The following is a 72,089-nucleotide window of genomic DNA, read 5'->3' as shown; positions in this document are numbered from 1 at the left end:
TTTCTATTCTTTCAGTCACCACACCCAATCACACACAGTGTGGAGAAGAGTTAACAGACACACATAATCAAACATTGAACAAATTAACACTACAAATTTAAAACACCCTACAATGTTGGGCAATTCATTGGAGAATAGTGGTGTACTTCTAATCACCAGGTAGGTTTGACTACAGGGGACGTTTAGTTCCTCCTAAATCATATGGGAAAAGGGTGAAGGTTAGTTAAATTAGATTCTTAAATGGATTGACTTCAAAGTGGTACAATACCTCTAAGTGTCACTGGTAGAAGTTTTCAATGTTAAGCTGCCAGTCACTCACTCACAATGGTGTCATACTTATTAGGTACTGTTTATTTAGCAATATGATATGTTTTTTTTAAAAGATTTTCTTTTCAAATTTTCATTTTCATCAGAGACAAAATCTATTTGGCTAGAGCTAAGAAACAAAAAAGGTGCAATTACATTGCTCAGTGTTGTCTATGGGCCGCCAACTAGTGGGAAGGATGTACAGGAACAAATTTGCAGGGAAATTACAAAGAGGTACCAAAATTATAGGATAGTTATAATGGAGAATTTTAATTATCCAACTATAGCCAGGGATATTCATTGTGTAAAGGACAGTGAGGGGCAAGTATTCCTAGAGTGTATTCAGGAAAATTTTCTTTTGCAGTATGTTTCCAGTCCAACAAGAAAGGAGGTACTGCCAGACCTGGTTCTTGGGAATGAGGTGGGCCAAATGGATCAAGTGTCCATTTATGGGACAGTGATCATTGTATCATTAGGTTTGGGTTGACTATGGAAAAGAACATAGAACAATCCAGAGCAAGAATAATTCACTGGGAGTAAGCCAACTTCAATGGGATAAGAACAGATCTGAGTCAAATAAATTGGAGTCGAAGGTTGACAAAAAAAAATTGGTAGCTATGGGCTACCTTCAAAGAAGAAAAAGTTCGGGCACAGTCAAGGTATATTCCCTCAAAAGGGAAAGGTAGGGCAAACAAACCCAGAACTCCCTACATGACAAAAGAGATAGAAATTAAGATAAGGAAGAAAAAGAGTGCTTATGACAGGTGTCACGTAGAAAATACAATTGAGAGACAGGCTGAATATAGAAGGTTTAGAGGGGCAGTGATAAAGCAAATAGAAGAAGCAAAGAGGACATATGAAAAGAGACTGGCAGCCAACATAAAGGGCAGCCCAAAGTTTTCTATAAGCATATAAATTGTAAAAGGGTGGTAAACTGAGGAGTAGGGCCAAATGGAGACCAAATAGGGGATTTACACATTGAGGCAGAGGACATAACTGAAGTATTAAATTAATACTTTGCATTTGTCTTTACCAAGGCCACGGTGAAAGATGAGGTGATTCAGACAAAATGAGGGTTTAAAACTGATGGGGAGGAGGTGTTGGATAGGCTCTCTGTATTTAAAGTGCATAAGGCACCAGAACCAGACGAAATGTATCCAAGCATACTGAGGGAAGTAACAGTAAAATTGTGGAAGCACTGGGTATTAGGAAATAGAGATAGTTTAAGTAAATTATTTTGGCATTTGTAAGTGTTAGGAATGAGTTTTAGCTTTAAAGTTGAAGTTTGATTTGTATTTCTGTATTTGCACATTAAGAAAGGTCAAATTGAGTTTTAGTTTCTCTTTAAAACATGCCTGCGTTTCTAATGAGACGAATGAATTCTAATGCATTTCTAATGAATCGAGGAGGCAATGGTGTAGTGGCATAGTGGTATTGTTGCTGGACTAGTAATCCAGAGACGCAGGGTAATGCTCTGGGGAATCCCACCACTGCAGATGGTGGAATTTGAGTTCAATAAAAATCTGGAATTAAAAGTCTAATGATGACTATGAAAACATTGCCGATTGTTGTAAAAACTCATCTGGTTCACTTTAGGGAGAGAAATCCGCTGTCATCTGGCCCACATTTGACTCCAGACCCACAGCAATGGGTTTGACTCTTAAATACCCTCTGAACAAGGGATGGGCAATAAATGCTTGCCTAGCCAGTGATACCCACATCCCATGAATGAATAAAAAAAACCAAACAGGAGCAGATAAACTGAGTTGTTGCTTAGCAACAGGGGTCCAGATATGCAACCCGGGTCCACAAAAGAAACTAGAAACAGCAGTTTGATTTGTAAGCTGTCGGTTGATTTTGAAAGTAGCTGCCAGGAGAGACTAGAGCAAAGGGGACAAAAGACACCAAAATCCAGGTGAGTGAAACAGGTCCCAAGAAGACCTTCTAGTCAAGGGGAAGGACAGGAACATGGAAAAGTTCCTGTTAAGTGAAGTTAAGAATGAGGAGCAGACAGAAAGGCTCCAAGCTTCAGATTTAAAGAGACAAAAGCTTCAGAAAGCAGATTTAATGTGAGAACAGCTTACAAGAGGAAAGAAGTTCCAAAGAGACGGCTGAAGGTCTGTAACTCTTTGCTATGGGCATGTGAAGCAGTGATGTACTGTTGACTGCTGAATTGGTGAGAGAGAGTGAGTGGAAGAAAGCTTGAATATATGTGGTGACCCAGGGAGAGGAACATCAGAAAAAGAGTTTGAAACCTTGGAGGTGAACCCTTGCGGAAGGCGTCTGAGAGAAAGCGTCAGTTTGGGAGAAGGTTCCAAAGCAAGTGCTTTGAGGGTGGAGATTGGAAAGCCTCGTGTGAAAGGTGGAGTTCAGTGAGACTGGTTGGCTCACGGTGTGACAAGCATCTGGGGGAGTAGATGAGAGATCATTAGCCTCTGTCTGTGGTGGCATCTGTCACTTGGTTTCAGAGTGTGGTGTGCCTGACCACAGTTTGTCTATTAGTTTACATGGATTGTGAACACTAGAGTATAAAATAGCTTTTGTAACTAGTGTTATCCTTACAAATCTGTATATATCCGTAAAGGTATAGTTGTGAGTGAAGGTGTATTATAATGTGGTTCATCTTTTCTTGCTTAATAAATGTTTTATGTTTTTGTTAAAAGTTCATTAGTTGATTCCTGTGACTCTGTTCAGTAGCCCCTCTCCATGTATCTAAACAAACAAATAAAAGTTAGGGTCTATCAAGCTGGGTTCCATTCTGGGATCAGGCTTGTCCAGTGGTAACCTCAGCAGTGGATCATAGCACTAGTCACAACTTTTCTGTCTTCCTTAGACTTTTTCTGCTTCTAAATCTATCATGATTACCCAATATTCCCTTCTCCCTCATATGTTTGTCTAGCCTCCCCATACTGTTCGGGTTAAAAGCACTTCCAAGGTTTCTGTACCCATGCTGCTTCAGGCTATAGCAAAACAATATACTAATCAATATCTGCACATGCCAGATTGCTTTCCAACAATCAATAAAAACTGTTTATGCCAGCTTTGCCTTCTGACAATCAGCAATAACTACACATGTTGGATTTTCCTTGAGAATCTATGTGCGGTCCTGACTTTCCTTTCATTCAGAAGTATAATTGCAGGCTGTCTTCCTAGCAACTTTGGTCTTGAATTTGCTGATCAGCTATGGGAAAGTAAATGCTGCTGAAACACTACAAAGTCAATGGAAAGGTTTTTCTCATAAGATGAGGTGTTATTGTCTGTCATCTTTAACCCCAAGCCTCTGGCTGAAGAAAGCTAGTTGCTTAAGCTTGAATCACATTGATTGATTCTTAGCTTTTGCTGTACTGAAATGAGATGGATGCAAATTTGGTTATTCTAATGCTGATTTTGGCATAAATTCCCCTGTGCAGAATCAGCACCAAAACTGGAGTAAATTTTGGCATAACATGTCTCTTACGCTTTTTCTGGAAATTGTCCCCTGTCCATGACAACTTTCACTTTCTAACTAGTTGTTTAATCAGAATAAGTAAATTTAAAATTCAATCATATTTATTTAATACCTTGAAATATACATTTAACATTTTCAATTTATAAATATACAACCTAATTTGCATTCTGATCCCAGAATGGAATCCAGCTTGATAGATCCTAAATTTTATTTGCATTACGTTAATTTTAAAAATGTTAATTTGCTTAATTACATTACTGATCAGTTCAATATTTTCTAATAACATTGATAAGTAATTTCCTTTTTTTACTCAGTAAAGTATAAAAACCATAATCAGTGTTAACAGCACAGAAACAGGCATAAAAACAAAAAACTGCGGATGCTGGAAATCCAAAACAAAAACAGAATTACCTGGAAAATCTCAGCAGGTCTGGCAGCATCAGTGGAGAAGAAAAGAGTTGACGTTTCGAGTCCTCATGACCCTTCCACAGAACTGAGTGAATATAAGGAGAGGGGTGAAATATAAGCTGGTTTAAGGTGGGGGGGTGGTGGGGTTGGGGGAGAGAAGTGGGGGGCTGGGGGTGGTGTGGTTGTAGGGACAAGCAAGCAGTGATAGGAGCAGATAATCAAAAGATGTCACAGACAAAAGAACACAGAGGTGTTGAAGGTGGTGATATTATCTAAACGAATGTGCTAATTAAGAATGGATTGTAGGGCACTCAAGGTACAGCTCTAGTGGGAGTGGGGTGGAAAGACTAGCAGGGCATAAAAGATTTAAAAATAATGGAAATAGGTGGGAAAAGAAAAATCTATATAAATTATTGGAAAAAACAAAAGGAAGGGGGAAGAAACAGAAAGGGGGTGGGAATGGAGGAGGGAGATCAAGATCTAAAGTGGTTGCATTTCAATATTCAATATTCAGAGTAGAAGGTTGTAAAGTGCCTAGTCGGAAGATGAGGTGCTGTTCCTCCAGTTTGCGTTGGGCTTCACTGGAACAATGCAGCAAGCCAAGGACGGACATGTGGGCAAGAGAGCAGGGTGGAGTGTTAAAATGGCCAGCGACAGGGAGGTTTGGGTCATTCTTGCGGACAGACCGCAGGTGTTCTTTAAAGCAGTTGCCCAGTTTACGTTTGGTCTCTCCAATGTAGAGGAGACCGCATTGGGAGCAACGAATGCAGTAGACTAAGTTGGGGGAAATGCATGTGAAATGCTGCTTCACTTGAAAGGAGTGTTTGGGCCCTTGGACGGTGAGGAGAGAGATGAAATGAAGGGGCAGGTGTTGCATCTTTTGCATGGGCATGGGGAGGTGCCATAGGTGGGGGTTGAGGAGTAGGGGGTGATGGAGGAGGGGACCAGGGTGTCCCGGAGGGAACGATCCCTATGGAATGCTGCCAGGGGGAGTGAAGGGAAGATGTTTTGGTGGTGGCATCATGCTGGAGTTGGCGGAAATGGCAGAGGATGATCCTTTGAATGCGGAGGCTGGTGGGGTGATAAGTGAGGACAAGGGGGACCCTATCATGTTTCTGGGAGGGAGGAGCAGGTGTGAGGGCGGATGCGCGGGAGATGGGCCGAACGCGGTTGAGGACCTTGTCAATGACCGTGGGTGGAAAACCTCGGTTAAGGAAGAAGGAGGACATGTCAGAGGAACTGTTTTTGAAGGTAGCATCATCAGAACAGATGTGACGGAGGCGAAGGAACTGAGAGAATGGGATGGAGTCCTTACATGAAGCGGGGTGTGAGGAGCTGTAGTCGAGGTAGCTGTGGGAGTCGATAGGCTTGTAATGGATATTGGTGGACAGTCTATCACCAGAGATTGAGACAGAGAGGTCAAGGAAGTGAAGGGAAGTGTCAGAGATGGACCATGTGAACATGATGGAGGGGTGGAGATTGGAAGCAAAATTAATAAATTTTTCCAAGTCCCGACGAGAGCATGAAGCAGCACCGAAGTAATCATCGATGTACCGGAGAAAGAGTTGTGGAAGGGGACGGAGTAGGACTGGAACAAGGAATGTTCCACGTACCCCATAAAGAGACAGGCATAGCTGGGGCCCATGCGGGTAACCATAGCCACACCTTTTATTTGGAGGAAGTGAGAGGAGTTAAAGGAGAAAATGTTCAGTGTGAGAACAAGTTCAGCCAGACAGAGGAGAGTAGTGGTGGATGGGGATTGTTTGGGCCTCTGTTCGAGGAAGAAGCTAAAGGCCCTCAGACCATCCTGGTGGGGGATGGAGGTGTGTAGAGGGATTGGATGTCCATGGTGAAGAGGAAGCGGTTGGGGCCAGGGAACTGGAAATTGTTGATGTGACATAAGGTGTCAGAGGAATCATGGATGTAGGTGGGAAGGGACTGGACAAGGGGAGAGAAAAGGGAGTCAAGATAACAAGAAATGAGTTCCGTGGGGCAGGAGCAAGCTGAGACGATCGGTCTACCGGGGCAGTTCTGTTTGTGGATTTTGGGTAGGAGGTAGAAGTGGGCCATCCGAGGTTGGGCGACTATTAGGTTGGAAGCTGTGGGAGGAAGATCTCCAGAGGAGATGAGGTCAGTGACAGTCCTGGAAACAATGGTTTGATGTTCAGTGGTGGGGTCATGGTCCAGGGAGAGGTAGGAGGAAGTGGCTGCGAGTTGACGCTCAGCCTCCGCGAGGTAGAGGTCAGTGTGCCAGACAACAACAGCACCACCCTTGTCAGCGGGTTTGATGACAATGTTAGGGTTAGACCTGAGAGAACGGAGTGCAGTAAGTTCAGAGAGAGACAGATTAGAATGGGTGAGAGGAGCAGAGAAATTGAGACGACTAATGTCATGCCGACAGTTCTCAATGAAAAGATCAAGAGAAGGTAAGAATCCAGAGGGAGGGGTCCAGGTGGAGGGAGAATATTGGAGGTGGGTAAAAGGATCCATTGAACAGGGAGAGGACTCCTGCCCAAACAAGTGAGCACGGAGACGAAGACGGCGGAAGAAGAGTTCAGCATCATGCCGAGCCCGAAATTCATTGAGAAGTAAGGGTATAAAACTAAATCCTTTGCTGAGCACTGAACGTTCAGCATCGGAGAGGGGAAGGTCAGGGGGTATAGTGAATACACAGCCGGGGCTGGGATCGGAAGATGGGGTGGGGACGGAGGGACAGGCAGGAGCGGAGGGTCCTAGATGGGTGTTGATGTCGATGAGTTGTTGGAGCTTGCGTTCCTTAGCACTTGAGAGAAAGAGAAAAAGTTTCTTGTTGAGGCGTCGGATGAGACGAAGAATAAAATGAAACTGGGGGCACGCTTTGAAAAAGGGTGCGGCGGTGCTGCTGGAGGGAGAGGTCGTGTGTTCATATGGCGGTGCATGGCACTGAGTGTGGATCTCAGAATGTGATGGGAACAGCAGTCCAAGAAACGTTTTATGTTCCGGAGATACCTGTAATCCTGGGTGGGTTCGAAACAAGAGGGATGGAATTTCAGAAACAGGCACTTCAGCCCAGGAGGTCTATGCCAGTGCTTATGCTCCATTCAAACCTCCTCCCACCCTTCTTTATCAAACTTCACCAACATATTCTTCTATTCCTTTATCATCTAGCTTCCCCTTAAATGTATCAATACTTGTCATCACAACCGGCCCTTAATAGCAAGTTTCACATTTTAACCCCAAGTTAGAAATGTTACAGACAGGAGGGGGTTTGGAACAGCCCAGATTTTTCCACTCACTCTCCGTCCGTAAATTGAAAGGTGTTTTTGATTTTTGATTTCTCCCTTGATAAGTGGTGGCATATTTTCCCCAAATCTCCAATTTGGAGTGATCCAATCCTCTATTAATAACCACAGCAAACTTGAGAAAAGGTAAAATAAGAGGGGTAGTTTATTTTACACATACACAAAATGCTGGAAGGGGTTTCACAACACCCACCCCTCTTTTTGCATTCATACGATAAGAAGGATAAGGGAAAGGTGGAGTAAGGACCAAAGACCATGATAAAAATAAGAATTATAGTTTCACTTAAGTCCAGAGTCAAAAAGTTCAATAGTGCATTCCTTCAGGGGTTCGCAGGCTGAAACTGTTGCAGGATGAACAGCTTTTACAGAAGCGATGATTTCCACAATGGAGGAATTCACATAGAGATGAATTAGTCTTCTAGTTGCAGATACAGAAGTTCAGATGTTCCAGTAGTACAAAGTGTTGACAAGGGCCAGGTAATTTAAAACCTGAACAGAACCCTGGTTCTGTTGCTGCTCTGTTAGGTGGCAAGTGGCAGACAGAGCCTAGAGTCCTGTTACTCTTCTGAGGTTAAACAGTGACTGAAGATGGAATCCAAAAGCTGCCATAATTAAAGCAATTTAAAAAGCTCATGTCTCGGTCATGTGACAATGGTTTTGGGTCGAGCCATTCAGCTGATGAGTCTTCCTTGTTAAAACCCATTGTGTTTTGAGCAGGTATCTGTGGAACCATTCGCACACATTGGAGATGAAAAGTCATAAATAGCTCTGCCTTTGTCCATAGCTGGCTAGTGCAGACTTCTCGTCTACTATCCTTTGTGTTGGCTTGACTGGAATGTCTATACAACGCAAGGAGTGTTGCATTCCAGGGGTTTGATGTGTTAGCCTTTGTCCATTTTTAAACTGCTCAGAAAATTCTGGAGCTACCATCTTATGGTCAGCGGTGGCTATTTTATCACTCCAGCTATTTATCCATTTTTTAAAACACAGAATTTAAACAAGTGAATATGGAAGATCAACAAATTTCTTTTAGAATTTTTTTCCTTCATTGTGCCTTCAAAGTGGGATATGTCTCCACTGTTGGACTAAAGAAATGAATTCTATTTAATTTTTTAATAAATAATAAAGGTTTTAATAAGGAAGAATAGCAAGTGGAAAAGTATACATGCATTTTCTCATTCACACTGGCACATAAGATATACCGTTAGCAGGGGAAATAGCAGTTCACTGCTGCATTTCCTTTTTGTGAATTAAACCTTGGACAGGGCATCCATCCACAAGGACCTTGTCCAGCTTTGGGATTCGGGATAGTCTAAGTGACTTGGGAGGATTTGAAATTCATCTGCCTGGGAAAGTCTATTCAGTGCTAGAGTTCTGACTTCCCTCTGTTGGGGGTTAGGCATTCCAACCTCCTTATTAAGTATCTTCAAAAGAGTCTGGGGGTTTTACAGTGTTTAAAGGGACTTGGACTACTTTAAGAGATTCTGGTACAGGGTCCAGTTCGGGCACTAGCACAACTGGAGAATTCCAGCTTCTGTTGTTAGGTGCTTTGGGTTGGCATGGCAACAGGTGGGCAGTTGGCTCCTGAACTTGGTCCAGCCTTACTGGGCCAAGATAATAGGAAGATGACCTTCTGGCAGGGACCTCTCCCGCATCCATGCTGGATAGGGCTACAGTGCTGTAGCCTGGTAGGGTTTATGGATCATTTTAAATGGAGATGGGGGGAGTTAACCCTGGGGGTTAACCCTGTCCAGTCACCTTGCAATTCTGCATTATGGTGGGTGAGCATGGGGCGCAATCTGGTTGGGGTCCCTCTGCTGGTCAGTTGGGGGTAGGCATTGGGTCTTTTGGGACCCTACTCCTTTCTGGTGGATGGTTAGCTTTTGCTGTACCTCCCGGTAGCTTTACAACTAAATGAGGCATCACACTCACTCTTTCTGGGTCAATTTGCGAACTTTTCTGGTCCACATTTAAATTCACTAAACAGCTACTTGGCCAAACCAATCAATGGCTTCCTACCTGGGGTCTTTGGCTTGGCAATGTGTGCTCCCTTGACTTGTTCCATGTCTCTTGGAACACCTCTGCCCTCAAGTGGAGGTGCCATTCCAGCTACACTCCCTTGTGGCTTTTTGATTGGGGAAGGCATCTCACTCCTTATCTGCTCATTGGTTTGGGAACTCCCCTTTTCCCTATTTAATGTCAGAAAGGTTTTTGCTAGCCATACTTCAGGCAAATCCTTACCCTTTTCCTTTCTGGGTTGAATAACTGACCTTCCTTCACATCTTTGGCTACGTGGGGCATCTCCCTCACTACTTCTGTCCTTACTCTAGGTACACGGTCCCTATTTAATTTTGGGATATTTAGGGAGTCTATTTCAGATTCCAGGGGCCGTCTCTGGTCTTCTTCTAATTTTACTGCCCTGGCTTTGGCCTTGCTACCTTCAAGCAGTTCTTGCTCAAGGTCTACGGGTGTTATCCCACCCTTTTGGGCCTCAGGACCTTCTCCAGCTTTCTGCAGTTTACTGCTGCTTGGCATTGCCCTAATTTCTTTCGCTGGCTAGCACCTAGCTGCCAGCGAGATCGCTTCCAAGGAGGAAATCAATTCCTGCTACTGGTAGTTTAGGGACAATTCCTGTTGTAACAGGGCCTGAAACAAGGTCACACTCTAGGTGGACCTTATGCAGGGGTGCAAACACAAATCCTCCTCCCGCTCCACTGATCAGTGCTTTGGCCTTCAGGGAGGACTCAGTGAGCAGGTTTAAGTTTCCCTTCAATGTTAAGGACTGAGTAGCCCGTGTCCTGGAGTAGTACCAGTACCATGGACTTGCTCACATTTTGGGATGGGTAGGGGGACACAGTTCCTGACAGGACAAACTCTGGGAACTCTCAGGCACCCATAGTGCCTTGCGCTCAGAAGGGTAAGTTTCTGTAGTGAGAGGCTCTGTCTGCCCTGCTGCACTACCCATTGGGGCATTTTTTGGGGGACGACCCATGAGAAGCCCTAATAGACCAATTGACTTGCCTCGCATTCTCCACTATTCAGGTCAGGAATGGCCTATTTTGTTGCAACGAGAACACACCAGCCTCCAGTTCTCCTTTCAGGCTGCATGGGGGCTTCTCGCATGCCCTTTGTGTTTTCTTTTCTGGGTGGAGGGTCTTTCCTATCTAGATCCCCTGCTTATATTTCCAAAGCTCAGGTATGTGGTTTGGAAAGGATCTGCTGGAGTTTACAGGCCTATGGGGGAGGTCATAGCTGTCTGCTGTGACTGCTGCACCCTTGGCTGTAAGGATCCTCTGGGTATATTCGCAAGTTGGAGGGAAGGCAAGTTTCGAATTCCTCCAACAGTACTAGCTCACGCAACTGCACATAGATGCATGGATTTTTAGGGATGTTATCTCTCCATCAAATTCGATTTGTTTCAGCCGTTCAGCCTTGATGCAGATTTGGGTGGGCTTCTTACAAACGTTCTGGAATTGCTGGCGGTATGCATCCAGGACTAACTCATAGGCAATTAGAATAGCAGCCTTAGTCTGCTCATAATTTAGGGACACCTCAGAAGGCAGCATGGGGTGGGCCTCTTGGGCTCTCCCTGGCAGCTGCCCTTGAATTAAAAATGTCTAGATCTTTGAAGGTCATTTTAGTTGTCCTGCTATTTTCTTAAAGATAGTAAAAAAAAAATGACTCCACATCATTCCCTTCAATTTGGGAAGGAACCTTGCATACTTGAGGGCCCCAGAGAGTGGTTCTGGGTTAGGGGGATAGGGGGTGCTCCAGGTAGAGGAAGATTTTCCCTTGCACCGGCTAGTTGTCTGCTCTCTCTCTCTCTCCCCCTTTCAGCTGCTAGCTCCATTTCCAATTTTTGGAGCTGGAATTCTCTTTCCTTTTCTTATTCCCTTGCACTCTCTTTCTCTGTTTCCCTCTCTTGAGCTTCCATCTCTTTCTTTCTCCTGAAATTCTAGCTGCAATTTAAGCTTCTCCAGCTTGAAATTAATTAGGGAAGGGGATTCAGCACAAAAACAGAATTACCTGGAGAAACTCAGCAGGTCTGGCAGCATCGGCGGAGAAGAAAAGAGTTGACGTTTCGAGTCCTCATGACCCTTCGACAGAACTTGAGTTCGAGTCCAGGAAAGAGCTGAAATATAAGCTGGTTTAAGGTGTGTGTGTGGGGGGCGGAGAGATAGAGAGACAGAGAGGTGGAGGGGGTTGGTGTGGTTGTAGCGACAAACAAGCAGTGATAGAAGCAGAATATCAAAAGATGTCAACAACAATAGTACAATAGAACACATAGGTGTTAAAGATAAAGTTGGTGATATTATCTAAACGAATGTGCTAATTAAGAATGGATGGTAGGGCACTCAAGGTATAGCTCTAGTGGGTTTTTTTTTTATTTTATATAATGGAAATAGGTGGGAAAAGGAAAATCTTTATAATTTATTGGGAAAAAAAAAGAGAAGGGGGAAACAGAAAGGGGGTGGGGATGGGGGAGGGGACTCACGACCTAAAGTTGTTGAATTCAATATTCAGTCCGGAAGGCTGTAAAGTCCCTAGTCGGAAGATGAGGTGTTGTTCCTCCAGTTTGCGTTGGGCTTCACTGGAACAATGCAGCAAGCCAAGGACAGACATGTGGGCAAGAGAGCAGGGTGGAGTGTTAAAATGGCAAGCGACAGGGAGGTTTGGGTCATTCTTGCGGACAGACCGCAGGTGTTCTGCAAAGCGGTCGCCCAGTTTACGTTTGGTCTCTCCAATGTAGAGGAGACCACATTGGGAGCAACGAATGCAGTAGACTAAGTTGGGGGAAATGCAAGTGAAATGCTGCTTCACTTGAAAGGAGTGTTTGGGTCCTTGGACGGTGAGGAGAGAGGAAGTGAAGGGGCAGGTGTTGCATCTTTTGCGTGGGCAAGGGGTTGTGCCATAGGAGGGGGTTGAGGAGTAGGGGGTGATGGAGGAGTGGACCAGGGTGTCCCGGAGGGAGCGATCCCTACGGAATGCCGATAAGGGGGGTGAAGGGAAGATGTGTTTGGTAGTGGCATCATGCTGGAGTTGGCGGAAATGGCGGAGGATGATCCTTTGAATGCGGAGGCTGGTGGGGTGATAAGTGAGGACAAGGGGGACCCTATCATGTTTCTGGGAGGGAGGAGAAGGAGTGAGGGCGGATGCGCGGGAGATGGGCCGGACACGGTTGAGGGCCCTGTCAACGACCGTGGGTGGAAAACCTCGGTTAAGGAAGAAGGAGGACATGTCAGAGGAACTGTTTTTGAATGTAGCATCATCGGAACAGATGCGACGGAGGCGAAGGAACTGAGAGAATGGGATGGAGTCCTTACAGGAAGTGGGGTGTGAGGAGCTGTAGTCGAGATAGCTGTGGGTGTCGGTGGGTTTGTAATGGATATTGGTGGACAGTCTATCACCAGAGATTGAGACAGAGAGGTCAAGGAAGGGAAGGGAAGTGTCAGAGATGGACCACGTGAAAATGATGGAGGGGTGGAGATTGGAAGCAAAATTAATAAATTTTTCCAAGTCCTGACGAGAGCATGAAGCAGCACCGAAATAATCATCGATGTACCGGAGAAAGAGTTGTGGAAGGGGGCCGGAGTAGGACTGCAACAAGGAATGTTCCACATACCCCATAAAGAGACAGGCATAGCTGGGGCCCATGCGGGTACCCATAGCCACACCTTTTATTTGGAGGAAGTGAGAGGAGTTGAAGGAGAAATTGTTCAGCGTGAGAACAAGTTCTGTTTTGGATTTCCAGCATCCGCAGTTTTTTTTTGTTTTTATTAAGGGGATTCAGCATCATGATTGAGCTCTTCATCGAATTAGTAGTAACATGAGATCCAGACATTCTACCAATGCAGAATTAGTTCACTTCTTTTGATTTTGCTGGACAATTTGAATTGTATCTCCCTAGCTACAGCTTTCAGTTGATCTGTGCTCTTGCTGAACAAATGTTTGGGCATCAAATGTTGTCATTTTCTTAGCATTAGGACAAGGAATTTGCTGTGGTAAGTTACTTGGATTTTAAAATTTGTCCCAGCCACCAAGTTTCCCTCTTAGGTTCCAATTGATCCTTTTATATCAGATTTGGCTCATCTCTGAACTTGGGACTCTGGTCAAATTCAAATTGGATCAATCCCAGATGCAAGCTCCTAATTTCTGTTATGGACAGGAGGGGTTTAATTTAGAACAGCTCTGATTTCTCCACTCACTACTCGTCAGTAAGCAGAAACTTGTTTTTGATTTCCCCCTTGATAAGTGGTGGCAATTTTTCCCCAGCCCTTCAGTTTTGGAGTGCTCCAACCCTCTATTAATAACCCCACAGCAAACTTGAAATAAGGTAAAATAAGAGGGGTAGTTTATTTACAGACACACACAAAATAAAGGAAGGGATTTCACAACATCCACCCCTTTTTTTGCATTCATACAATAAGAGGGATAATGGAAAGCAAAGGTTTCAGGGCTAAGACCACAATAAAAATAAGAATTGTGGTTTCATGAGTCCAGAATCAAAAAGTCCAATGGTGCTGAAACTGTTATAGGGTGATCTGCTTTTTCAGGAGCGATGACTTCCACGATGGAAGAATTCATGTGGAGGTGAATTAGTCTTCTAGGTGCAGATAAGAAGTTCAGATGTTCCAGTATTCACAGTGTTGACGAGGGCCAGGCAATTTAAAACCTGGACAGAGCCATGGTTCTGTTGCTGCTCTGTTAGGTGGTAAATGGCAGAGCCTGGCATTCTGTTACTCTTCTGAGGTTAAACAGTGACTGAAGATGGAATCCAAAAGCTGCATAATTAAAGCAATTTAAAAAGCTCAAGTCTTGGTCATGTGACTGGTTTTGGGTCGAGCCATTCAGCTATCGAGGCCCACTTGTTAAAACCCGTTGTGTTTTGAGCAGGTAACTGTCGAACCATTTGCACAATATTGGAGATTAAGAGTCACAAATAGCTCTGCCTTTGTCCATAGCAGGCTAGTGCAGATGTCTTGTCTACTATTGTTTGTGTGGGTTGGCTGGAATGTCGAAACAATGCAAGGAATGTGACATTTCAGGGGTTTGGTGTGTTGGCCTTTGTCCATTTTTAAACTGTTCAGAACTACCATGATGTGGTCAGTGGCGACCACTATCAGTCCAGCCATTTGTCCATTTAAAAATGAACAGGATTTTAAAAAAGAGAATAAGGAAGAGAAACAAGTTTCTTTTAGATCATTTTCCTTCTTCGTGTGTCTCGGCCGGATAGAGGCCTCCCCTGAATTGCCTATAGGATTTATTAGTGACTATCTAATTTTTGTGGCTCTTTGTTCTGGTCTCCCAATTAAGTAGAAATGGCTTCTCTGAGTCGTTTTTTGTTCTGGAGTCTAAGTACGCTGGCGGGTTGGGAAGTCGGAGTGATTCCCTCCCCCATGAAACCTTAACCTACCAAATTATCACACTGGACCTGCCATCCTACTGCATCCCACTCCCCCCTTACTGTGATTGTCCCCTCCAATTACCAGTGCCCTGAGTTGACACCCCAAGACCCTACCGTTAACACCGCCATCCTTGCCCTCTAAGACATTCTCTCCCCCACCCACTTTCCCCACTTAGCCTGACCCCCTGTCCAGCCTGTGCTCCACCCTACTAACTCCAACAGCCCTGCTGCCCTGCCCCCAGAGCCTTCACCTGCCTCCTGTGTCCAGCCTTGGTGCAGCTTTTTCTAACTGCTCTCGATATGAGTGAAGTTACGTGCGGTCCCCAAAAAGGCGAAATCAGCATCTACTTACATCAAAGTGGTGGAAGAAGTAAAGCTCGTGAGGTGCATGCCACTTACATAGTCATAAAACTGAACGTTCTAAATTCTCATTGGTAAGAAAGTTAATTTGGAGAGCAAACTTAATTCCAGCGAGGTGGCTTTTTAATTTGTATGCATGAGATGCTACTGCATGCAAATGGGGTTACTGACATTGTTCGTCAGGGATCTCAACCTGCCTTTAACCTACCTTGAAAGTCAGGAGAACAAAATTCCACCTATTTGTCCAGCCATTGGGAAACAGATATTTTGCCTCCCGCCAAATTAAGTGCCCCCGTCCACCAGTCCCCACTGCTGGCGGGACCAGAAAATTCCACCCTCTAGGTCTGTCTCTTCAAACCCCTTTGCAATCTTGATGACCACTATCAGGTCAACCCTCAGTATTCTCTTTTCTAGAGAAAAAAGGTCCAGCCTGTTCAATCTTTAGCAATAGATATAACCACTCAGTTCTGGTATCATTCTGGTAACTACTTTTTGAAACTACTTCAAAGTCTCTATATCCTTTTTATAATATGGAGACCAGAGATGAATCACAATATTCTAAATGTAGTTTAACCAATGCTCTATACAAGTTTAACATAACTTATCTGCTTTTCAATTCTGTGCCTCTAGAAATAAACCCTAGTGCTTTGTCAGGGGTTTCACGAGGAACAGGAGTAGGTCATTTAGCCCTTCAAGCCTATTCTACCATTCGACAAAATCATGGCTGATCTGTAACCTAACTCCATGTACCCACCTTAGCCCCATATTTCTTAATACATTGGTTAACAAAAATTTATCGAATTCAGTTTTAAAATTGACACTGCATCTAACATCAATTTCCATTTGGGAAAGAGAGTTCCAAAGTTCAACCACCTGGTCGGTGAAGAATTGTTTCCTAATTTAACTTCTGAAAGGCCTAGCTCTAATTTTTTGCCTGTGCCACCTAGTCCCAGACTCCCCAACTAGTGGAAGTATTTTCTTTCTATCTGCCCTGTCTATTCCACTTAATATCTTGAGACCTCAATCAAATCATCCTCTAAGCTTCTAAATTCTAGGGAATACAACCCCTAGTTGTGCTAGCGCTTCTCAGATTTTAACCCTTGGATTCCAGATAGCATTCTAGTAAATCTACGCTGCATTCCCTCCTAAGCCAATATATCCTTCCTAAGATGTGGTATCCAGAACTGTCTCAGTATTCCAGGTGTGGTCTAACCAGGGCTTTGTATTGCTAAAGGTTGTCTTCTAATCCCTTGTTTTCCAATTTTCTAAATATTAAGGCCAGCATTCCATTAGACTTTTTGATTATTTTAAGGACCTGTTCCTGCCATTTTATTGATCTTTGCACCTGGAACCCCGAGGCTCTTTGGATCTCCACTGTTTCTAGCTTTTCACCATTTAGAAAGTACCCTGTTCTATCCTTTGTAGGTCCAAATGGATGGCCTCACATTTGCCTAAAATTAAATCCACTTGTCACAGTTTTGCCCTCATGTCCATGAGCTTCAACCTTAGCTATCAGTCTCTTATGAGGGACTTTATCAAATGCCTTTTGAAAATTCATATAAATAACATCCACAAACATTTGCCTGTTTACTACTTTAGTCACCTCTTCAAAAAGTTCAATCAGATTAATCAGGCACGATCTACCCTTTACATAGCTATGATGGCTCTCTAATCAACTGAAAATATTCAACATATTCAGTCCTTATAGGCTCCAGCAATTTCCTGACAGAAGATCTTGGGTTTTAATTCAATTTTTTCCCCACTCTCACCTTTCTTAATAGTGCATGTCCTATTTTCCAATCTAAATGAATGGTTCCCGTATTGAGCAAACTTTGGAAGGTTATGGTTAGGGCATCTGTAATGTTGTCACTTATTTCTTTTAGACCCTGGAGTGGGAATCACCTATTCCTGGCAGTTTGTCATTCTTTAGTGCCATTATTTACTTAATTACAGTTAATTTGCTTATATTAATCTGGGCGAGTCCCTGGTCCAGATTCAATAATAGTTCCTTTGGAATGTCTAGCATGCTGAGCTCTTCCTCTACCGTAAATACTAATGCAAAGTAATTATTCAGCAAGTAATTATTCTGACATTTTCATCAATGTCAATTTTTAAAGGACCCACTTTGCTCCTGACCACTATTTTCCCTAATAAAATTGGTAAAAATGTTCTTACATCCCTTGCAAGTTTCTTTTTGTACTCCCTTTTTGTAGCTGTTACTGTTTTAACACTCTTTTCTACTCTTTGTATCTTCCTTATTCACCAGAATCTGTGGTTTGCTTTTTGCATTTTTGTATGCTTTACTTCTTCTTTGGTTGTCCGCGGCCATCTTTTTTGCCAAGTGGAGTTCTTTCCCTTTTGAGATATAAACTGATTCTGTACTACCTTCAATCATCTTCTGTTGTTTCACCTATTAAAAGGTTTGCCCATTTTACTGTGGTTTCTGTCTCCATCCAGTGAAGTCAGCCTTACCTGAATCTAGAGTCTTAGTAGCTGTTTTGCATTTTTTCCTTTCAAACGCTACGTTGAACTCAATCATATTATGATCATTATTAGATCAATGTTCATGCGCCATTAGTCTGTTAACTATACCTGGTTCATCACTCATTGCTAAATCTAATATGGCCTGCCCCCTTGTTGGCTCTAGAACAGTGATGGGCAACCTAGGCTAGTGAGTGGGCTGCATGAGTGGCCCTCCTTCATCTCTGTGGGCCACAAGATTAAAATTGGGCAATTGCACTAACCATGATCCTATGAATAAGATTAAATACACACCAAATATTTCATAATGAGTTATAGAAAATGCTTAATCATTCATATATTAATAGAACTGTCATCAGCTTCAAATGGTAAAAAAATAAATATTTACGCTTCCCTTACATCATTCTCACTGCAACTTCTGGTTGGATCCATCCTCTACAAAGTTTCTTAGATTAGGACTCAGGGATGTGCAGCTGCTCTGCAATTCAGCACTGAAATTTCCATCTGTTATTGTGTTGTGCTTCTTGTATTTGATGTGTTCCATAGCAGAAATTCTGCTCACATGTGTATGTTGATCCAAAGATGGACAGCAGCTTTGCAATGTAATGCCAGAGAACTGGACTGGGGATATTCAACCAAAGTTCTCGTGTACCTTTCCTCTTTAGTTGGTTAATTTCATTTTCATCCAGGGCACAAACATGAATTAGTTCTTCCTCAAACTTCATTTTATCAACCCCAAGCCTTTGACATACTATGTCACATTTGCTCAGATCAAATTCAAATGGATTTGAGAGCAAAGAGAGGAAGGGCTTCAGATCACTCGAGAAGAAAAGCGGTTCCCAAAATGTTCTGCCAGTGTAGACAGCACTTGTGTAAGAACTGATGGATCACATTCATTTCCTTGATCAGAGTGTTTTTCCAGTTTTCTTTTCAAATTTGGGAAGTGAGTGCACTCACATGAAGGTAACTAAGTGGACATTAACTACAGGTGCAGCATGAATTTCCTGATACTAGCAACTAGTGTAGGCAAGAAGTGATTTTTCCCCTGCAATGACTCGTTCAATGCATTTGGCAAGAAAAGCCACATCCAAAATCCATCAAATAAAACATCCAAGGATTCGATGATGCATTGTTTCACTGAGAATGCCTTTCCACTTTTTGCAAGTAACCAAGCAATATGAAAGCTAGCCAAAGTCACTGCATCACTTTCAATTAATGCTCGTCTATGTACTTGTTTCTGTGTTTCCATGGCTTCCTTTAGATTTGGAAGCTGTTGAGCACCTTAGGCAGAACCTACTGGAAATTTTGCTAAATGAGAGGAATGACATGTTTCATAATGTCTTTTAACGTTGTATTTTTTTGGAGCTGATATCAGCTCATTGCAAATTAAGCAAAATGGCCTCCCTTTCGGTTCAATAACAAAATAGTCCAGCTCCCAACTGTCTTTTGCCATTCTGCCCTCGTCACCAATTTTCCTCTTTTTGGCTATTCCTCCTTCCTCTATACGTTTTAATTTTGCACTTGATTCTCCTCCTTTATCAAGCCACTTCAACACAAAGTGATCCATTATATAATTAGAGGCAAGCTAAATTACCTGCAGGTCATATAAAAAAGTACAGCGTCTCACGTCCACTGGTGTTGTAACCAAGACTGTCTCCCGGGATAGGGTAATTTTGCTAACTGCGCTTGCGTACCTAGAATTTACAGGGTGTACCGACTGAACCATAGCAGTGCTTCGATTGGACGCAGGGGGAGCACGCAACTCTCAGTCAATGCTATGTGTAGTCAGCACGCACCTCAATGCATGTACCCTTGCTTTGCATGCATATCACTTAATGCTGGTAAGAAAAAAAATGACAGACAGAAACCAAACCAGAGCTAGAAGATGAAAAATGGATTTTGGATGTGACTTTTCTCACTGACGTCACTGGCCACCTAAATGTGCTGAATGAGTTGTTGCAGGAGAAAAAAAAATCTCCTCTTGCCCACACTAGTTGCTAGTGTCAGAAAATTCATGCTACATCTGCAGTTAATGTCCAGTTATTTTCATGTGAGCACACTCCGCAAATTTGAAAAAAATACTGGAAAAACACACTGATCAAGGACATGAATATGATCCATTAGTTCACATACAAGCGCAGTCTACACTGGCAGAGCATTTTGAGAACTGTGGACGGAAACCAGCAGAACCTGGCCACCCTGCGCACAGACAAGTCAACAAAATGCATTCAGAACCCTGATGGGCTACAGGTTGCCCACTACTACTCTAGAATATATTGCTGCAGGAAACTATCCCACACACCCACGAAATCCACTCCCTTTCTGACATGTGCTAGTCTGCTTATTCCAAACTATATAAAAGTTAAAATACCCCATTAATTCTTAACCACTAAGGTTACTCCACTTTTTTCAATCTTTCCTATAAGCCTTATAACCTGCTATATTTAGCTCCCAGTTCTGTCTTGTGGCCATGTCTCACTAACAGCTACCATGTCATACACAAAGTTGAATTTGCACTTGCAATTCATTCCTTATACTCTGTGTTTATATGTAAAGAATTTGACTCACATCTTAACTCTGCTCTAGTGTTTTACTCAGATTTCTTATTTCTCTCTTCTGGTTTAATTATTATATATAATTTTATTTTCACTTTACCTGTAATGCCTAGAGCACAACTGCTGACTGTTACGCTTCTCCCTTTGTTTTTGAATATTTGTACTGTCTTTTCTACCTGAGCCACCTCCCCGCACCTGACTAGTTTTAAGTTCTTGTAATAGCCCATTGCATTCTTCCCATTGGACTCTAGTCTCAGCCTGGTTCAGGTAAAGCCTGTCCCAATGGTACAGTTCCATCCTGTCCCAGTAATGGTGTCAGTGTCTTATAAAATAGAACCCCTCTTTCCCATAGCGCTCCTTCACCATGTGCACAACTCCCTAATCGGTTTATTCCTACACTAATTTGCATGTGGCTGAAGTAATAGTTCATAGATTACAAACCTCGACATCCTGTTCTTTAATTTAGCTCCTAGTTCCTGGTATGCACCAAGATCTCTTTCCTATGTTGTTGGTCTCAACGTGTATCTCAGCGTCTGGATCCTCCAACCCTCTCCAATATCATAGGAAATACAGTACAGAAACAGACCATTCATCCCAACCGGTCCATGCCGGTGTTTGGGCTTCACTTGAGCTGCCTCCCATTTCCCTTCATCTAAATATACCATTGTGACCCTCTATTCCCTTTCCCTCATATACTTGTCTAGCTTCCCCTTGAACGTAGCTGTACTATTCACCTCAACCACTCACTGAGGTAGAGAGTTCCACATTCCCGACACTCTGGATAAAGTTTCTTCTGAGCTCTCTTTTGGATTTCTTGGTGACTATCTTATATTGATGGCCCTCTGCTATGCTCTTCCCCATAAAAAGAAACATTCTCTCCGTATCCACTCCATCAAAACCTTTCTTAAATTTTAAAGACCTCTATGAGGTCACCCCTCTGCTTTCTTTTTCATGGTACACCCTGAGCCTGACACCATGATGACAAAACACCATGTGGGTCTCGCCATTCTGCTTATAAACAATGTTTCTGCCACCTTAATTACTGAATCCCCTGCAACTCCTCATCACACTTCTCTTCTCCTCCCTCTTTGGGCAGCCTCCTGATCCTCATGTTGGCTGTCCTTCCGACAGTCTTTATCCTCATATTTACAGGAAGCAAGTGCATCATTAGTACCTGTTGGATAGGATCAGTTTCTACGGTTCCTTGTTCTCTACCTCACCTAGGCTACCCTTACTATGTACACTACTGGTCACACCAGCCCAATTCTGAACCTGAACCTCTGCAAGCTGTGACCAAAGTCTGGGGCAAATTGATCAGATACTGCTCCCACTCCTTTGGGAGGCTCCAATTCACATTCTAGTTCATTTACCCTGAGCCAGAGAGATTCAAAAAAGAGACATCTACTGGACATGTTTGCCTGGTACAGTCTCACTGTACACAAACACACGCAAACTGTGGCTCAGACACACAACATTCACTGTCATATCTTAGTTTAAATTATTTATATTTTGTGTACTTTAGTTTATTGCAAGGTTTTTTTTCTAACTTGCATTAAACACCGATCAAAAATTTTAATTACTTAATACCTCAAACTTACTTAAACTATACAAGTATTAGAGGCACAAAAAGCACATTCTTCTGTACCAAATTCCCAACTTTTTCACTCTATTCCTCCTGCATTCTTTTCACAACCACTCTGTGCATTGATGCTGCTTACTGTATAAATCTTTTTGAGCTACAACCAAATTACAAGTGCTAACTCGGATTCCTGTACACAGTAATAGCACTTACTTGATCGCTTACAGCTAACAGTTAACTAACAGCGCTATTGAGTAGCTTGCAGGTTCAAATGTTTTAAATTCAAAATGTTAAACTAAATTTCCAATTTGAGAAATACTCACTTACACTGAAGGGAATTCGATCTCACCAAATTCTTGACTTTTGCACACTATTCACACTGCATTCTTACTCTGTGCAACCACATTAATTTTAGCGATTCACATCCTTGTGTACTTTTGTCTATAGTACCTGAACTTTTCCGTTACAATTCCTATGTTCATTTTTATAACTGAAGCTCATCATTTTGGCATCCTGGTCACTGTGCCCCCACAATTCTCTGAAAATTTCATTGACTGATCAAATCTTACAGTGAGGAGGCCATTCAGCCCATCTTGCCTGTGCGAGCTCTTTGAAAGAGTTATCCAATTAGGCCCGTTCCCCTGCTTTGTCCATACCCTACAAATTTTTCGTGTGTGTGTGTGTGTGTATATATATATATATATATATATATATAAAAACACACACACACATCCCTCTCTCCTTCTTTGCTTATTCTTTGTGATTCCCTTTCTTAGATCACATCACAATACAGTTGTGTAACTTTCTTAGAAACTTTGAGAAAGAATTTAGGGAGTTTGAAGTATTTACTTCTCATGAAAAAACCCAGCCACCAAACTTTCTTTTAATGAAAACAAGCATGTCAGGGTAAGCCCAGCGATTTTATAGAAATACCTGTGAGCAAATGAAATTGATTTTTCATCTGCCATTTTTACCGTAATATCCAATTATGGGCAAATTTGAAAATTCAAGGAAATTACATATTGAACATTAACATACTTAATTTATCTATTGAATTGACAATTGCAACTTTTAATGATGTGGCACTGTGGCCTGAATTTTGCAGTTATAATGCCATGGATTGTTATTTTTATCCAATGCTGGATTGTGCAGTATGAGCATAAGCAATGTACCCAAGCTCTGGAGTTTGAAAAAAGTCCATGTGTTATTCAAGAGGTTACATTTGTAGGTCCTCTAATACAGTGGATGCTGCCAATTCAAGTGCAATGTTAGGGAATGGAATTGACAGATGAGCTGTGTGTTATAAGCATTTTCTGCTTAAATTTCAGATTTCTGACATTTGCAATTTTGTTCTTTTGGGTCTGATCCAAGGGTATTCAGTGGAATCCAGAGGGCACAAGCACTCGACACTGAACTTGACTCACTTTCACTTTGGCACTCAGATGAATACACACACAACAAACCTATTACAAACTGGCTAAGTGGTGAAATGGCTCATTTTATTGTGTGTAATACAAGGAAGTGACTTTACAACAGGAGGTGGTACCTTAACACAAATATTCTAATAACTAGCTGTAATGAGACCATTTTAGTGATGGAAACATGAAGACAAATATTTTCTTTATTAAATAATTAATGTGTTAGTGAACGGTTTGGGTGACAGGATATTTATCTTTGCAAAAGACTTTAGACACAGGTACACAGGCTGAACTAATCTAAGTTGATAAAGGGTATAAACTTCAGTATAGGCAAGTGGATTAGTGTCTTACTGCCTTTCCAAAGATGTTAATCTAATAAATGCATACACAGACATGAGAACATTACAACTGTCAAGTATTTACAACAAAAAGACAACTTTTTTAAAATATTCAAAAAAAAAAACACACCACTGATGGAGGAGGCCCCAGCACTTGTCTGCAAATATTTCCATTGTAATAGACTGTTTTTGAATTATTCAAGAGAGTATCCTTCATTACTGGCCTCCACAGGCTGCATTAAAATACCAATAATTATTGTAATCACAAACAGGAAAGCCACACTTGGTTATCAGTTACAACTTCAACCTTGCACACACACATCCTCAAATGAAGCTGATTAGACATGGCAAGTTCAAATGAAGTATTTCACTAAGCAACAAACTTGACCCCCTCACTCATGTTGCTATCCTTCTGAACAAAGGTAAATTGTTTATTTTAAAAGTGTGATTAGAAATGCAGGGCATGTTTCAAGTGAGCCACAGTGAATTCCTGCTTGATTTATTGTGATTGCTGTTGTTTCTCAGAGGACCTAGTCAGAATGTCTGAACACAGCACATCACTTCTTCTAGAAACGTACAGACCAGCTATTTATGCTCAGTTTTTCCCATTCTAGTCAAATCCCAAATGGGAAAAAATACGATGTGTTTTGGAATCAAATAACCCTGCATTAATCATCAGTTCCATTAAATATAATAGGCTCTTCCAAAAAGATACAGCAATAGCACATACTCAAATTATTGATACAAAAAAGTATACTGCTGGATATAAAGAGTTAATTTTAAGTCTGCTGATGAGTTAGCACCAACCATCACGTTTATTTTAATACCTCCCCATTTGGTTGAAGTTTCACACTAAACAGCTGTTTAAATGAACACAAACAACATTGCCCAGAGAATGCTTAATCTGCATTTCTGGGTACGTCTCTGGTACAAAAATGCTACCTTAAGCTTTACAAATCAGTAGTAACACAGCAAATCAATGTGCTTATGTAATTATGCACAACATCACATGAACATTTTAATCTAGCAGGATAAGGTCACATCAAAATTTACAGCAATTTTATAGCCAATAATTGTGGTTTAAGATGTCAGTTCAAAATTGTACATACACCAAAAAGCTGTTCCCAACAAATTCATTTAAGATTTTATGTATTCCATTAAAACAAAGGATTCGCATAAATATGATGCTGTGAATTGAGTTTGCTAATGATGGAATTGAGCTCGCTAATGGACAGAGATTTCAGGTGCTCGTGCAGCAACAACAACAAGCTTCAACCCCTACTAAATCCAAAGCACCAGTTACACTTTGCAGCCTTTTTGTTATCGCAAGTACAAACACTGTACAGAGCTGCACAATACCCAGAGACTTTGAAAACTAATTAACTGTGGCTCACCTGCAGGACAGTTTCCGTAAACTGCTCGCTCACGAAGGAGTCTGGTGCAATAAGCTGTAACTACTACTAACACAAACTCGGTTTAGTCAAGAGTTCTGGGACTGCAACTTCCTTTGAACTATAGCAAAATTATTCAGAAACACTCAACTTAGTCTGAAACATTAAGCAATGTGGCTAAATGTACAAAATTGCCATCAAGCATTTTCCGGTTACATGGACACCCTGACCCATGAATAAAATTCTAATGTACCTCTCCACAGTGGGCCAAACCAAAAGGTATTTCTAGGAATTTAGTGCTGTTTATTAAGAGTTTCCAGAAAATGACTATTACTTTTCTCGTGACAATCTGAAAAGGGACAGCATTTTACAGTTAGAATAACTTAGAAAAACACAGAATGTAAAAGCACCAATTCATGTTGAACCTGAAACCTGCGGGGACCATTTGAAAGGGCTACTCTTCACTAGGATATTGGCCAAATAGATTCAGTAAACAGCAACCATCAAAACATCACACTGTACTTATCAGCCATCACATCCTGCACCACAATTTAAATTACAAAGCATGATTGAATTATTTCATGGGTACTGAAGTTGGATGCTGTCTATTTGTGCAATGCCATAATCACCATCTACTTGCAAAGGAGGCTCTGAGGGACTACGCAGAAGAAAATATTCAGATGCTTTCCCCAATGATAATCAACTGACTTCCAATTTTAAATAAACAGATATTATGCCACTGCACTTGCTCTCTTTCAATTGAACTCCACGCGGTTGTGCACATGAGCTGAGACACACATCCAGAGATAGCAAAAGAAATGCAGCTTTACTGGCTTTCAATAGTAGAAAATCAATTCTGTTCTAGCACCACATAGTAGCAAGAAGGTTGCTTCACCTCATCAAAGATCACCCAAGGCAACACATTAAGACATTACTCAGAGATATCAGGAGTCTCACTGGATATATTGGTGCTTCCTCTCCTTTCCACCATAAAAAGTCACTCTGGTCAAAGCAGCATCAGCACCTCAGCTCATACACCTCATAATAGACAATTTTTCCTTTTTTTGAAAACCTGATACAGCAACATCTTTGCATATTCACACAAACATTTTACATCGTGCACACATTTCTGTACAATGTAGAGGACTGCATCGCTCAGTGTTAGAGTGCAATACATAACATAATTAAATCAAACTTGCTCTCTGATCTTAAATAAACCATGCAGCTGAAGGAAATGAAATTGAATTTTCTGAATGAAGAAGCTCCTGGTGTGATTACAGCAGCACGTTCACACATTACCAAGCCAGCAAACCACCAAGAAGTTGCAAGGTGGCTAGTCAATGACTGTAATGCAATTGGTGATGCTGGCCAATAGGGAACAGTTTGATTGTGCCAGTATTAGCAGGAGCAGCCACCCTCGTTGATTGGTGGTTCTGGTGGTTTTTCCAGCTTGATATCAATCACTGTGTAAATGGAGTTAAGGGAATTTCACCTTTTTGTAATAAAAAGACTTGCATTTATATAGCACCTTTCACAACATCTCAAAGTGCTTTACAACCAATGAAGTACTTTTGAAGTGTAGTCACTATTCGTACGAAAGGCAGCAGCCAACCTGTGCACAAGCTCCCACAAACAGCCATCTAATAATGACCAAATTATGTTTTTGTCATGTTGACTGAGGGTTAAACATTGGCCAGGACACAGGGTAACTCCCCTGCTTTGTTGAATATTGCCAAATGATCTTTTGCATTCACCCAAGAGGATAGACGGGGCCCTCGGTTTAAAGTTTCATCCAAAAGATGGGATCTCTGGTGGTGAGGCATTCCTTCAGTACTGCACTGGAGTATCTACTTTAATTTTTTATGCTCAAGTCCTGGAGTGGGGCTGAACCAACAACAATCTGATTCAGAGGCAAGAATGCGACCAACTGAGCCACAGTTGGCACCATGCAGTGTACATCTACACAAATGAAACTGTACTACGTTAGATTCAAGAGATGCATTTTAAACTTAGACTTGGATACAAAGCACCACCATTTCAATTAATGGCATAGATCCAAACAAGTTCAGCTAATACTGATCCATTAGCATGGTTTACCTCTATAATGGCACTCAATTGGATAGAAAACTTGTCTGTTTCAAATCTGTCTGCTCACCCATTAGTCTGTGCTGGTTGACCCACACTGGATCATGGTTAAGCAATGCCTCAATTTTAAAATTCTCAGCCTTGTTTTCAAGTCCCTCCTTTGCCCTTTCCCCTCCATTTCTCTGTGATCTCCTTTAGCTCCACAGCTCTGAGGTATATGCACTCCTCTAATTCTAGCCTCATGAGCATCACCAATTTTAATTGTTCCACCACTGCTGACTGTGCCCTCAGCTGCCTAGGCCCTAGGCTCAGGAATTTTCTCCCTAAACCCCTTTCCCCCTTTAAAAAACTCCTGAAAACCTCTCTTTGATCAAGCTTTTGGCCATGATCAACCCTAGCCTTGTGCGGCTTGGTAACAAATATTGCTTTATAACACACTTTAAGTGCTTGGGGATGTTTTAAACTTGTTGCCATTTGTTTTTTGGGGGGGGGGGGGGGTGGTTGGTGGCAGCAAGCAGTAACGAGGAAGGATGTAGGGGAGGCTGTACCCATTGTAGCCCCTGTAACCAAATATATATATATCAGTGAGGAAAAATTTTGAATCTTCGCGAATCTTGCACTGGATAACATTTCTTCAGATTGGTTTAATTATTCTTGCTGCATTTCAAGCATATCGTCTCTTGAGAAACCAGCCTATTATCCCTCATTGACTACATCAACTTCGCAGCAAGCTCAATGACATTCAACCATCTTCGGCAATTCATTAACCTCCTTCAAGACGATCAGACTCCAATATAGGAAGAGCCGTTAGCCATATGGCCTGTTCTGCCATTTAGTGAGATCATGGCTGACCTGCAACTGAATGTCACATAACCCTGCCTTTGCCCCTTACCTCTCAATATCTTTGGTTAACAAAATCTCAGTTTTAAAATTGGCAATGCATCTTGCATCAATTGTCATTTGGGGAACAGGGGAGGCAATGGCATAGTGGTATTGTCACTATTCCAGAGACTCAGTGGAATGCTCTGGGGACCTGGGTTCAAATCCCACCATGGCAGATGGTGAATTTTGAATTCAATAAAAATCTGGAAGTAAAAGTCTGATGATGAGCATGAAACATAGCTGATTATCATAAATACTCATCTGGTTCAGAAATGTCCTTTAGGGAAGCAATGTGGTTGACTATTAAAATGCCCTCCTAAATTAGGGATGGGCAATAAATGCTGGTCGAGCGAATGAATAAACGGTTAAAAAAAAAAATTCCACCACCCTTTGAAGTGCTTCCTAATTTCATTCCTGTAAGGTCTGGCTCTAATTTTTAGACTGTGCCATCTAATCCTAGATGTCCCAACCAACAGAAGTAGTTTCTCACAATCTAACTTATCTGTTCCCCTTAATATCATGAAAACTTTGATCAACTCTAAACCAAACCTTCTAAATTTCAACTTATAGAACACTTAATTTGTTTAATTTGTCGAAGGTTAAACCTGGGAGTGCAGGTATTATTCTAGTAAATCCATGCTGCACTTCTTCTAAGGCTAATATATCCCTCCCAAGGTGCAATGTCCAAAACTCTCTCAATAATCCAACTGTGGTTTAGCCAGGGCTTTGAATACCTGAGGGATAATTTTGACCTCTTGCATTCTATTCTTTGAGATATAAAGACTAGTATTCCATTAGCCTTTCTGATTATTTTCCATACCTGCTTGGCATTTTAATGAACCATATACCTGGATGCCCAAGTCTGTTTGAACCTCTACTGTTTTTATTTTTCCACCATTTTGAAAATACCCTGTTCTTTTTTAGGTCCAAGTGGATGGCCTCACGTTAACCTACATTGAAATCTATTTCCCACAGTTTCGTCTATTCACTTTATCTATGAATATCTCTTTGTCATTTGTATGTGCCCTTGTGAGTACAGTGAATAATTTGAACGAAAGCTACTTTCAAAACTTAATACCCCAGAAAATCCAACAATGCCCATTAGCAGATTGAGAGAGATTATTTAAGGACATAATGTACAGAATTATCGGTGCTTTGTAACACTTGTCACTTCTGTTTTATCACCCTCACTTATGATTTTGTTTTCAACTCCTCCCCTAACAAGCACTCCAGCTATCAGCTAGGAAAAACTCAGAAACCTTAATGTCATTTATTTGGAAAAGAATATTCCACAAGTAATAAAATGATCATATTTTCTGTTAGGCCAGGTGCCTCACCCTTAGAAAGGAGATTAAGTTATCAGTGAACATAACTGACAAAGCAGTTGTCAGTTGGTGGTCCGAAAACAACAGCACTGAAACTTAAAGAAAGCTACCATGTTGCCTTTCTATCTGCCTGAACAAGAAGGCAGCACAGTCACACTCACATGTTCACCATCCTCTTACACCAATTTTTGTCCTTTCCATCTTTCCTGAACTTGCTTTATTTTTTTCACGGGATGTCGGCATTTATTGCCCACACCTAGTTGCCCTGGAGAAGGTGGTGATGAGCCATCTTCTGGAACCGCTGTTGTTCATGTGGTAGAACATGAACGCTCTCAGTGCTGTTTGGAAGGGAGTTCCAGGATTTTGACCCAGCAATACTGAAAGAACAGCAATATAGTTCCAAGTCAGGATGGCGATTGGCTTGGAGGGGATCTTGCAGGTGGTGGTGTTTGGTGTTGACCATGGTGGCCATGAATCTGCTGCCTTTGTCCTTCTAGATGGTAGAGGCTGTAGGTTTGGAAGGTGCTGTCGAAGGAGCCTTGGTGAGTTGCTCACTTATATATGGTACACACTGCTGACATTGTGCGTCGGTGGTGGAGGGAGTGAATGTTTGTGGATGGGGTGCCAATCAAGTGACCTGCTTTGTCCTGGATGATGTCAAGCCTCTTGTGTTGTTGCAGCTGCACACATCCAGGCAAGAGGAGTGTATTCCATCAGACTCCGACTTGTGTCTTGTAGATGGTAGACAGACTTTGGGGAGCCAGTAGGTGAGTTACTCACTGCAGAATTCCCAACCTCTGACTTGCTCTTGTAGCCACAGTATTTAAATGGCTGGTCCAGTTCAGTTTCTGGTCAACAGTAACCCCAAGGATGTTGATAGTGAGGGATTCAGTGATGGTAATGCCAATGAATGTCAAGGGGAGGTGGTTAGGTTCTCTCTTGTTGGAGATGGTCATTGCCTGGCACTTGTGTGGCATGAACATTACTTGTCACTTACCAGCCCAGAATGTTGTCCAGGTCTTATTGTATATGGACATGGACTGCTTCATTATCTGAGGAGTCACAAATGATTCTAACATTGTACAATCATCAGTGAACATCTCCATTTCTGATCTTACTGATGAAGCAGCTGAAGATGGTTGGGACCAGAACACTACCCTGATGAACTTCTGCAGTGATATTCTGGGACTGAGATGATTGACCTTCAACAACCACAACCATCTTTCTTTGTGCTAGGTTTGACTCCAACCAGTGGAGAATTTTCCCCCCCGATTCCCAATGACTTCAGTTTTACTAGGGTTCCTTGATGCCACACACTGCTTTGACAGCAAAGGTAGTTTCACCTCACCTGTTAATTTCAGCTCTTTTGTCCATGTTTGGACCAAGGCTGTAATGAGATCAGGAGCATAGTGGTCCTGGTGGAACATAAAGTGAGAGTGAGTAAGCAGGTTATTGCTAAATAAGTGCCGTTTGATAACACTGTTGATGACCTCTTCCATTACTTTGCTGATGATCGAGAGTACTGACTGGGTGATCATTTGCTGGGTTGGATTTGTCCTGCTGACTCCTTGTTGGGGTACATTTTGACAGGTGTCACTTACTCTCTGGTACATCACTCAAATGTCCGTTCTGTGAATGCAGGCAGTGTTTTCAAGCTGTCTCCCTTCTTGTGATAAGCCCTTTCTTATTTAACGTCTATAAATGTATATACTTTTTAGGAAGGAGTTACTGAATAGTGATCAGAAACCTGAAAAATAGGGGCAGATTTTATGTGTAGCACCCATACCCTCGCTGATACCAGCTTGTTCAACAACTTAAACTTAAGTTTACTTTTTTCTCTCAGCTACCGATAAAGCCACTGGCATAGCCTGTGTATACACCTTTCTGATATCTCTCTCACCTTCCCTATCCCCCCAACCCAAATACCAAAAGGCAAAAGACAGGAAAGAAAAATTGCCTAATTTCTTATATCTCCCCATCTTCTTCAGGTAATATTGCATATTTTGCCCTTCTCCAACAAGGAATAGGATTAATCTTCCCAAAACTGAGAATGGAGTGGCCCACAGCCATTTCGTACAGAGCTCTAACACGTCATGAATATGCAGAAAATATATTACATTAACTCATTACAGTTACTGTACACAGTAAAGGAAACTATACCTATGTAACATATTTAACTCAGTAAAATATCCTAATTTGCTTTACAGAAAAATTAAATAACTGAGCAACAGGTTAATATCTTGTTTAGAATGTAAAAGGAAATCACCAAGACACCCATACACTGTGATGTTGAATTTTTAAACTGGCATCCTACTTTGCCAGATCATGCAATGGCAGTTATTATTTTGCGTGTATCCTGATAGATAGTAAAATACAAAATTAACAATTTTATCATAACTGTGTTTGTTTTAGCTCTGGCCTGCAGCTAGATATTCTTTAAAAAGCCATGGGAAAGTGCAGTGAAGGATACTGTCTTCTTTACTCTTTTCAGGTGCATTGTCCATACCAGGCAGAGCAGCTGCCACACGTCGGAAAAGCTGAAAGAAATTAATTAGAAATTGATGATTCAAGACTAACTGGTTCAAAGGCAACAGAAGACAAGCTATCTAAACAGAAGACTTGAATTGGACAATGCGCTATGTAGGGTTTACAATCAACAATTGTAATCTGTTCCAAACCACCAATTCCACCCCACAATTTTACTTTTTTGCACTTTATCAACTTGCTTGCACGAGTTGAAAGAGGAAAAAGCTCATATGGAACCATCTTGTTACAAATTACAACATAGTTGTGTAATAGCTGGTAAGAGTCTTATCTAGTGCCAAGGTAAGACAAACCAAGCTTGTTACAGTCCTCACTTGGGAGTGCATGTATTGTCGAGGTGTGGACTGCACAGAAACTGTTAAGGTAAAGAGACTTACTTTCTCCCACAGGCACATTCAATAACATATGTTCATATTGCATATTTCTTGAAATATCATCCCAACATTCTTCACTAAGAAAAGAATGGATGCCATGCCTACACACAGTAATTTGAAAATGTGACTAAAGGCTGGGTTGAAGAAAGAGTCTGAGTCAGATAATTGACGACATTGAAGACTGTAGAGGCTTTCAGAAATAAAGTGGGGCAAGGCCATGGAGAGAAACATTTTTGATTCAATTTATTGGCAAACAGTATATGGACTGGTTTCTTTCACTTAAGGAAGGATCATTATGTTCAAAATAATATCAACATTTCAAGGGAAGTAGTAAGTAAATAGAAACGAGGGAAAAATGTGCGGGAGGAGTCACAAAACAGAAAAAGTGATGGTCACTATCAAGATGGTACGTCACCAAAGTAGTTCCACTGATGTTAATCCAGTTTTCTCAGAATATCGACTGAGCTTAGTATCTTCTCCCAGCCTGCACCCTGTTCATGATTGTATCTGATAATGTTAATCTAGCTACCTTGCTTTGACTGTCTCAGTAATTCCTCCTTACAGCTAGCATCTTCATAACCGCAAAATTTTAACTACTTTGATTTTAATGACTTTGTTTTATAAATATTTAGACCAATAAACATTTAGGAATTTGGATAATTACATAATACATCTTGTTGACTATCTACAGAAATTCACAAATACGATCAGAGACAGGAACTTCAGGAAGAATCAAACAGTTTAATGTGGAAATCTGAAAACAAACATGAACTCAACTCTCTACCTAAACTTGCTAGCAGTTGTGCCTTAAATCAATCTATTCAAGGCCTGAAATCAGCATTTTCGAAGTTTATTTGGGGCCCAGACAACTGCACATAAAGCATCTCCCTTACTCCTGGGTAAGGGTTTAAACTGGGACCCAACACCAACACATGCAACCACACTTCTCAGGCCTTAATATGAGTCTTTATGAGGGGACCCAACACTGACCAAAAAACCTCAGAAAAATCTCAAAAATCTCAGAAAAAACCTTTGTAAACTCATATCATACTAAAATATATCTTAAGTAGCTACAATTTAAAAAAGAGGCTGGTCTTTTGGGAGACCTGTCACAAATGAGTAAATGATGATCTTTGATTCAGAGTGCAGTGTGACTAAAATGCTGAAATGCAGTTTTCAGCAGACTATTGTGCAATTGTTCAATGTTGAATGCATAATATAGACTGATATTTCAGTGCAGTTGAGGGTGTGCAGTCTTTCCAATGAGGTGTTAAACTGAGTCCTCATCTGCCTGCTCAGATGGATGTAAAAGATCCATGGTTCTGTTCAAACAAGAGTAGAGTATTCCTAATCTCCAGGTCAACCTTCCTCCCTCAACAAAAGTAGGTCATTCATTCATTTGCTATCTGTGGAACCTTGCTGTATGGAGATTGGTGGCAAAGGTTATTCAATTAATATTAACTTTGGGGAATCCGGAAGACGTGATGAGATGCCTTATAACTGCAAGCTCATTTGCTAGTTCAGTGGCGATGCGGAAGTCCAATGACAAAAAAGGCAGTACCCAAGTATTTTGAAAAATATGACGCTTAACATTTTATTTGCTTGATATCTTCAAAGAAACTGTTGAACAAAAGGAGAAAATATCTATTAAAACTTGATAAACTTCTAATGTTAAACTATTTTTGTAGGAACATAGGAAGAGGAGTAGGCCATTCAGTCCCTTGTGCCTGTTCTACCATTCATTTAGATCCTGGCTGATTTGTATTTTAACTCCGTATCCACCTTGATTCTGTACCCCTTAATATACTTGCCTAACAAAAATCTATCAATCTCAGTTTTTAAATTTTCAGTTTACGGAACCTCAACTTTTTGGGAAAACAGCATTCCAGATTTCCACTACCTTCATATGTGAAAGTGCATCCTAACATCACTCCTGAACAGCCTAGCTCTAATTTTAAGGTTATGCACATTATTCTGGACTCCCCAAGAAGGGGAAATAGTTTCTTTCTACCCCATCAAATCCTTTAAATCATTAGTTTATCCCTTAAATATTCTATAAGCAAAGTAATACAATAGTCTATGCAATGTTTCCCTAAAGCTTAAGCCTTTTAGCCCTAATCATTCTAGTGCTGCACCCACTCAAGGCTCATATGTACTTCCAGAGGTGCAATGCCTTGAACTGAACAGAGTGCTGAAAATAGGGTGCAACCAGGACATTTTTCTTCTATATCCTTTTGAAGTTCTACAATATCCTCAGAGTTCACAATGCTTCCAAATTTTGTATTAGATGAAAAAGATAAGAGCTAAACAAATGACAGAGGTGACAAGCCTCTCTCCTTTCCCGTCCCCTCTGCTGCCCAGTAGTGTCTCTGCCAGGCCATAGTAAAGTCATTCACACACACACAAACATGCCAAACACACACACACTCTCTCATACCTCCCCTTCACCCTATAGGAACCTGTGCTGCAGTTCAACACCTGCTCCTGGACTGGAAAAATCAAACAGCTTCAGTACGCTAAGATAAAAGCAAAACACTGCAGATGCTGGAAATCTGAAATAAAAACAGAAACTACTAGAAAAACTCAGCAGGTCTGACAGCATCTGTGGGAAAGAAACTGAGTTTCAAGACTTCTTCAGAGCTGCTCTGAAGGAAAGGCATACAGACTCGAAACATTAATTCTGCTTCTCTTTCCACAGATGCTGTCAGACCTACTGAGTTTTCCAGCATTTTCTGTTTTTATTAGCTTCAGTACACAACTTGCAGAAACTGAAGATACATCTCCCTGCATGCCTTGTTTCAGTTTTTACACAACTCCAAATATGACTGAAATAGAATCTGAAAGAAATAAGCACTGCTCTTGGATTCACAACGTCCTAAAGATTTTCATTCTTTTACTTTAATCATTACTCACCTGTATTTATTTAGAAACTAAGGAACCTATTCTTATTTCACATACCGGGGTAAATGCTCTGTTCAATCCTCTGGTTTCACATTGATCACCTAGAAACTAGTTAGGTTAAGACATATTCTGATGTGATGCAAGATCAACTTACAGGAAAGATCAATGTCCAAAATCCAGGTAAATATCTAGCACAGAACCCAAAAGCATAACTGTTGAATTGACAGTGAAAGACACAGCGTCTGCCAGGATACAGCTGATCTCAGAATGGAATAATTTTGTTAAATCTAGTACTATTTTACAGAGGCAATCCAGGTGGATCTGCTTTTTGGGGAAGGCTGGGGGGGGGGGGGGGGGGGGGGGGGGGGTGATGGGTGGAGCATCTGAATTATTGTTGATCTGCCGTAACTGAATGTGGACTACTTGATTAGGAGTACTGAAATACTGAAGCGGTAAAGTGAATGCTTCAACCATTTTATGGCCCCACCAGAGTCAAAAGAAACCATTGTGTTGGGTGGAACGGGGGCGGCATCTGATGTTCCCCACCACCAATCTGTCAAATCATCAGTTCAATTTTCATACAATGAGCCTGTATCGGTACAGTGAAGCAGAAAACAAAAAGGTGAAAGAGAGAGAATTGGTTCCCAAGGCCCAGATGGGAAAATACAATATCAGCAGCACAGTCCTCCAAGACACACGTTCAATGATAAGTTAGGTAGAAATGGTTAAGGATAATCTAGAGTAGGAGATGCATAGTTTACTTATGAAAAAATGACATTGAACATGACAATTACCATTGCAGACATTCAATTTGTAGAGCACATTAAATAAATTGCCTGTTTGTAAATAGCTAGAGTCTCAATCTAATAGAATGAACGCTGTTGCACATGGTGCACTCCAGCAACCATTCTGTTTGATCCACTCTGACTTGCTTAAATGTTAGACAGTAAAGGCACACTCCAGATATTAGGGGAAACAAGATATAGTAACAGGAGCAGTCAGTGACACTAAGCCCTAGTAAAATGTCCAACAAAAAAAAATCCCATTCTTCATTTGCAATCTAAAGGAGCTTTTCTGATTGATGATTTAACAGTGCCATATCCCACTGCTAACAATTTTACAACAAAAATGCATTTGTAACATCCTAATTTTTTTTTCCTGCTGACAAAAGATAATGTGCTTTTGGGAAATGCTCCTTTTCTCTGATGCTATGCAACAATGAGCATTAGTTAACCTTTCCTCAATTTCTAGATAACGAACTTGCTCATAATTGGATGAATTGAACTTCTGCCATGTCGCACTGCTACACAAGAGACAGGAAGGTAGTAGCCATGCATGGAGGCCCGGCCTCTTTCCACCACCCCCCTCACTCTTTCCAAAGTATCTGACCCATCTCATTGTAGGAAGGGGCAGATGGGAACCCAATTCCAGTAAGTACCAGCCCCATCAGGGAATAGTATGTGCAATATAACTTATGATAAAAGAAAATACTGCGGATGCTGGAAATCTGAAATAAAAAACAGAAAATGCTGGAATAATTCAGCAGGTCTGACAGCATCTGTGGAGAGAGAAATAGGGTGAACCTTTCGAGTCTGCATGACCCTTAAGCCCATGTTAACAGGCTTATTCCAATCCTGGCAATGTAAAAAAAGTGATTTTTAAAAAATTGTTGTTAAAATTCTTCGAATTGGATAAAGCCAAATGCAGGAGGTTCCAAAAGGTTGGCAAACTCTAACTGTTTCTTATTTAAACCCAAGTAAGAGTCTCCTAAGGTTTAGTTCAATTGTTCTGGAAAGGGTACTCCCTAGATGATTACTACTTTTCTGCAGCGTCACAGGGAAGAATGTTCACCAGACCTGAAGGGGGAAGAGTTTCAACTAATTTGGCAGGCGGATGGGAACAAGGGTATAGCATTAGAAAGCAGAAACAAGGTACACAAAGGATTGGGAGAGACCGTAGCATCAGAGTAAGAAATAGTATAAAATTAGGTGGGATCAGACTAAGAGAGAACACAAGAAGGTCTAAGATAGGTTTGCAGTGCAATTGTGTAAATACATGACCTGTGGAAAATAATGATGGTGAGCTACAAGCACAAATAGCCACATGAGAATATGATATTGAGGCAATAATGGAGACTTGGCTCCAGAAAGGGCAGGATTGGATATTGAATATTCCTGGATATAAAGTGTTCAGGGAAGAATTGAAAGGAAAAATGAGGAGGGGGCTGGCAATAATGAGAAGACTATTTCAGTGCTAGAGAGAAAGGATGTCAGAAGGGGGTTAAGCCAAACTATTTGCTTTGAGTCAAGAAACAACAGAGGCCCCAATATACAACTGGGTGTATTCTATAAGCCATCAACTAGTGGGAAGGACATGGAGTAGCAAACTTGCAGGAAAATTAAAGGGGCAAGAACTATAGAATAGTGATAATGGGGACTTCAATTATCCTAATATAGATGGGATAACAGTGTAAAGGGCAGAGGGGAGGAAGAATTTCTCAAGTGAGTTCAGGGGAACATTTTTCATCAGTACATTTCCAGCCCAATGAGGAAGGCAGCTTTGCTGGATCTGTCCTGGAGAATGAGGAAAGTCATGTGGAGCAAGTGTCAGCAGGAAACATTAAGGGGACAGTGATCATAGTATCATAAGGTTTAGATTACCTATGCAAAAGGACAAAGAGCAATTTAGAGTGATGGCACTAAATTGGAAGAGGATCAATTTCAGCAGGTTAAGAACAGATCTCGCCCTAGTAAATATGTAACCAAACAATGGGTGGCCTTTAGAGAAAAGATGGTTTAGGTACAGTATAAATACATTTTCGCGAGGGGGAAAGATAGGACAAACAAATCCAGAGCTCTCTAGATGGCAAAAGAAACAGACTGAGATGAAGCAGAAAAAGGTGGCATATGACAGATGTCAGATTGAAAATACTAGTGAGAACCAGGCTGAATACAGAAAGTTCAGGGGGAAAGTATAAAAGGAAATAAAGAGGTGCAAAGAGAGAATACGAGAAAAAGCCAGCATGCAACATAAAAGAGAATCTAAATGCCTTCTATAAGTATAGTGGACAGGTAGTATAAAGAGGGGTGAGGCCGATTTGGGGCCAAAAAGGACACCTAGGCATACAAGCAGAAGGCATGGCTGGGGTAGTTCAGTCATGGGCACTGCACTTTAGGAAGGATGTGTGGGCCCTAGAGAGAATGCAATAAGATATTAGAACAGTTCCAAGCATGAAACTTCAGTTACGTAAATAAATTGGAGAACATGGGGTTGTTCTCCATAAAGCGGAGAAGGTTGAGATGAGATCTGACATATATATTTAAAATCAAGAGGGATCCAGACAAATTATCCAGAGGGAAACTCTTCACTGTTCCCATAAGTGAAAGGGTCTAGAGCCAGAGGACACAGATTTAAGATGAGTGACAAAAATAATCAAACGCAACATGAAGAAAAATGTGTTTTCTACAGCGAGTGATTATGATCTGGAATGCACAGCCTGAAAGGGTGGTGGAGGCAGATTCAATCATGGCTTTCAAAAGGGTAACAAGTATGTACTTGAAGGGAAAAAAAATTTTACGTCTGCAGGGAAAGGGCAGGGAAGTGGGACTAGCTCTATTGCTCTTATTTTGAGCCACCATGGACTATATGGACTGAATGACCGCCTTCTCTGCTGTTACCATTCTATGATTAATTCCAATGGCTAATTATACACAAGAGAACTGAATCATTTAACTTTCTTAGTCAAATATACTTGCAATTCCAATTTCAAAGGAAAATACCTTATAGGACAGAGAGACAGGCTGGGAAGAAGGGTCAGCTGGACCTGGGGTGTCCAAACTGCAACCTTCAAGCCTTGGTAATGTGGCCTTCAAAACCCTGGTAATTCAGTCTTATCTGTGCTTATATTTCTTAAATACTGGTTTGCCTGTGCAAATTTTGTAGGCCTGGAGGTTTGATAAGTTCTCACCTTAGTACTCTTGCCTTATTAGTGGCTAAATCCTAAATCAATGTTCCAAGATCTGCAGTACTGGCAGCTTGAGATGTACAGAAATTAAAAGGAACATGGATTTGAACTTTATCTACATCTGATGCTCCATAGTATGCTGCACTTAGACAAAAATCTTGGACACTGCTGAGTTGCACTGCTTTGCATTTTTATTTGGCCAGGGTTGGTGGGGGTGAGCTGCAATGGGAAAAGAGGTACAGCTGTAACATTGCCCAATTGTAATAAAAAATATACATTTTAATCATTTTATTGTGTATTTAATATATAAAATGAATAATAAATATTTAAATTTTTTTAAAGCAAAACTTTCTGAACATTAATTTTGCCTGTTTTACAGGAATCAATTCATAAATTCAGGGCAGCAACAGTTCAGTAAAAGCTCCAGGGAAACCTCACACTTCAAATGTTTTTTTAAAACATACATGTACATACCTGCTTGACATTATATCCTGCTTTAGCGCTGGTTTCAATATACATTACATTCAGTTCCCTGGCTTTCCTCTCTCCCTCCTCCATTGAAACCTGCCTACAACAATGGAAATGCAACACAATATCAGCACATGATATTAGAAATAATAAAGAGATCAGCATTATTTGGTCTATTAATACCTCAAAGAAACTAATTTTTAAAAATGTCTTTCATGTGATCTGGGCGTCGCTGGCAAGGCCAGCATTTGTTGTCCATCCTTAATTACCCTTAAAATGAGTGGCTTGCCAGGCCAGTTCAGATTAGAGCAGTTAAGAGCCAACTGCTTACTGTGGATCTGGGGTCACACATAGGTCAGACCAAGTAAGGCTGGCAGATTTCCTTCCCTAAAGGACATTAGTGAACCAGATGGGATTTTACAAAAATCAATGATAGTTTCACGGTCACCATTACTGAAACTAGTTTTTCAATTCCAGATTTATTAATTTAATTTAAATTCTACTTGCTGCTTTGCTGGATTTGAACCCATGTCACCAGATCATTAGCTTGGACCTCTGGATTAGTCCAATGACATTAACCCTGTGCAACCATCTGTCTGATCCTGCTTTGCTCACACCAGATCAGATGTCTGGTGCATATCTCATGAGAAACATCCCTGACACATAAATTATAATTCATTAATCACTTGATTTAACAAGAGAATTAGAAGAAACTTACGAAAATACAGTCCAGACTAAATAAAGTCAGCAACATCAGTTAAATAAAAGTACAGGTGAGTGAAATATTCAAAAAAAATTACATGAAAAACTAATTTAGGCTTGTTACCTTTTGTCAGCCAGATCAGTTTTATTCCCAACCAGCATAATGATGACATCACTTCCTCTTTCTGTCCGTACATCATCAATCCATTTTGAAGTCTGTTGGAAAGAGTTCAAATCTGGAAGTATTGGGGATGGGACAAAAAGAAAGAAACAGTCTAAGAATATAGCAGCACAACTTAGATAGTTATTTTCAATGCAAGGGCCTGTTAGTGGAAGTTAACAGCAGATACAATATAAAAACAAAAAAACTGCGGATGCTGGAAATCCAAAACAAAAACAGAATTACCTGGAAAAACTCAGCAGGTCTGGCAGCATCTGTCGAAGGGTCATGAGGACTCGAAACGTCGACTCTTTTCTTCTCCGCCGATGCTGCCAGACCTGCTGAGTTTTTCCAGGTAATTCTGTTTTTGTTTTTGTAGCAGATACAATATCTGTGCAGCTTGGTTTTCGGCTCATTTCCATTCTGATCAAACTCCAAGCAGTGATATTTGCTTTCTGCCTCAGCTGGATTAAACCACCATATACAAAATTAAGAATTTTATTGAAGAAATGAGTTTCCCCAATGACTAAGAAGTAATAGGCACAAGAAATCCAGCACCAATAAGCTTCTCCAATATTTTCCAGAGATCCAACTGTTACTTATAGCCACCGTGGTAGCTAAAGGTGGGGGGGGGGGGGTTTCCAGTTGTTTCGCTGTTCATGCACAAGGACTTCACTTTCCATGAAATAAAATTAAGCAGCTACTGATTTGATATCAAAGACTGATTTTACAATGAATCCCTCCAGACTTCAGATATATTTGCCAAGTGGCTATGTTAATTGGCTGCGAAGCCCTTTGGAACATGAAAAGGGCTCAAAAATGTTTTCTTTTCATTCTTTCATTTCTCTGTTCTATACCCTTTCATTCATTCAGCATTTGCTTCTCTCTCCACTTCTTTGTCCCTCTCAATTCCCTTTCCTTCATGCAGCACCCCCCTGCCTTTTCACTTTTCTCCCATTACCCTTTTCAGTGATTGCCCTCTCCTTTCTCCTGACCTTTATATCTAACTCACACCCTCCTCATCTTTACCACACACCTCTCCCTTTCCACTTTCTCTTTAACTTTCTCAGATTTGTTTGTATCTTTGCAAATTGTGTCTGGTACTATGGACGAGATGAGGCACTGGGACTCAGGCAAGTTAGAAGCAGCAGCGTCTGGGCTCAACCGGTAAGAGGCAGCAGAATGGTGCACACAGCATCAAGGATTGGTGAGGACTGCTCAAAAATGATGCTGTGTACTTGGGGTGGGATATATAGGCTAGTCTCCCGATTGCTTACTTCTCATATTCTACTGGGGTCATTCAAGCTAACAACCATGTCTCCCATTTAGAACCTGCAGAGACTTACTAAGCTGGCTTCAATCACCCCTCCCATTTAAGTAAAATGCCACGTTGATACGCCAAGTGATATGCATTAAAAAAAAATCACATCTCAAAAAGGGATAGGTTAGAAACAACCAATCTATTGTGGGGTGTGAAGGGAGATGAATTAACCAGCAATGGTTTTGCTTTGTCTGGTCCATTTCCTGCACTTCTGTCCTGGCTCCCAGGTCCATGATAGGATTCCCCTTATCTTCACCTTTCACCCCACTTGCCTCAACATTCAACAGATTATCCCCTGTCATCTGCAGCGTGATGTCATTACCAGACAAATCTATACATCTTCCCATCCCCTTTCAGCATTCTGAAGGTACTATTCTCTCCAGGGCACCCCAGTGCACTCCTGAATCACCTCCAAAAACCCTTTCCTTTCTCATGCCACCTTTCCAATCAAGCGAAGGAGATGCAACACCTGCCTTTTACCCCCCTACCTTCTCAACTTCCAAGGCCTCAAACAGTCCTTCCAGGTGAAACAGTGGTTTACTTGTACTTCTATCCATTTAGTATACTGTATTCACCATTCACAACACAGTCTCCTTTACGCCAGGGAGACCAAATGCAGACTGGGTGACGCTTTGCAGAACACCTCTGTTCATGTCACAAGCTTGACTCAAGCTTTCAATCACCTGCCATTTTAATACACCGTCCATTCCACCTTGCCCTTGGCTTCCTACACTGTTCCAGCGAAATTCAGTGTAAGCTAAAGGAACAGCACTTCATCTTTCGATTAAGTACTTCACAGCCTTTGGCCTCAACATTGGGTTCAACAAGTTCAGACATAAAAAAAGTGGGCAAGGTCCAGAGGTTTTATTTTTGGACAACAGCTGTTGGTGATGACTCTGCTTTCCCCATTCACATCTCCTCAAGATCCATCTTTTATTTCTTTACTTGTCCCATTACCATCTCCTTTTGTCTTGCACCATCATCCCTTTTGTCCTCATTGCAGACATCTCCTTCAGTGCTTCTTCTCCCTCCCTACTTTCCCTGCCTCTGTACTTGCTTAAAACCTGTTATAAGTATATATATTTTTTTCATTTCTGAAACAACCTGAAGTATTAACTGTTTTTCTCTCACCACAGATGCTACCAGACTTGCTGAGTATTTCCTGTTTTAATTATTAATCTACCAGGACCTGCCTCAACAATCTACAACACTGGAAGAAAGCAGCAGTAATGGGATTGAAAGGTGAACAGAAACCTGCTACATTCCCACCAAGACTAGCAACATTACCTGCTTCACTCCCTGCTGGCAGACCAAATGTTTCAACCATTGGTTTTTCCACAGCCATGTTTCTAAAAGTTGGAATTTCTTTAGTACCAATCTCTCCCATTTCCTTCCCCCCATTAGCAGATCAATTACTCTCTCCTGTCTTCTTCAACCACCAAGAATGTGTGGGTCTCTTTCCACCCACCAGCCCTGCATCACTTTCACTAACTGCTAACAGGACCTCTCCCATCCCTGTACTTAATCATCTAACATCAGAATGCGAAACAGTCATATAATCAGACTATGCTTTCATGTTTTGAATCTAATTCTGAAAACCCCTTAAACTCCATAACTGAATAACATAGTCCCTGCCAGATAAATGGTGAGAACCAGATGAAATGGCACGTGTAGCACTGGTAGCCTGGGATCCGCATGCAGCGATGACTTGGTCATGCCCTGCTAGCAACATCTAGATAGCAAAGAAAGGAAACATTTGAGATGAGGAAAGAAAGCAACACCAATTAAGGCATATTCGTTACCATGGTGAATGGTCCAAATAAGGCTTAAAAGTTAGGAGTACAGGGGGGAATTGGTTGAACTTTTTCACTAAACGGGTAATAAGCATTGTAGAATCTTACCAGGGAAGACATCGAAAAAGATGCCAAATGGTTTCAAGAGGCAATTAAACATGTTTCTTGAGACAGATGGGGTTCAGGCGCACATTAGGATTGTATCAAAAAGAATGACTTGGCAGATGCTTGGCAGCGGCATGTGCAGCCACGCTCACGGCACTGAGTGGCTCAGCTGCACATCGTGGTGGTGGTGGTGGTGGTGGTGGTGGTGGTGGTGGTGGTGGGGGGGGGGGGGGGGGGGGGGGGGGGGGGCAGGGTCAAGGATGTCACTGAATGGCTGCAGGGCATTATAAAGGGGGAGGGCAAACAGACAGAGACTGTAATACATATTGGTACCAACGACATAGGTAGAAAGATGGATGAGGTCCTGCAAGCAGAATTTAAGGAGCTAGAAAGCAGATTAAAAACAGAACCTCAAAGGTAGTAGTGCCACGCACTAGTGAGTATAGAAATAGGAGGTTAGTCCAGATGAATGCATGACCGGAGATATGGTGCAGGAGGGAGAGCTTTAAATTTCTGGGACATTGGGATCGTTTCTGGAGTCGGTGGGAACTATACAAGGCGGACGGGTTGCACCTGAATCGGAATGGGACCAACATCCTTGCGGGAAGGTTTGCTATGCTGTTGGGGAGGGTTTAAACTAACTTGACAGGGGGGTTGGGATCCTGACAGGAGGTTCAGCAGGGCGAGATGCACAGCCAAAATTAGAAGAGAGAGCAATTGAGTCTGGAAAGCATAGAAATTATAGGCCAGTTAAGGCACAAGGGATTTTAGCAAGGTTGGATGGTATTTACTTTAATGCAAGGAGTCTGACAAATAAGGCAGATGAGTTGAGGGCACAAATTAATACATGGGAGTATGATGTCATTGCTGTCACAGAGACATGGTTGAGAAAGTGGCAGGATTGGCAGCTCAATATTCCAGGATATAGGGTCTTCAGGTGAGACAGGGAATGAGATAAAAGAGGAAGGGGTATCGCAGTATTGATCAAGGAATCAATTATAGAAGTAAGGAGGGAGGACATCTTAGAAGGCTCCTCAAATGAAGCCATATGGGTAGAACTTAAAAACAAAAAAGGAGCAATCACATTGCTGGGAGTGTACTACAGGCCCCCAAACAGTCAGAGAGAAATAAAAGAGCAGATATGTAGGCAAATTTCAAAGAAGTGCAAAAATAATAGGGTAGTAATAGTGGGGGATTTCAACTTCCCCAACATTAACTGGGTTGGTCATAGTGTGATAGGTTTACAGCGGAATTCTTAAAATGCGTCCAGGAGAGCTTTTTAAACCAGTACGTAGAAGGTCCTGGACTTTTTAAGGAATAAAGCTAGGCAAGTGGTAAAGGTATCAGTGGGGGAGCATTTTGCAGATAATATTCATAACTCCCTTAGATTCAAAGTTGGTATGGAAAAGGACAAGAATGGGCCAGAAGTCAGGCTTCTAAATTGGGGGAAGGCTGATTTTAATAAGATCAGATACGATTTGGCCAGCGAGAACTGGGAGCAGCTACTTTTAGGTAAATCTGCATCAACAGCAGTCGGACTCATTCAAGAAGAAGGAATTAGGGAGTATAGGGCCAACATATTCCAGTAAAGATAAAGGGTGGGATCAATAAATCTAGGGAATCCTGGATGTCGAGGGATATACTGGATTGGATAAAGAGAAGGGAGGCTTATGGCAGATACTGAGGGCTCAAAACAGCAGAAGCCCTAGACGAGTATAGAATGTGTAGGGGGGAACTTAAAAAGGAAATTAGGAGAGCTAAAAGGGGGCATGAAAAAACATTGGCACGTAAAATAAACGAGAATCCAAAGTTATTTTACAAATACATTAAGGGGAGAATTTCCCCCTGTCCAGGATGGGTGGGGGGGAGTGGGTACGCCTCCGATTGGTGCCCCCAATTGGGGGTGCACCACCATTTTATGTGGGTGGGCCAATTAAGGCCCGCCCAGTGTGACATCTGTCAGAAAGCACTATGCACTCCCTATGCGGGCGGTGAGAGAAATTCCCTAAGCCGGGAGTGCGCTCTTTCGTGCATGCATGCAAAAGGGCTCACTCATCTCCCTGAGGTGCTGCCTCAGGGAGATCGGCGCCAAATTTAAAAATAGTAAATGTAGAGAAATAAAATTTCCCTGACATGTCTCCTCATGTGACTTGAGTTGGGGCATGTCCATAACTTTTAATTAAACTTTTACTCAATTTTTAAAAACCTGCATGAAACCTCATCCCGCTTGTGGATGAGGTTTCATGCTTTTTCTGAAGGCCGCCAGGGCTCCCGGCCTACCCGACAACCTTAAGGTCCATTAACTAGTTCAATTAGTTTTTAAATGGCCTCAATTGGCCACTGACAGGTCAGTGAGCGCACAGCTGATTTGGTAGCACCCCCGTCGACCTAAAAATTGAAATGACGCAGGGTGACGTCAGGAGTTCCGCCCGAATTCATCCCACGTCATTTTACGTGTCGGCGAGTTGGTCCTGCCCCTCGCTCGCTGACCTCAATATCCTGGCCTAAGAGTAAGAGGATAACTAGGGAAAGAGTAGGGCCCATTAAGGACCATAGTGGTAATTTGTGTGTGGAACCGGGAGACATAGGTAGGGTTCTAAATGAACACTTAGTGTCAGTGTTCACAAGTGAGAGAGACGATATGAGTATGGAAATCAGGCAGAAGGACTGTGATATAATTAAAGAAATTAGCTTAGAAAGGGAGGAGGTTCTAAGTGATCTGGCAGGCTTAAAAGTAGATAAATCTCCAGGCCCGGATGAAATGTGTCCTAGGCTGTTGAGTGAGGCAAGGGAGGAGATAGCAGGGGCACTGGCAATAATTTTCAATACCTCTCTGGCCACAGGAGAGGTGCCAAAGGACTGGAAGACAGCCAATGAAGTACCGTTATTCAAGAAGGGAGGAAGGGATAAACCAGGGAAGTACAGGCCAGTCAGTCTAACCTCGGTGGTAGGGAAACTACTGGAAGCAATTCTGAGGGACAGGATTAATCTACACTTGGAGAGGCAGGGATTAATCAAGAACAGTCAGCATGTTTTTGTTAAGGGGAGGTCATGTCTGACCAATTTGATTTAATTTTTCGAAGAGGTGACCAGTGTATAGATGAGGGCAATGCATTTGACATAGTCTACTTGGACTTCAGCAAGGGTTTGATACGGTCCCACTTGTGAGACTGATAACGAAGCTAAGAGCCCTTGGGATCCAAGGCAATATTGCAAAACGGATCCAGAATTGGCTGAGTGGCAGGCCATCACCTGGTCATGGGGTGTTTTTGTGACTGAATGCCTGTGTCCAGTGGGGTTCCACAGGGATCATTGTTGGGTCCCTTGCTGTTTGTGGTATATATTTAGATTTGAATGTAGAAAAGTTGATCAGTAAATTCACTGATGACATGAAAATTGGTGGGGTGGTAAATAATGAGGATAGCCTTAAATTACAGGGGGATATAGACGGGCTGGTCTGACGGGCTGATCAGTGGCAAATGGAATTTGATCCGGATAAGTGTGAGGTGATGCACTTGGGCAGGACAAACAAGGCACGGGAATACATGATGAATGGTAGGACCCTGGAAACTACTAAAGATCAGAGGGACCTTGGTGTGTAAGGACCTTAAGGTAGCAGGACAGGTAGATAAGGTGGTTAAGGCAGCATATGGGATACTTGCCTTTATTAGCCGTGGCATAGAATATAAAAGCAGGGAGGTTATGCTGGAACTGTATAAAACACTGGTTTGGCCACAGCTAGAGTATTGTGTGCAGTTCTGGAATCTGCTTTATAGGAAGGATGTGACTGCACTACAGAGAGTGCAGAGGGGATTTACCAGGATGTTGCCTGGGCTGGAGAGTTTTAGTTATGAGGAGAGATTGAATAGACTGGGGTTATTTTCCTTGGAGCAGAGGAGATTGAGGGGGGACAGGATTGAGGTGTATAAAATTATGAGGGCTTAGATGGGGTAGACAGGAAGGAACATTTCCCCTTGGTGGAGGGAACTATAACCAGGGGGCATAGATTTAAGGTAAGGGGCAGGAGGTTTCAAGGGGATGTGAGGAAGAATTTTTTCACCCAGAGAGTGGTGGGAATCTGGAACTCACTGCCTGAAAGGATGGTAGAGGCAGAAACCCTCATAACAGTTAAGAAGTATTTGGATGTGCACTTGCAATGCCATAGCATAGAAGACAATGGGCCTAGTGCTGGAAAATAGGATTAGAATAGTTAGATATTTGTTTGATTGGTGCAGACTTGATGGGCCGAAGGGCCTTTTTTCAGTGCTGTAGGCCTCTATGACTATGACAAAGGTACTTATTTGTCTGTTTTTAATAATTCTTAACCACCCAGTTTTATTTTCAGGATGCCTGCTTTCAAACATTGATCTCCTTTGTTGTAGGGGGTGGAACAGATAGCACTGCAGGGTTTCTTCTTGCAAAAAACACTGCCAAATTTTAGAAGGGGCACAGCAAGGTCACCGATCATTGCACTTCGGGGTCAAAAAGGAAGGGGATGTCACACTCTGAATGCACTGCCATACTTGGCACCGTGGTATCACTTGCAGTAATTGCATGACTACATCATAGGGGACACAGTGGAATTACTAGCTACACTCTATTATGGATATTAATAAGAAACTATAGCAGCTGTGTGATAAACAGAAGTGTGTCATGCACAGGAACATAGTGGAGTAAGAGAAAGAATTAGCAGGAATTTGCACTCACTTGTAATATCATAGACTACAACAGCAATAGTGGAGTCACGGATGTAGCTGGGAATCAGACTGCGGAATCGCTCCTGGCCGGCTGTATCCCAGAGCTGCAGTCGAACCTGCAGAGACCAGGTCCAGGACAGCAGAGAAAGAGAAAAGGCAAGGGGAAAATGACAGGATCAAGGACCAATCTCAATCAGCACAGCAGAACGCCACTCACTGGGAGCAGGTCAGAGTCTCCACTATTGTGTTTCATGATAATTGGATTTAGTTGCAAATTAAAACAGTTAGAAAATCTGAAAAGCTCAACAAGCATTTTACATCAACCTCATCTCAGGCCTGCAGAATGAAACCTGTATCTTCATCCCATGACAATTCAGTAAAGTTTTGTAAGATCATTGATAACTTTCCTGAAACACAAGGAATTAACTTATCAGGTGTCAAGTATATAATTATACAATAAGAGAATTTAATTGTGCGCGCATCCTTGTGACATTAGCCAGAAAACTTAATACACTTAAGTTGATATACTTGGTTGATATAGTAAACTGAACTTGAAACTCCAGCAGTCATAGCTGTGGCTTATACAGCGGCATGGAAAGTGCTGGCAAAGTGACGGTCACAAGCTAGTTCAACATACCTTACACATTTTAAAGGCTCAGACACACCACTCTTTGAACCTCTCAATTGTGTAAGTGTTGTGAAGCTCCCTTGTATATGTCAGTTACTATGAGCTTTAAATGGTTCACCTGATAAGATCACATTCCTGTCAATTTTCTTTAGGATGACTGAAGTTCATCCTATTTGGGTTGCATTATAGGAAATATTTTCAATGTAAGTGACTCCTTACATCGCTTTCATTTGATAAAAGGCAGATAATCTCAGCTTCAACCCTTAATAGCCCAGATCTCAGAAAGATTGCAGAATTAAAACAGTTCTGGATGTAACTACAAGAAAAAGATGAAAAACAGCAGTCCTCCAACAAGCAGTTATACCAATGTGATATGAGACAGGGGAATTGAATGCAAGTGCTAGAGCTGTCTCTTTTCTCTTTAGTAGCTGCTAAGAGTTGTTTCGAGTACAGTAATAGATAAGGGCTCTGCAATTCTAGAAAACTGTGGAAGTTAAATCCATAAGCATACAAATAATTTTAAATTCAGGATAAAATCAAAAATCGCACTTAGCGGTTGACAAATGGAAAATATGCCCATCTGTATGAGAGGGGCAATAGGCATGCTACCAGCGGGTACAGGAGTGAACAGCACATAAATCAGTATCAAATTAGACCCAGCCTCTGAAGGAATTCAGAGAAAGCTTCACACAGATGTGTATTATGGGCTATTGGGGGCTGCCTGACGACGTCAATGGGTGGAAGTGAAACATGTTCCATTCCCAGATGCATTAACCTTCACCTTAACAACAAAGGAAAAGTTTGTTCAGTTAAGTTACACCAGTATGTGGTCACAGCAAAAACGGCATTTTATTAACGTTGCCTCAAAACCTATAGACCTGAGTGGTTATTTTGAACAAAATGGTGCGTTAATTGCCAGATAGTCCATAAATTGTTTTATAAAGAGTACTGATTGTACTGGAATCAAAACGCACATACACTGAATACCTACTTGTAATATCAAACACTACAACAGCAGCAGCCGAGTCACGGATGTAGCTGGGAATGAGGCTGCGGAATCGCTCCTGGCCTGCGGTGTCCCACAGCTGGAGTCTGATCTGGGGGTGGAGGAGCAGAGGGGAAAAACCAAATGGGAAAACAACACAGGAAAAATACACTGAACGGCAAAGAAAACAAAATGAAGAATGCAGGGAACCTAAAAGCCTGAAAAGCAGAATGGTACTTCACAAACCCACCAGAAGCTTCACAACAAGTTTTCAGATGCAGGTAAAAAAAACATATATAATGAAACAAATGGATGTCCTCTCGTTAGTCATCTCATGAATGCACTGAAGCAGAATTAGATCCCACTCCGCTACATGCACCTAGTCAATCAGTCATAGATAAAGTTCAGCAAGGCATCCAGTTATTCAATAGGAGAATCACTGGTATATTAGGAGTTTTCTCATATCCTCTCCTGAAGATGTAAACACACGCTGGGGTACAATTTCACAGATGCTGGCTACTTTTTGGTACCTCACCCAAGTGACATTCTTAGTATGTGACTCCAGTTAGTGAATGCCAATATGTTATTCAATCATAAAAGCATCACAGCTAAGCATACTTCTGTCCTCACTTGATCTCCACACAGGCACTATCTGTTAGGGATCACTAGATAGTAATCAGTGTTGAATCACAGCTGATCTTCGCTCTCCTGTCAGTAAATAATTGTATGGCTCATTGGAAGGGACCAATAGCAACCTTTCTCTTCATGCCACAAATGGGCCTCAAGCTGGAAAATCAAAGAATCTTTTTGGAGAGTGTGCAGATCAATGAGGAGCACTCATCTCCAATTTTTCCCTGGATACATTTTAAACAGCTCTGTAAACTACCACAACAACTGATCGGTGCTTCCAGACCTCAGTTAGTAACCTCTTTACCTAATGTTCACTGTTCAATAGTTGGCAACATAGTGAAAGTGTATTGTTACTAGTCCCTCACCTATAATCTCCCTTTTTTGGTATGGCTCAGATTGGGAATTGAAATGGAAATCAAACCTATTTCTTACCATCCATAGTGTTAAACATCAGCCATGTAACAAGCAGTATTACCACATGCCTCACTTAAACTGCTTATTCCCAGTTTAACCACTGACAACACCTCAAACACTAGGCTTGGAGAATATCACCAAATTACCTAAAGTTATTTAAGGTTGTCTTTTTGCTAGATCCTATTCTTGGACAAGGAGGGTGCTCGTGTATTGAACCGATATTATGAAACCACCCCCCTGATAGGCTCTAAGCTATGAAAGGTTGTCTTCAAGACCGATCATTCTCATCTATGAAAATTCAAATGGCACAGCCTGCCAAGAGATGCGATGCAGCTTATATTTCATTAACTGGCAAAAAGATAGCAAATGATTCTGAGGAGTTGCTGGTTTCAACTACAACCTATTTGGCTTTTGCAATGACTGTTCCCTTGGATAGGGATCTTGAGTACAATGTGGAGATTAGAAGTTCTAGCTGACATAACAGGAAATGAACTTTCCATGGATTACACCTTGTGCCAGCCTTAGCAATTTTGCTAGCTGGCCACATAGCAACATACACCCAGTCAATCATACATGCCTCCTGAGCTATAAGTCTACACATTTGGTCCAGAGGCTGCAAAGGGCAATATCAATCAAATGTCTTCTACGTAGTTAAAAAAATCGAACTGTGATAGAACCAAGGCAAGTAATATCAAATATATTACAGGGGGGTTACTACTGGTGTTCAAAATTTACCTCCAATAGTTAATGCAATAGGTACCTGATGAGCCACAGGCCAACTAGGCAGATTCACATTTCTCAATGCAGACCATGTTCATCTTAGTTCCATCCTAAGCACTCTTGAAAAACTAATTGGAGGGTGACATTAACTTACTGGAGAAGGATGTCTAATTTCACTGTAAAGAACAGGTCTTTCTTTCAAATGTTTATGATTACTCTAAACTCAAACAGCTCAATGAATTTTATACAATGTGTGGAAGGGTGTGAAGTTGGGAAGTTCTATTACCAGCCTTTGGGATCACTCTTCTTCGCAGATTTTAGTTCTGCCATTGTATGTCAAGGACACATGGTGAGGGCTGCTGACTGTAAGCAGAGTGTGGTGCATCAGAGAGCCAGCAGGGGTAAACATTGAACTAAGAGTAGAGCATAAGTGAGAACACTGATAGATAAGGTTGGGTTGCAGTTTTAAAAAAGAGTAAGTTAAAATCAAGAGGCCATGTAAAATTTGTGGTTATTTCAGAGGAAATCCTCTATCTAAAGCCATTGTGGGCACACCAACGCCATAAAAACTGTTGCAGTTCAAGAGAAGGTCCACAATCGCCTTCTCAAAGCACTTAGAGAGTGGAAACAAATGTGGTCTTGCTATGGTTGCTGGAAATTAATAAGAGAACAGAACCATAAATATTAAGCTGGGAGCTTTGCAGAGATGTAAATCAGTGCAGTTGGGAGAAAAGTTGAGAATTATAGTAAGAAAAGAATGAGAAAACATGAAAAATGGGTTTGAGAAGTGTGAACACATCAATTCTTGGAGACCCATTATTTTTAAACTGCGCCCCAGTTCTAGATTTCCCACCAGAAGAAACATCCTCTCAGCATCTAACCTGTCACACCTGCTTAGAATTTGTGTTTCAATAAGATCACCTCTCATTCTTCTAAACTAAAATGAGTATGAATCCAACCTGCTCAACTTTTCCTCAACTCCTTCATCCCAGGAATCAACCTAGCGAACGTTCTCTTGACTGCTTCAAATCCAAGTGTATCCTTCCTCAAGTACAATATTCTGTACAATTGTAGTAGGACTTCCCTACTTTAATAGTCCAGCCCCTTTCAAGAAAGGCCAACATTCCATTTGCCTTCCTAATTACTTGCTGTACCCACGTGCTAATTTTTTGTGATTCATTTATGAGGGCACCTAGATCCCCCTCTACTGCAGCATTCTGCAGTCTCTATTTAACTAACATTCAACTTTTCTGTTCTTCCCGCCAAATGGACAACTTCACATTTTCTCACATTATACTCTATCTGCCAAATTTTGTCCATTCATTCAACCTATCTATATCCTTTTGCAGACTCTGTATTCTTCACAACTTGCCTTCCTACCTATCTTTGTATCATCAGCAAATTTGTCGACAATACTGTCAGTTGCTTCATTCAAGTCATTAATATAGATCATAAATAATTGAGGCCCAGCACTAATCCCTGCAGCACTCCACTAGTTAGTTTGCCAACCTGAAAATGACCCATTTATCCCGACTGTTTCCTCCTCATTTTAGCCAATCTTCTATCAATACTAATATATCATCCCCAACACCATGAGCTCATATCTTCTGCAGTAACCTTTTACGTGGCACTTTTTTGAATGCCTTTTGGAAATCCAAGTGCACTATATCTACTTATTCCCCTTTATCCATCCTGCTTGCTACATCCTCAAAGAACTCTAATAAATTTGTCAAACATAATTTCCCTTTCACAAAATCATGTTAATTCTACCCAATTGTATTATGGCTTTCTAAATGGCCTGTCACTACTTCCTTAATAATGGATTCTAGCATTTTCCCAATGGCAGATGTAGACTAACTGGCCTACAGTTTCCTACTTTCTGTCTCCCTCTTTTCTTGAACAGTGGTATTACATTTGCAGTCTACTTATCCACTGGGACCTTTCCAGAATTTAGGGAATTTTGGAAGATCACAACCAGTGCATCCACCATGTCTACAGCCACTTCCTTCAAGCCCCTGGGATGCAGGCCATCAAGTCCAGGAGACCTGTCAGCCTTTGGTTCTATTTGTTTTCCTTATATGTTCTGTCCAGTGATAGTGATTGTTTTATGTTCCTCTGTCCCTTTTGCCCCCTGTTTTTCTATTCTTGTGTCCTCTGTTTTATGCTGGATTTTCAGGAGGCATTTTGCAAGATGCCACAAGACCTGTAAGAAATTTAAGACAATAAAGAAATTGTAGCAACATGTACAAAGATACTAGGACACAAAAGCAGATGGTGGGGTTAAACCTGTGTAGTTTAAACTGACGTAATGTGGCATTTCCGTGGGATATTTGCTGGGGACTCTCGTTTTCTATTTATATAAATACAGTGATTGCAGACGCAAAAGGCTACAACCATATGGTAGGCCCAAAAATCGGGACTTCAACTGGTTCAAAGGTTAGAAGTCCAGTGGGAGTCAAACATCTGAGTTCTGAGATCAAAAGCAGTTGCACCAACATTTTCACCCTCGGGAGCTTTTAAATGGAAAACTTACTTGTATACTCAGGGAATTAGGCAATCTAAAAAGATCATTCAGAAACTAAAAACAAAATGATCTACCAATTTCTGCTGAAGTAATGTAATACTTCCCTCTTCCATTAAGGTAGATAATTGAGATTCCACTGTACTGTATGCAGCATTGCATCAATGGATAAAACATGAAATCAGCTCAGAACACACTGTCATTAGAGTAGGCAATTTCAAGTGCACTACCAAAGGGCTTCCCTTAGTCCCCTCCAATCTGAGCCACCAATTGAAGTCATATGTCCAGATTAATTAATACAGCCTGGGGAGTCAGGAATGAATAGACCTGCTAACAAACATTCAGTTTCTGCATAAGTAACCAGTTCCAGTCTCACATGTAGACATTTTCATTCAAAAAAATTATCAGGAGCAAAACTCCTGATCATTTTAATATCTTTTACCTACTTGGATGTCTAGTTTCTCTGACTGGAGATATAGTCTGCATCATGAAGAAAAGTAACAAAACTGGAGCATTTTCAGTGCAGCTCCTTACATTTCACAAGCAATGCTATCTGCTAATCACTATTAAATAAGAAAATGAAAAAAACGTTTTTGAGACTTGGTTTAGTTGACAGATGCACCATGTTGTACGGCAATGGATTAAACTGTTCTAAATTAACTAATCTCAACCAGGATCATGGCAGATGTTACACAATTAGCCTCAGCAGTTAGTACTCACAGGCTGGGTGAAGGGGAAACATATCAAATAAGCTGGAGCCCACATTCCCAATTCCTATAACCTGTATTTTGTAACCTATGTTCCTGGGCTGGAAACTATGCCTCAAAATTAGGTGAAAACATGATCAGACTACATGAATAGCCTACTCATCATTTAGGCTCTCACATGAAACATGCCTAATTGGACAAGATACTCGAAGGGAACTAGAGTGTTAATGAAATCACATACCAGTATGGGATAACATCTTCAGGAGAAAACAATAAGACAAGGGTATTATGGTTTTGTAACACATGGGTAGTCTACAAAATTAACAACCCAGTAATTGCAGCACCCTTTCTAATGCTCTGATAATCAGAACTGTATGTGGACTTGAAAACATAATTTCTCTTCAGTACAGTCTTTCAGATCTCCTAGTGCATAATTATCCTGCAGAATTAATCAAATTCATGCAGTACTTCTTGACAACCAAATCACAGTCCTGCAAGAACTCACTTGCACCGAACACCAGCTCACAACCTATAAATGATTTCAATTTATTATTTTGTTTTCTTTTTAAATACAGATTCTGGAATAATTCAGCACTAGTTTAGAGGGCAAGAAAGAAAATATTTCTGCCTCAATTCAGGCAGGCTTAGGGTGAAGCAGTTACCATAATCTGTAAGATGAAAGGTCGCACACATTTTAATTTTATTTCCACCCTGCTGATTGGTCTGCTGAATAACAAATCCAGAAGCTTCCAATGAGCATCCCCCATAGAACAACCAATGCCTTTCAACCAAAACTTAAGCAAAGCTAAAGTGTGTGTGTACACAAGATGAAAGTACTGGTTTGAGATACAAGAACTCTTATTAGGTGTAAATGTGATCATACTCACCGTCCGATCTTCCAAATACATTGTTTTCGACAGGAAATCAATTCCAATTGTTGCCTGGAAACAAAACACCAGAGTGAAATGAAGCAAAATGTATCTATACTGATCATAGGAACAACAGGCCAGTTCAAAATTCGCAACACTCAAGATTAAGAGAAAAAAAAAGAATAGTTAGATTTTAGAAAAACAACAGCTCATTAGACAATTTCCCTGCAAAAGTATTTGATTTAAAATTGCCTAGCACATTTAAAAAGGGAAGTGTATGGTCACCTTTTGAAAAGTCAGCTTAAGAATATAGAACTTTAATGCCACTGTTTTGACTCCTTTCCCCATAGAAAACAAAGAGTGCAAAAATTGGGATAATTGGTACCCCTCTTTTGGGCACTATGAGTGCCCTTCGAACTTCAAAATGGCATTTGTAGTGCAAATGCACACTTTTGGGGTAAATCATTTCGGGCATTGGCAGGCATAGGCACAGTTGGCAGCTGAAGATGTGCAAAACAGGCAGATCATAAACTCAGTGTACAACGCTGATCTGATGCCAGTAATGTCATTTTGGAGTTCAGCTATCAAGCTAATGTCTCTTAACCTCACACAACTGAATGTGCATTTAGCAACAGGAAGGACCCCCTCCAGTGCTATTTAAAGGAGTAATCAACTACGTATAGGCCAGCTGCTGGTTCAATTCTTCTGGCTGTTGCTTTGATTCTACAAGTATTTCATGCTTTGTACCAATACTTAAAATTTCAGAAGTCTAAGGGTATGTGTGGCAGGTGTTGATTAATTGTTCATGACTTCATGCATCTGCACAAACTAATTGCTCCAAGACGTGTGTAGTGATAGGCATTCTCCTTGGATTACAGCATGATGCAGCGAATGAACAGAAGGCTAGCAGAGCAGGACAAGCTGCAAGAGGAAAAAGGAAAGAGCAGGTGGAGAAGAAAAGCTCTCAGGGGGCCTTTCCATCCAGTGTGTTAGGGAGCAATTCTCCAGCATGAATCTCAGCAAGGAGAAATGTGCAAGATGTCTGCTTTTCAATAAGGACAGCTTCAATGAAACTGGTCAACAGTTGGAATCACAACTGCAACCTCAGAATAAGGCAATGATCGCATTCCAAATGGTGATTGCGGTAATGAACCTTTATGCAGCTGGCTCCTTCCTGGCTTTAGTTGAGATATTTGCAATATCTCGCAGTTCGCCATCCACGATTGCATATGGTAGGTTACTGAGGCTCTCTATGCAATGAGAACCAACTACAGTTCATTCTGTTTTGGCAGAGTGAAGCAGTTTCAGTGAACACATGGCTTTGGTAGCATTGCATGCTTCCCCCACAGTGCAGGCTCCCTTGAGTGCATATTAAGGGAAGATAACATTAATTTATAAATTTGGTTTAGAATGTTTATTTGGTGGAGACATTTGTTTTTGCATTGTGACTGTGAGTAGTAGAGCAATGGGAGCATTGTTTAAGCACTCCAATGATCTGTTCCATTCAATTGTGTGATAGCATGGGCTTTCGTTTTATGCATGCTGTGCATGCAAGGGTTGCACAGTGGAGTTATCAGCCATGTGGTTAGCAGTCAATATCTCTTGTCACCCAGTAGCCACCCTTCAGTTTACTGTGCTAGGCCAAATATAACTGGAACAGTGGACTACCGCAAATGAACCAGGCAATGACCTGCATGACTTACTGTCCATGGTCACACACCAGCTGGACGCTACAGTGCAAAATTAATATGCATCACCTGCAAAGGAAATTAATTTTGCACTGTAGCGTCCAGCTGGTGTGTGACCATGGACAGTAAATCATGCAGGTCAATGCCTGGTTCATTTGCGGTAGTCCACTGTTCCAGTTATATTTGGCCTAGCACAGTAAACTGAAGGGTGGCTACTGGGTGACAAGAGATATTGACTGCTAACCACATGGCTGATAACTCCACTGTGCAACCCATGCATGCACAACATGCATAAAACGAAAGCCCATGCTATCACACAATTGAATGGAACAGATCATTGGAGTGCTTAAACAATGCTCCCATTGCTCTACTACTCAGTCACAATGCAAAAACAAATGTCTCCACAAAATAAACATTCTAAACCAAATTTATAAATTAATGTTATCTTGCAGACAAAAAGTCTACTAATTACCCTAGAGCATTCCCCCTTAGTGCCCATCTTCCCTGTGTATTTGTCTATCCTAGTGCTCCAATGCATTGCTACCCCAGTGGTTGCAGTATGGTTGATGGAAGACTGCTGACTTTCAGTGAAGAGCACAGATGGCCTTGCAGGGTGACTGCGAGCAGCTCTGAGTTTAGAAAGCTCAGCTGTGGACTGCATCATCATTACAAATTAAATACATTAAAATTTGGGAAACAGAAATAATATCCTGAAGATGGCACAATCACTTCTCCAGCTAAGAAGTTGTGAAATCTACTTAGCCCTCTGCTATTATCACACAGTAACAATCACCTCAGCCCCATGCAATATATCTTCCAGTATCCTAATGGCCTGTTCATAAAGGATTTGGACTTTGACATGACTGTTTCCTAGACCCCGCTGCTAATAACAGAAACTCAGCACAAGGACACAGAAGTACTGCAAAACACGGAGCTAGATACTGGCCTACTGAATCACTCACCTGGTAAGTGTTGTCGAAACTGTCATACATAAACCTGGTTATCAGAGAGGTCTTTCCAACTGTAACAAAACAACATTCCTCAAATTAGCAAACATACTTTATAGATTAAAGGAATATCATTTAGAAGAGAAGACACAAATATCACGCACAATTAAAGGAAACAAAGGCTATCAGAACAGCCGAGAGATTAAAGGAGAAAGAAGTAGCAGGTAATTTCAGTTGCAATGGTAAAAGCTTTTTTCAGCTACGTTGGGTGTAAAAGGCTGCATTCAGCCATTGAAAGACACTTTAGAGAAGATTTGTACGGACTCCCAAGGTATGGCAATTGGGTTAAATGTTTTTTTTTCATCAAGATTCACTACTGCTGTCAATCCTAAACAAACTGCTGGAAGGAAATTATTAATAAGACTGGCAATGCTTGATGTAAAATCACTATTAATTTGTCTTCTTATTGTAGTAATGTTTGCTTTTAGCATTTGTTAAAATTGTAACACTTTAAAATAGTTACAAGTATACAACAATTATCAGGTCTCAGCGCAATGCTCCCCCATTCTGTTGCATACACAACCTTTTAAGTATGCCTTTTCTTTGTGTTATTTTACCCTGCTTCTTGCCCAGGAGAGCAACTAGTCGAAGCTGAAATCAAACCCAGGCTCCTACATGAAAGATTATTCAAATGATTGTCAAGCTGGGCTTACACAGTATTCAGAATCAGTTCAACCAACTGCATGATCAAAAATTAAATACGTTATTCTCTATTTTCTACGTGGACTGAAGAAACGCTCCAGCACAGGTATTTGCATGATTGTGATATTAGGTAAAAAAAAAACACTGAACTGCTTTGGTTTTTAGAAAATACTTGGGTCTTAATTTAAATTTAAAAATCTCAACATAACATTGATGCATATTGCTCCTTTAGGTAGAGAACTCTAAGCCCCATTAAGGATACTCAATAGCCTGTACAGTACAGCAATGTAGAGTATGTTGATAAATAGTCACCTCTGAAAGAATTTGCTACTGTCATGGCATTTAGTGTTTGACTGGAAAATCTGGAATTGTAGGTGAAATTACACTGAAAAGGGGAATAAGCATCCAGGAAGAAGCTCTGCATGCCTGATCAATAGATTGCAGTAAAATTAATGTGGTGAAAGTGGGATTTCATACAATGGCCATTTGAGCTATGAAAAAAATCAGTGATGGGTTTGGGGTTGTCTTTGGAGGGATTTGGACTGTAACACTAGGGTAAAGGTCATGGCACGGAGAATGTCACATACGCACATTATGCAACATGAAAAGTTTTAAGAGGAATTTTTCCAGTAACAACTTGATAACAATGTATTGAATTAACCAACTGACAGATGGACTACTCATCTGTCTGGAGAATGTTCAGAGACAACAGAATTATTGATCAATAGGAACTATTACATTTAAGTCAATAACCAACAAATAGGAAATTAGCAATAGGCAGCGCTGACCTCTGACTCCACAATGCTAATGCCAACTGGCAGACCAGAATTTAATCTCACCCATTTTAGTGTCCGCCTGATCAAACTATTAGAATGATGTTACCATGCGCAGCAAGGCTTATTCTCAAAGATTTCAAAGGCCAAGTATTTCGAGAAGCCATTCTGTGAATCCACACACTAAAAATAAATGATATGGGTTTGGATCCAGGGGCACAATACCAAAATTAAATGCAACTTAAAAAAAGATTGTGTGATTAACTGTAAAAAGGACTGAAAATGATTTCACTAGAAAAGTGGGTGGATAGATGTCAAATTAAATCCAATGCAGAGAAAAAAATTAGATTATGAGATTGCAGAGCTCTGAGATGCAGAGGGATCTAAGTGACCTAGTGCAGGTACAAGTAATTAGGAAAGCTAATAGAATGCTATTGTTTATTGCGAGGGGAATTTAATACAAAAATAGGGCGGTTATGCTTCCGTTATGCAGGGCATTGGTGAGACCACATCTGGAGTACTGTATACAGTATTGGTCTCCTTATTTAACGAACAATGTAAATGCGTTGAAAGCAGTTCAGAGAAGGTTTACCAGACTAATACCTGGAATGGTCTTATGAGGAAAGGTTGGACAGGCTAGGCTTGTATCTGCTGAAGTTTAGAAGAGAAAGGGGTAACTTAATTGAAACATACAAGATCCTGAGGGGTCTTGCCAAAGTGAATGTGGAGAGGATGTTTTCTCTTGTAGGAGAATCTAAAAATAAGGGGTTGCCCATGTAAGTCAGAGATGAGGAGAAATTTTCTCTCTCAAAAGGTCGTGGGTCTTTGGAACTCTCTTCCTCAAAAGGTGGTGGAAGCAGAAACTTTGAATATTTTTAAGGCAGAGGTAGATGGATTCTTGATTAGTAAGGGGGTGAAAGATTATTGGGGGTAGGTGGGAATGTCAACTTGAATTTATAAATCAGATCAGCCATGATCTTACTTAATAGCAGAGCAGGCTCCAAGGGCCAAGTAGCCTACTCTTGCTCATAATTTGTATGGTCGTATACATCTTGGGAGGAATAAGCAAGCAGAGAAACTATACACTAACTGGTAAAACATTAACAGAGCAAACACTAAGGGATTCAGATACACAAGTCCTGAAAAGGCAAGGACAATTTGATAAAGCTGTTTAAAAAGTACATAGGATCCTTTAGCTTTGACAAGTGGCACTGATAGTTCTAATCTAGTTCTACCGTTGCAGCATTAACCAGCTACATCAGTCAGTCCTGTTAGCAAAAACACAAACGCGTGATCCTACTATTTTTATTTCAGATTGTACGGATACAAATAATTAATTCTTTAAACATTGTTTTTAAGAAGTGTCTTTTAACATGAAGCAGTTTTCCCATCAAGTTCAAGAGAGATTAAATTTTCATCAGGCACGTGGACAGCACAGACAGACTAGTTTGTGCAAGTGGGCACAGGGACAATGCTTCCATCCTGCAACTGATGTCACAGAAATGAAGAAGTCTTATTATCTCAACCAAGATTTCCAAATAAAATTAATTCATCAAGGTATCAAAGAGTACCAAATTAAGATATTACTTACACAAAAATAAAGCAATTCTTTCCAGGCACACATTACTAATAATCAGAGTCTCAGACATCCCATTGCAGTCTGTCTTCATTCTAATTCTTCAGAGTATAAACACTGCTGGCAGTGCAGTAGTGCTGGGTATCAATTGGAATATTGGTCTAGGAATAGTCAGTACAAGTGGCATGATGCACCGTACATACATTGTACGTGCACAGGACCATGTTAACAGTGTTATCCAAACACCTCAGTGCATACAATTCATAAGGGAATAACTTGGAATTACAAAGAAATCAACAAGATTGGGGAGGTTCATGGGGAAGGGTGAATGTGAAGACTCACAGCCAGCTGCTTGCAGAATTCCAGGCAGGTAGGCAGGGTTAAAGTCTGAAGAGGTAAATGCCACCAAACGAGGGAAAATAACCTCCCTAAAATATGTCTCTGCAGTTCTGGACAGAGAAAATCCCATGTATTCAGTTTACATACATGCTTAGGATATTATGAGCCATACAACCCATTGAGTCTGTGACAGCTCTGTTAAAACAATTCAAAACTATTTGCATTGCCCTGTTTTCACTTCATTGCCCTGTAATCTTCCTCTGTTTTCACTATCGATTCCTTCAAAGATGCAAGAAAGGACACTGCACATAAGAAGAGTACCACAGATGTTCTTGGGCAAAGGCACTTTTGAGACCATCAGTATGAAGCCTTGCAGAAAGCAAATGGGGAAGAGCAGCTACCGAAATCTAACTCCACCAGGCATTAAGCTTCTAATGGATGTCATAAGTCAGCCCTTGGTCCAGTCAAATATAGTGATGATCAGCCATAATCAGAGAAAATAGCAAGATAGAAGAGCCGGTTTGAAACCTTGCAGGACTGCCTCCTAAAGAGGTATCTCTGAAGTTCTGCAAGCAAATGAAGCAATACCATTTCCCAAAATCAAGTAATCCTTCAAATTGGAAACAAAGGCTTCCATAAAGAAACTCATGATTGGGCTGCCCACAACAGATGTGGAATATCTGTTGAAATGTCATGGACAGGCATAAACCAAATCCCAACATCAACTGACACTTGATGTCTAGCAGCAAGAGATCATGCTCAAAGGCTAGAAGGGTGGATTAATAATCCCAATTGAGAAAGGGGAATGCAGCAAAACCTTATATGAAAGCTACAAGAGGAATACCCTCCTGTCGAACAAGAGATGGCTGCAGCAAAGTAGTTCACACTCAGTAGATCCACCACTGACAGAAGTCTGCAGCTCATCATAACCCAAGCATTCAGCACACCAAAAGAAACACTATTCACAGGCCATAAATGTGTGTGTTACAAGGCAAAGATCTTCATATTTAGAATTCCCCGGCCTGCATTGGTCAAATGTGAGATCCAGGACCTAGCTGTAGTGTGCAACATCTGATTTGGCAAATAGGAACTCAATTTGATTAATTCTAAAGCAAGTGGATGCTCCAGATAAATTTGCCCAACTCATTCAACTCCAATACGAAGGGAGAAGTTTGCATGTGCATATGCAATGATGCCAGCACCTTACTCAAACTGGACCTGGAGTTTGGCGAGTGTACTTTAACCAGCCCTGGCCCGTTTCTGCTACCAGTGGACTGCTTCTTGGCAAATTCAGCTAGTCAAAGCATGAATGGCACTGAGCTAAATTTAGAAAGTTTCACTGACTTCAACTATGGCGACAAAATTGCTATTCTAGCAGTAATGCTAGAAATAATAAACTTGGCAGTAAGTATCCTCAAAAATGATTTTGCAACTGTAGGTTTTGAGCTCAATTGGCAAGAAACCAAAGTACATAATATTGGAGATTCAAATCCTCTTTCCACCACTGTAAACACCAAAACTGAATTTTCTGTAATATTGCTCAGTTTTGAAGAAATTTTATACCTAAAATATGAGCTGTCAATCCTGCCTGACCAGCTAAATATGACATTTTCTGCTTGTGTCAGCTCTTTATCCAGATTGGAAGGGATACTGGAGTGTCACTCATACCCAATGGATTATATCTCAGCATAAACAACAGGGAAAATGTTTACTGACTGATCAGAGTCATAGTCATAGAGTTATACAGCACAGAAACAGGCCCATCATAACCATGCCAGCCATCAAGCACCCAGCTATTCTATTTCCAGCACTTGGCCCGTAGTCCTGTACGCTTATCCAAATAATTCTTGAACGTTGTGAGGGCTCCTGCCTCTACCACCCCTTCAGGCAAAGTGTTCCAGATTCCAACCATTCTCTGCGTGAAAAAATATTTCCCCAAATCCCCACTAAGCCTCCTGCCCTTATGTTAAATCTATGCCCCCTGGCTACTGACACCTCACCTCCACTATGCCTCTCCTAATTCTGTGCCCCCTCAGTCTTCTCTGCTATAAGGAAAACAACCCTAGCCTATCCAGTCTCTCTGATCAGTTAACTCTATATAAGATATATAAGAAGTGCAACACATTGAAAAGGAACTTCACACATAAGATTCCTAAATAGTGCATGTTTATGCAGCAATGTAAGATCCTAACAAGTCAGCAAGAAGAGCTGTCTCTAAACACACAAAGGATTGTTGACAACAAGGATAGAGAAAAAACAACAAATTGAAAGAACAAATAGTTTTCCTACAATGACAAAGGTGGTGTTCTAATTACTTGGAAAGAGGAGAAAAGAGGCTGGGGAAAGTCAAAAGGGGTTAACTGACATAACCAGGAATGAAATCACAGAGAAAAGTTCCCAAACTTAAGATGAGCACACAGACATTTGGTTTTCCCCAATGTGGAGAACTCTACACAGATTCCAAATAACAAAACACTTTGATATTCGAGGGATCAAAATCCAATCCAGCATATTTAGTAGGCAGAAACCATTTCTTCTGGAAGGAGCTTTGGCAGGGAGATGTGTGCTGTGAGGCTAACTCCTCTTCCACTGTGCTAAGTGCCTGATCACCGTATATCAGCCATTCCTATAACTTTTTCCCTCTGTCACAAATCCATCTGACAGTTAAATCCTGGAACTTCTAAAGGTGACGATCACCAGAGACATGGCTAAAAAAGCACACATCGGATCTACTTTGGGATTTTTCATTCATTGAAAAAAAAAGTAAAATACACCAAGCGCCTTGTTTTCTGAAGCCCTGAAGGATGAAATGCGGAAGATCCCAAACAATTGGAAGATAGACTGAAGGATACTAGCCACTAAAAATAAGCAGCGTAGAGAAATGAAACAAGGGAGAGCCGGGTGAGCGCTCCAAACGTCTCTCAATCAGGTTGATCAGTCTTAAGTTTCTAGGTAGGTGGGGGGTGTGGTTGGCGGGGAAGAATATCCTTCAACGAGGTCATTGCTCTTAGATCCGAGGCTCAATGGGGCGGCTTCCTTCTCTTAGCTCAGTCACAGAAACCGGGCCTTGAAGTCACAGCAAAGACCGCGGCCTCGGAGCCTGCCTGAAAGGCCCGGATGCTCCTGCCGCGCTGTCCTCGCTTGCCGCAAGCCAGCTCTTGCTCACGACAGTCCGAGGCTCATCCGCGGGCCTAGCGTCGGTCACTCACCGCTCTGTTCGCCCAGGAAGACGAGCTTAAACTTGCGCAAGGGATTTCCGAACTCTCCGCCTCCGCCGGACATAATGATGGTGCTAAAAGCGAAAGGGAATGGGAGCGAAACCGTCCGATCAGCAAGACAAGCCCGTCACCGCAGCAACAAGTGCGTCACTTCCGCTAGCCCCGCCCCTGCTCGTCAGGTTGCTTGGTGACTGTAATAGGCCAGACGATCCACTGGACTACCTCTCAGGATGGGAACATGGAGTTGAGTGTGGCGTTTAACAAGAGGAGAAAGAGAGAGGAGGAAAGGCCTTTTTATGTGATTCCAACTCTGTGAAGTGTCTTGGGACATGTACAATATACAGTCTCTCTTATAAATGCAAGTTATTATTTTTATTGGGGTGAGGAAAATATAAAAGAATGGCCAGGCACTCTCCCATAAGGGGACCCTAGTAGCCAGCTTGCCTCTAGGCTGATTCATAATGCCCAGGAAGTGAACAGGGAAGCCTTAACACCATACTTGGGTTAATTGGAAGGTACCCTACATAAACTTGAGCTTCTCCAAAGCTCTGCTGGCCCATATGTCCCAGTTGAGTCAAGGCCAGTTCACTTGTCAGCCCTGTGCACGCTGACCTTCCAGCCCAGCAAGGTCTCAATTTTAAACTTCTTGTACAAAATCAAAATGCTGCGAATGCTAGAAATCTGAGATACCCTCCTTCATGTGTAGCACTACCACTGTGCTAAATGGGTTAGATATCAAACAGCTGTAGCAACTCAAAACTGAACATTCATGAGGTTCCGTGGGCCATCAGCAGCAGCAGAATTATAAACACAGTCTCATGGCCTGGCATATCCCTCACTCCCATTACCAAAGCTGGGGGATCAACCCTGGTTCAATGAAGAATGCAGGAGGGTATACCAGGAGATGCAGCAGGCATACCTAAAAAGAGGTGTCAGCCTGGTAAAGCTCCAGCACAGGACTACTTGCATGTCAAGCAGTGGAAGCAGCATTTGATAGCCAGAGCTAAGCAATCCCACAACTAATGGATCAGATCTAAGGTCTGCAGAGCTGTCACATCCAGTCGTGAACAGCTAACTGGAGGGGGAGGCTTCACAAGTATCCCCATTCTTAATGATGGGGAGCCCAGCACATCAGTGCAAAAGACAAGGCTGAAGAATTTGCAACAATCTGCAGCCAGAAGGACCAAGTGGATGATCCATTTCAGCCTCCTTTTGAGGTCCCCAGTATACCAACCTTCAGCCAATTCAATTCGCTCCACATGACATCAAGAAATGGTTGAAGGCACTGGATACTGCAAAGGCAATGGGGCTGAACAAGAGTATAGCAATAGTACTGAAAACTTATGCTTCAGAACTTGCCGTGCCCCTAGCCAAGCTGTTCCAGCACAGCTACAATGCAGGCATCTACCCAGCAATGTGGAAAATTGCCCAGGTATGTCCTGTCGACTAAAAGCAGGACAAATCCAGCCTGGACAATTACCATCTCATCAGTTTACTCTCAATCATCAGTGAAGTGTTGGAAGGTGTTGTCAACAGTTCTATCAAGCAGTACTTACTCAGCAATAACATCCTCACTGATGCTCAGTTTGTGTTCCCCCATGTCCACTCAGATGCTGACTGCATTACAACCTTGATCCAAACATGGACAAAAGCACTGAACTCAGGAGGTGAGGTTAGACGTCAAGGCAGCATTAAACTGAGTATGGCATCAAGGAGCCCTGGCAAAATTGGAGTCAATGGGAAGAAATGGGGAAATTGCTCCACTGGTTGGAGATAAGCAAGGAGCTAATGGGAGGAAAGATCTTGTGACAGTCTCTATCATGAGGGACAAAGTATTTGACAAACTAATGGGACTAAAGGCAGACAAGTTGCCAGGACCTGATGGCCTGCATCCAAGGGTTTAAAAGGAAGAGGCTGCAGATATAGTGGAGGCATTGGTCAAAATATTTCAGAACTCATTGGATTCCAGGAGCGTCCCAGTGGATTGGAAAACTGCTAATGTGATGTCACTGTTCAAGAAGGGAGGGAGACAAAAAGCCAGAAACTATAGGGCCAATCAGCCTAACATTTGTCATTGGGAAAATGCTAGAGTCCATCATTAAGGAAGAAATAGGACATTTAGAAAAGCTTAATGCAATCAGAGTCAATGTGGTTTTGTGAAAGGGAAATCATGTTTGACAAATTTGGTAGTCCTTTGAGGAAATAGCAAGCAGAGTTGATAAAGGGGAATCAGTAGATGTTGGATTTCCAGAAGGCATTCGATAAGGTGCCATGTAAAAGGTTATTGTACAAGACAGGAGCTCGCCTTATTGGGGATAATGTATTAGCGTGGATTGAAGATTGGTTAACACAAAGAAGACAGAGAATCGGGGGCAGAGTGTAATCTATCCAAATTTGCTGACGATACAAAAATAGGAGGGCATGTTGTGATGAGGACATAAGGAATCTGCAAGGGGGATATAGATAGGTTGAGTGAGTGGGCAAAAAGCTGGCAAATGGAGTTTAATGTAGAAAAGTGTGAGATCATGCACTTTGGTAGGAAGAATCAAAAGGCAGACTATTATTTAAATGGGGAGAAACTCCAAAAAAATGCAGCACAGAGGGATCTGAGTGTTCTTGTGCATTAAACACAAAACGTTAGCATGCAGCTGCAGCAAGTAATTAAGAAGGCAAATGGAATTCGGACCTGTATTGCTAAGGGGTTGGAGTTTAAAAATAAGGAAGTCTTGTTACAACTGTACAGGGTGTTGGTGAGGCCGCACCTGGAGCACTGTGTACAGTTTTGGTCCCCGTATTTACTGGTTTTGGAGGCAGTTCAAAAGAGATTCACTAAGCTGATTCCTAGTATGAATGAGTTGACTTATCAAGAACGGTTAAATAGGTTAGGCCTTTATTCATTAGAGTTTTGAAGAATGGGGAGTGATCTTATTGAAACGTACAAGATTCTGAGGGGGCTTGACAGGGTAGACGCTGAGAAGATTTTCCACTAATGGGGGAATCTTGAACTAGGGGACATAGTTACAGAAGAAGGGGACACTCATTTAAAACTGAGATGCGAAGGAATTTCTTCTATCTGAGGGCAGTGAATGTCTGGGATTATCTACCCCAGAGAGTTATGGAGGCTAGATTACTGAAAGTATTTAAAGAGGAGGTACATAGATTTTTGAAATACCAGGCAGCTGAGGGCTATGAGGAGCTGGCATGAAAGAGGAGTTGAAGCCTGCGGCAGATCAGCCATGATCTTATTGAATGGCGGGACAGGCTTGACGGCTGAATGGCATACTCCTGCTCCTATTTTTATGTTCTTATGACTCATACCTAGCACAAAGGAAGATGATTGTAGTTGTTGGAAATCAATCATCTCAGTCCCAGGAGGTCACTGCAGGAGTTCCTCAGGGTCGTTTCCTATGCCCAACCATCTTCAGCTGCTTCATCAATGACCTTCCCTCCATCATAAGGTCAGAAATAGGGATGTTCGCTGATGATTGCACAATGTTCAGCACCATTCACGACTCCTCAGGAACTGAAGTAGTCTGTGCCCATATGCAATAAAACCTGGACAACATCCAGGCTTGGACTGATAAATGGCAAGTAACATCCATGCCACACAAGTGTCAGGCTGTGACCATCTCCTACAAGAGAGAATCCAACCATCTTCCCTTGGAATTACCATCGCTGAATCCCCCACTATCATCTTCCTGTGGGTTATCATTGACCAGAAACTGAACTAGACCAGCTGTATAAATTCTGTGGCTACAAGAGCAGATCAGAGGCTGGGAATTCTACAGCAAGTAATTCACCTCCTGACTACCCAAAGTCTGTCCACCTATAAGGCACAAATCAAGAGTTGATGGAATACTTTCCACTTGAATGATTGCAGCTGCAACAACATTCAAGAAGCTCAACACCATTCAGAACAAAGCAGCCTGCTTGATTGGCACCCCATTTACCACCTTCAATATTCACTGCTCCCACCACCGACGCACAGTGGCAGCAATAATCACCATCTACAAAATGCCCTGCAGCAACTCACCAAGGCTCCTCCAACAGGACCTCCCAAACCCATGACCTCTACCACCTAGAAGGACAAGGGCAGCACATGCATGAGAACACGACTACCTGCAAGTTCCCCTCCAAGCCACACACCATCCTGACTTTTTAAATTCATTCACGGGATGTGGGCTTCACTGGCTGAGCCAGCATTTATTGTCAATCCCTAGTTGCCCTTGAGAAGATGGTGATGAGTTGCCTTCTTGAACTGCTGCAGTCCATGTGGTGTAGGTACACCCACTGTGCTATTAGGCAGGGAGTTCCAGGATTTTGACCCAGTGACGGTGAAGGAATGATGACATATTCCCAAGTCAGGATGGTGAGCGACTTCGAGGGGAACATCCAAGTGGTGGTGCTGCCCTTATCCTTCTAGGTCGTAGTGGTCATGGGTTTGCAAGGTGCTGTTTAAGGGGTCTTGGTGAGTTGCTGCAATGCATCTTGTAGATGGTACACAGTGTTGCTACTATGCGTCGGTGATGGAAGGAGTGGATGTTTGTGAAAGGGGTGCCAAAAAAGCGAGCTGCTTTGTCCTGGACGGTGTTAAGCTTCTTGAGTGTTATTGGAGCTGCACTCATCCAGGCAAGTGTGGAGTATTCCAACACACTCCTGACTTGTGCCTTGTAGATGGTGGACAGGTTTTGGGGAGTCAGGAGGTGAGTTACTTGTCACAGGATTCCTACCCTCTGCCTTGCTCTTGTAGTCACAACATTTATATGGCTAGTCTAGTTTCTGGTCAATGGTAAGCCCCAGGATGTTGATAGTGGAGGATTCAGTGATGGTAACGTCATTGAACATCAAGGAGCAATGGTTAGATTCTGTCTTGTTGGAGATGGTCATAGCCTGGCACTTGTGTGGTACGAATGTTACTTGCCACTTGTCAGCCCAGGATATTGTCCAGGTCTTGCTGCATTTGGACACGGACTGCTTCAGTACCTGAAGAATCATGAACGGTGCTGAACATTGTGCAACCTTCAGCAAACATCTCCCCTTCTGACCTAATGATGGAAAGAAGGTCATTGATGAAGCAGCTGAAGGTGACTAGGCCAAGGACACTACCCTGAGGAACTCCTGCAGTGATGTCCTGGAGCTGAGATGACTGGCCTCCAACAACCACAACCATCTTTCTTTGTGCTAGGTATGACTCCAACCAGTGGACAGTTTTCCCCCGATTCCCATTGACTCCAGTTTTGCTTGGACTCCTTGATGCCGCACATGGTCAAATGCTGCCTTGATATCAAGGGCAGTCACTCTCACCTCACCACGGGAGTTCAGCTCTATTGTCCTAATTTGACTTGGAATAATATTACCATTCCTTCATTGTTGCTGGGTCAAAATCCTGGAACTCCCTTCCTGACAGCAAAGTTGGTGTACTTATGTCACAACAGTTGGTAAAGGCTGAGTTATTTAAATTCCAGAGGGAAACTTGAACGACTGTCATAACCTATATTTTCAACTGGTATGTTTGAGATGCAGCTCTGAATTCAGAAATGAAACCACTAAGCCGCAAGAAGTTTTTTTTATATAAACTAAATTAAACATTTATCAATTTAACAAGAAAATATACATGTATACAAATTGCTACCATAATAACTTTTAAACAAATACCCAAATTAATCACTCCCAGGTAAACCTTCACCAAGGCAACAATAACCTATAGATTTTAAACAGGCACCAGGCAAAGCACATTTGACCTTATGAATTCATGATGAGGTCCCTTGCAATTTGGTTCCCTCTGCAGACACAGTTGTAGGGCTTACAGGCTGTTTAGATCTTACATGCCGCTGACCTGCACATACAAAACTCCTTTCTTTCTATGCCTAGCATAGAATGTAAATTCTTATTGTACCACTAAGTCATTGAACTCCACCTCTTCTAACAATAAAACCCCTTTCATAGCACCAATTTTATTAGTAATATAAACATATTGCTTGGTGTCTCCTAGCCAGGTGCAATGATTTTACTCCCTTTTGAATGGTTTATTCAGCAAATGCAAATGTACTCTTTATCTTCTAGCTTTACGCTTATCTAATTAACATCTAAAACTACTATACATCAAAGCACCCAGGCTAGCTGGCTTTAATCCAGTGAAGCCACACAGAAACACACCCTACTACAAGTCCAATTTAAAAATAATTTCCAATAACATTATAGACATTAATATCTCTTCATGACATCCCCCTCCCTATCGACAAATGAACTGTCATCATTTTAAAAGATGGCTTCATTTTTTAATAACACATCTCACACTATCTCCTATACTTATTACACTATTACCTTACCAGATGCACGCATTAACATAACAATATATGTTCACAAGTCTATGGTATCAAGAGAAAACATTCCAGTTCAGTGTCCAGGTTTTTTAAAATGTCCAATTTCAAGCTTAAAACTCTTGATAATGCATCTGCGAACAGATTTTCTCTACCAGCAACATGTATAGTCTGTAGATTAAATGGTTATAATAATAGACTCCATCTGAAAAATCTTGCACTTTTGTCTCAAAATTTGTCCAAAAACTTCAAAGGATTATGGTCTGTATAAACAGTTGATTCTGATTAATTGTTTGCAACATGAATTTCAAAATGCTGCAGTGCTAACACCAAACCCAACATCTCTTTCGATCATTGAATATCTTCTCTGTTGTGCATTCTCTGTTGTTATAGTCCACTTGGCATTATAAAAGCTGATACTTCCTTTGCTCTCTCTGACAATAGTACCTGCCAATATCCTATTAGCAAGTCAATCTTTGTGATAAATTTCGATTGTCCCACTTTCTCAATGCAATCTTCCAACCATGGTATAGGATATGAATCTGCTTTTGTCACCACATTCACCTTTCGATAATCCCCACATAGTCTTTGTGTTCTATCCAGTTTCGGTACCAGCATAATAGGCAAACTCTAGGTAACTAGAGTCAATGATATCATTTTGAAGCCTGAAATTAATTTCTTTTTATGCTTGTGATAACTTTACCAAATTTAATCTATAAAGATGTGCCTTATTATAGATAAAACCTGTACAGAGACATCAT

The 72,089-nt window shown here is 41.5% G+C and overlaps 1 protein-coding gene across 2 annotated transcripts; it reads right to left on the bottom strand.

The window, feature by feature from the left end:
* Positions 1 to 23,301: 23,301 nt before the first annotated feature.
* On the bottom strand, positions 23,302 to 65,159 carry rab41 (RAB41, member RAS oncogene family). 2 transcript variants are annotated; one of them, XM_041194786.1, is made up of 8 exons: positions 65,000 to 65,159; positions 58,416 to 58,474; positions 55,784 to 55,837; positions 49,911 to 50,016; positions 40,340 to 40,451; positions 39,520 to 39,613; positions 31,733 to 31,799; positions 23,302 to 26,433 (listed from the first exon to the last, which is right to left on the bottom strand). In XM_041194786.1, exons 1-8 carry the CDS (start codon positions 65,070 to 65,072, stop codon positions 26,369 to 26,371), a joined length of 630 nt encoding a protein of 209 aa, XP_041050720.1. In that variant the 5' UTR covers positions 65,073 to 65,159; the 3' UTR covers positions 23,302 to 26,368. The 2 variants fall into 2 exon arrangements, with proteins under 2 accessions (XP_041050720.1, XP_041050723.1); XM_041194789.1 differs by lacking the exon at positions 49,911 to 50,016 and adding an exon at positions 48,302 to 48,407.
* Positions 65,160 to 72,089: the final 6,930 nt, after the last annotated feature.

Source organism: Carcharodon carcharias, chromosome 9 (assembly GCF_017639515.1).
Source record: "Carcharodon carcharias isolate sCarCar2 chromosome 9, sCarCar2.pri, whole genome shotgun sequence".
NCBI lineage: Eukaryota > Metazoa > Chordata > Chondrichthyes > Lamniformes > Lamnidae > Carcharodon > Carcharodon carcharias.
Note: the sequence above shows the minus strand (reverse complement) of the source record. Positions and strands in the feature narration are given on the sequence as shown.

What these genes read in the sequence shown, in the direction of transcription:
- rab41 (XM_041194786.1), bottom strand. Translation starts at nt 65,072, where the DNA reads ATGTCCGGCGGAGGCGGAGAGTTCGGAAATCCCTTGCGCAAGTTTAAG. An exon ending in TGTATTTGGAAGATCGGACG is followed by an intron (nt 50,017 to 55,783) that starts GTGAGTATGATC and finishes CTCCACCCCCAG; the next exon opens with ATCAGACTCCAGCTGTGGGA. An exon ending in TGAAAAGAGTAAAGAAGACA is followed by an intron (nt 26,434 to 31,732) that starts GTATCCTTCACT and finishes CCATTTACACAG; the next exon opens with TGATTGATATCAAGCTGGAA.